Raw genomic sequence first — 72,089 nt, 5'->3', positions numbered from 1 at the left:
TCTTACTTGCAGCAGCATCACAGAAAATGTAAACAGAGTGCACTGTGAAACCCATAATAAACAACACACCTCAGTACATCTATACATTAAAACTCTCGTTTGTTTGTTTGTTTGTTTGTTTGTTCCTGAACTACAGACAAATCGGTACACGATAGCGCGACAATTTTAGGCCCACCTTACTCACCGTTGTCCCTTTGGTGCTAACGGAAGTTTCATTGAAATCGGTGTTATATTTTAAAAGTTATTCACATATTAAATCTATCTCCTAGGGAGGGAGGGAGGGGAAAGGGTGGGAGGATAAGGGTGGATGGGGGAGTGTGGGGGGAGAAGGGGGGGAGGGGAGGGGGGGGAAGGGGAGGGGGAATGGGGAAGGAGAGGAGAGAGGGAGTGGGGGAGGGTAGGAGGGGGGAATGGGGGAGGAGAGGAGGGAGGGAGGGGGGAGAGGGGGGAGGGGAGGAGGGGAGGTGGGAGGGGGAAAGGGGAGGGGGAGGAGGGAGGGAGTGGGGGAGGGTGGAGAGGGGGGAGGGGGAGAGGGAGTGGGGGGGAGAGGGAGTGGGGGGGAGAGGGGAGGGGGAGTGGGGGGTAGAGGGGAGGGGGGAGTGGGGGGGGAGTGGTTGGGGGTAGAGGGGAGGGGGAGGGGGAGGGGGGGAGTGGTGGGGGGTAGTGGTGGGGGGGAGAGGGGAGGAGAGGGCAGGAGAGGTTTGGGCCCAACGGGTCCACTTAGTCTAGTATTTTTTTAAATTAGATAATAATAGTACAAAGTCAAAAATAATCTCCGGCACATACTGCTTTGCTCAAGATTCCAGCATTTACAGTTCCTTGTATCTCCATAGAATAAACCTTCTCTCTTAATCTACAATGAAAAACAAATCCATCTGTATTAAACCAAGATTAAGACAGGTGAAACTGGTTTAATTGCAGCTAAATCACAGCAAAGAACAAGTGGATATTATGTGAGTTGTCGCCTACTTTAAATTTGCAAATTCTTGTTCGTCAAAAGTAGTGACTGAGGAGCTCGGTAGATTTTGATGATATCGTGCTCAAATGTTTAATTTGATTTGATTTAGAGATACTGCGTGGAAACAAGCCCTTTGGCCCACGGAGTCCACGTTTACCAGCGATCACCCCGTGTGCTAGTTCCATCCTACACACGACCAACAATTTACAGAAGCCAATTAACCTTCAAAAACCTGCACATCGTTTGAAGAAACCGGAGAAACGCCATGCAGTTGGGGGGAGGGGGGTCGCCATTTTGCGTTCAGCTCCCACTTCCCGCCAGACGCCCGATTGGTTCCGCGGCCCCACGCTGGGGGAGCGTCACCGCCACCGCTGCTCCCGCTTCAAATCCCTGGCGTCTCCATCATGGCCGCCGCTCCGCCCCGCCCCGCCCTCCAGCTCCCGCTCTCAGCCACGGGCGTCTCCTTCACCGCTCAGCCCTGGAGCCCCACTGAGCCACCGCCACCCAGCAGTTACAGGTTAGACTTACTGGTCTAAGTGGACCCGCTGGGCCAAACCCCCCACCCCCCCCCGCATTCACGCAGCGCCCGATCCCCCCTCCTCTGCCCCCCCCTCCTCTCCCCCCCCTCTTCTCCCCCCCCATCCTCTCCCCCCTCCGCTTGTCGGGCCTCGCCGCCCGCCTATCTATTTTTAACAACATGCCAAGAGGGAGGAAGACCTCCGAGGTCATGCAGACCTCCGAACCCTTCCGAATTTGGCAGAAAGATTCCACCTTCTTATTTCATTTTCGCCATTCCGATTTTGCCTCACATTTTTCCAGAAAACACACGCCTTGACACTTGCCCCACCGCTCGCCCCGCCGCACGCCCCGCCGCATGCCCCACCAAATGCCCCACCGCTCGCCCCACCGCACGCCCCACCGCACACCCCACCGCTCGCCCCACCACACGCCCCACCGCACGCCCCACCGCACGCCCCACCGCACGCCCCACCGCACGTCCCACCGCACGCCCCACCGCACGTCCCAACGCACGCCCCACCGCTCGCCCCACCGCACGCCCCACCGCACGCCCCACCGCTCGCCCCACCGCACGCCCCACCGCTCGCCCCAACGCACGCCCCACCGCTCGCCCCACCGCTCGCCCCACCGCACGCCCCACCGCTCGCCCCACCGCACGCCCCACCGCTCGCCCCACCGCACGCCCCACCGCACGCCCCGCTGCTCGCCTTAAAAATCGCATAACTGGGACAGGCCATCTCATCCTTCTAAATTCCAGTGTATACAAGCCTAGTCGCTCCAGTCTTTCAACATATGACAGTCCCATCATTCCGGGAATTAACCTCATGAACCTACGCTACACGCCCACGATGGCAAGAATATCCTTCCTCAAATTTGGAGACCAAAACTGCACACAGTACTCCAGGTGCGGTTTCACTAGGGCCCTGTACAACTGCAGAAGGACCTCTTTGCTCCGATACTCAACTCCTCTTGTTATGAGGCGTACAATCAGTAAAATTAATCAAGACACTGAAACTAGTTGGAGAACTAGGGTCGGGAAGGGACTGAGACAGATGGAAAGCAAGAGTTATTTGAAGTGCAAGTCTGAATAACGAATAATGAAAGGCGTAGATGGAGGTAATGTGGAAAGGATGTTTCCACTGGTGGGAGAGTCTAGGACCAGAGGTCTACTCTGCCATTCAATCATGGCTGATCTCTGCCTCCTAATCCCATTTTCCTGCCTTCTCCCCATAACCCTTGACACCCGTTCTAATCAACAATTTGTCTATTTCTGCCTTAAAAATATCCACTGACTTGGCCTCCACAGCCTTCTGTGGCAACGAGTTCCACAGATTAACTACCCACAGACTAAAGAAGTTCCTCCTCACCTCCTTTCTAAAAGAGCGCCCTTTAATTCTGAGGCTGTGGCCTCTAGTCCTGGACTCTTCCACCAGTGGAAACATCCTCTCCACATCCACTCTGTCTATGCCTATTATTGTTCTGCAAGTTTCAATGAGGTCCCCCCCTCATCATTCTAAACTCCAGCGAGTACAGGCCCAGTGCTGACAAACGTTCATCATACATTAACCCACTCATGCCTGGGATCGTTCTTGTAAACCTCCTCTGGACCCTCTCCAGAGCCAGCACATCCTTCCTCAGATATTCCCTTATCATGTAAACGGCTCGATTGTAATCATGTATTGTCTTTCCGCTGACTGAATAGCACACAGCAAAAGCTTTTCACTGGACCTCGGTACACGTGACAGTAAACGAAACTGCACTGAAGAGTAGATGAGGTTAGCAGAGGTGCAAGTCTCTAGAATGCCAGCCAGTGAATGACTGGAAGCTTCCCGCAGGGTTACTATTAAAACATTCTGCCTAAACACATGACCATTCCCATTCCAGTCTTGCTGCATTCAAGAATCAAGACAGTCAAGGTTTTTACTGTCGCATGTCACAGATAGAACAATGAAATTCTTACATCAGAATATGTAAACATAGTTCACTGTAAACAATATAATAAACGAGAGAGAAAACAAACGTTCAGTGTATGTTTCTAAACACATATACTCACAAAATGGGCAGTCACGGTGGCGCAGCGGTAGAGTTGCTGCCTTACAGCGAATGCAGCGCCGGAGACCCGGGTTCCATCCCGACTACGGGCGCCGTCTGTACGGAGTTTGTACGTTCTCACCGTGACCTGCGTGGGTTTTCTCCGAGATCTTCGGTTTCCTCCCACACTCCAAAGACGTGCAGGTTTGTAGGTTAATTGGCTTGGTAGATGTAAAAATTGTTCCTAGTGGGTTTAGGATGGTGTTAATGTGCGGGGATCGCTGGTCGGAGCGGACCCGGTGGGCCGAAGGGCCTGTTTCCGCGCTGTATCTCTAAACTAAACTATATATATATATATATATATATATATATATATATATATACATATATATATATTAGACCAAATGGACCCGTTGGGCCCAAACTTCTCCTGCATTGGTCCCTTCTCCTCTCTCCCCCTCCCCTCTCCCTCCGCCTATCTCCTTTCCCCTCCCCCCCCACTCCACCACCCTCTCCCTCCCCCTCCTCCCACTTCCCCTCCCCCCCACTCCATCCCCTCAACCCCCTTATCGTCCCTCCATCCCTCTCCCTCCCTCCCTCCTCCATCCCTCTCCCTCCCTCCCTCCTCCATCCCTCTCCCTCCCTCCCTCCTCCATCCCTCTCCCTCCCTCCCCTCCTCCATCCCTCTCCCTCCCTCCCTCCTCCATCCCTCTCCCTCCCTCCCTCCTCCATCCCTCTCCCTCCCTCCCTCCTCCATCCCTCTCCCTCCCTCCCTCCTCCATCCCTCTCCCTCCCTCCCTCCTCCATCCCTCTCCCTCCCTCCCTCCTCCATCCCTCTCCCTCCCTCCCTCCTCCATCCCTCTCCCTCCCTCCCTCCTCCATCCCTCTCCCTCCCTCCCTCCTCCATCCCCCTTCCTCCCGAGGAGATAGATTTAAACTTTAAAATGTGAATAACTTTAAAAATATAACACCGATTTCAATGAAACGTCTTCCATTAGCACCAAAGGGACGACGGTGAGTAAGGTGGGCCTAAAATTGTCATGCTATCGTGTACCGTTTTGCTTGTAGTTCAGGAACAAACAAACAAATAAACGAGAGTTTTAGTGTATAGATATATATATTTACACACACACACACATGGACACATACATACATATATATTTACACACACACACACATGGACACATACATACATATATATTTACACACACACACATGGACACATACATACATATATATTTACACACACACACACACGCACACATACGTACACACAGAAACAAACAATAATAGTGCAATGATACCAATAATAGTCTATGTAGTTCAGAGCTTATTTGAGGTTGTGGTGTTGAACAGCCTGATGGCTGTGGGGACAAAGTTGTTCCTGAACCTGGACATTACAGTTTCAGGATCCTGTCCCTTCAATCCTCCAGCCTGGAGAAATGCCTGAACTGCTGGAGTCAAGTTGTGCTGATCCGACAGGAGTATCTAAATCCATTTATGCCCGGCTTATGTTCTTCCTTAATAGTTGAACATCCATAACCGGCCAAAGCACTCTGACCTTGACAAACTAACTAAGCAGGAACAAGCAATGATGTGGAGAAGCTTAGTGGCCGGCAGACAAATGATGATGAAATATCTCTGGGTGCTGAAACAATAGCTGTATGTCTTGTGAGACATATCGCATCACTTCCAGCCTGAGAACCACAGGCCATTTATTTTAAATCTGCATCCAACTATGTTTTATTGTCACAATAAAACAACTGCCACAGAGAGGGGGATTTTTATCGTGTCCAATCTTCAAGTTGTTACATTATCTTCACAGCTCAGAAATCAGGGTATTCAGATTCATCCTGATAATAACTGTCATTAAAATAATGAAATCAATCTGAAAGGACTGACAGCAGATTCTGGTCATGAAAATATACAGCTTGCGCTGATCCTGTTGATCACAGCTGTGAAGATGTATCGGGGCTGGGTCTGTCTCTGCCTGTCCGTAGCACCAGTACCTCAGAGACCGTCACTGTTAGACGGGCTTTACATGAAGACACCCACAATATGTATAAGATAGCAAAGAGTAGCCGGAAGCCAGAGGAGTGGGCAACTTTCAAAGAAGATAGCAAAACAGGCAATACGGGCTGAAAAGATGTGGTACGAAGCAAATCTGGCCAAGAATATAAAGAAGGACAGTAAAAGCTTCTTTAGATATGTTAAGAGAAAAAGAGTAGCAAAGACAAATGTGGGTCCCTTGAAGGCAGACACGGGTGAAATTATTATGGGTAACAAGGAAATGGCAGAAGAGTTGAACAGGTACTTCGGATCTGTCTTAGAAACATGGAAACATAGAAAATAGGTGCAGGAGTAGGCCATTCGGCCCTTCGAGCCTGCACTGCCATTCAATATGATCATGGCTGATCATCCAACTCAGTATCCCGTACCTGCCTTCTCTCCATACCCCCTGATCCCTTTAGCCACAAGGGCCACATCTAACTCCCTCTTAAATATAGCCAATGAACTGGCCTCAACTGCCTTCTGTGGCAGAGAATTCCACAGATTCACCACTCTGTGTGAAAAAAAACGTTCTCATCTCGGTCCTAAAAGATTTCCCCCTTATCCTTAAACTGTGACCCTTTGTTCTGGACTTCCCCAACATCGGGAACAATCTTCCCGCATCTAGCCTGTCCAACCCCTTAAGAATTTTGTAAGTTTCTATAAGATCCCCCCTCAATCTTCTAAATTCCAGCGAGTACAAGCCGAGTCTATCCAGTCTTTCTTCATATGAAAGTCCTGCAATCCAAGAAATCAATCTGGTGAACCTTCTCTGTACTCCCTCTATGGCAAGAATGTCTTTCCTCACATTAGGAGACCAAAACTGTACGCAATACTCCAGGTGTGGTCTCACCAATGCCCTGTCTTCACGAAGGAAGACGCAAACAATCTCCCAGATGTACTGGAGGACAGAGGATCTAGGGGGGTAGAGGAACTGAAAGAAATTTGCATTAGGCGAGAAATAGTATTGGGTAGACTAATGGGACTGAAGGATGATAAATCCCCAAGGACTGATGGTCTGCATCCCAGGGTCCTCAGGGAGGTGGCTCTAGAAATAGTGGACGCATTGGTGATCATGTTTCCAATGTTCAATAGATTCAGGATCAGTTCCTGTGGATTGGAGGATAACTAATGTTATTCCACTTTTCAAGAAAGGAGCGAGAGAGAAAATGGGGAATTACAGACCAGTTAGCCTGACTTCGGTGGTGGGGAAGATGCTGGAGTCAATTATTAAAGAGGTAATAATGGTGCATTTGGATAGCAGTAAAAGGATAAGTCCAAGTCAGCATGGATTTATGAAAGGGAAATCATGCTTGACAAATCTTCTGGATTTTTTGAGGACGTGACAAGTAAATTGGATGAAGTGAAGCCAGTGGATGTAGTGTATCTAGACGTTCAGAAAGCCTTTGATAAGGTCCCGCACGGGAGATTGGTGAGCAAAATTAGCGCACATGGTATTGGGGGTTGGGTGTTGACATGGATAGAAAATTGGTTGGCAGACAGGAAGCAAAGAGTAGGAGAAAACGGGTCCTTTTCAGAATGGCAGGCAGTGGCGAGTGGAGTGCCGCAAGGCTCGGTGTTGGGGCCGCAACTGTTTACCATATATATTAATGATTTGGATGAAGGAATTAGAAGCAACACGAGCAAGTTTGCGGATCACACAAAGCTGGGTGGCAGTGTGAACTGTGAAGAGGATGTTAGGAGGTTGCAGGGTGACCTGGACAGGTTGAGTGAGTGGGCAGATGCGTGGCAGATGCAGTATAATATAGATAAATGTGAGGTTATCCACTTTGGCGGCAGAAACAAGGAGGCAGATTATTATCTCAATGGTGTAAGGTTAGGTAAGGGGGAAGTGCAGCGAGACCTGGGTGTCCTTGTACACCAGTCACTGAAAGTTGGCGTGCAGGTACAGCAGGCAGTGAAGAAAGCTAATGGCATGTTGGCCTTCATAACAAGAGGATTTCAGTATAGGAGTAAAGAGGTTCTTCTGCAGTTGTATAGGGCCCTGGTAAGATCACATCTGGAGTATTGTGTACAGTTTTGGTCTCCTAATTTGAGGAAGGACATCCTTGTAATTGAGACAGTGCAGCATAGGTTCATGAGATTGATCCCTGGGATGGCGGGACTGTCATATGAGGAAAGATTGAAAAGGCTAGGCTTGTATTCACTGGAGTTTAGAAGGATGAGAGAGGATTTTATAGAAACATATAAAATTATAAAAGGACTGGACAAGCTAGATGCAGGAAAAATGTTCCCAATGTTGGGGGAGTCCAGAACCAGGGGACACAATCTTAGAATAAAGGGGAGACCATTTAAAACTGAGGTGAGAAGAAACTTTTTCACCCAGAGAGTTGTAAATTTGTGGAAATCTCTGCCACAGAGGGCAGTGGAGGCCAAATCACTGGATGGATTTAAGAGAGAGTTAGATAGAGCTCTAGGGGCTAGTGGAATCAAGGGATATGGGGAGAAGGCAGGCACGGGTTACTGATTGTGGACGATCAGCCATGATCAGAATGAATAGTGGTGCTAGCTCGAAGGACCGAATTGGCTCCTCCTGCACCTATTTTCTATGTTTCTATCTTTCTTCCCCTCCCCTCCCCTTCTCCTCCTCCCCTCCCCCTCCCCCTCCCCCTCCTCCCCTCCCCCTCCTCCCCATCCCCTCCTCCCCTCCCCCCTCCTCCCCTCCTCCCCTCCCCCTCCTCTCCTCCCCTCCCCCCTCCTCTCCTCCCCCCCTCCTCTCCTCCCCCCCCCCTCCTCCCTTCCCCCCCCTCCCCCTCCCCTCTCTCCCCCTTAGGAGATAGATTGAAACTTTAAAATGTGAATAACTTTGAAAATATAACACCGCTTTCAATGAAACGTCTTCCATTAGCACCAAAGGGACGACGGTGAGTAAGGTGGGCCTAAAATTGTCGCGCTATCGTGTACCGTTTTGGCTGTAGTTCAGGAACAAACAAACAAACAAACGAGAGTTTTAGTATATAGATTGATCTGTAGCAGCAGATTCCCACACGCATCCTCATGTAGACATTTATTTTACAAGGAGTACATGGAACATAGAACAGTGCAGCACAGGGCCAGAGGCCCGACTTCCATCCTGACCTGGGCTGTGAAGTTTGCACCTTCTCCCTGTGACTGCCTGGGTTTACCTTGGGGTGCTCCAGTATTCTCCCACATCCCACACAACGTGCTTGTTGACAGGTGAATCCATCAATGCAAGTTGCCCCCAGGAGTAGGTGAGTGGTGAAACTAGAGAGCGTGTGGAAAATAAAAATGGGATCAGTTTAGTTCAGTTTAGTTTATCATATCATATCATATCATATATATACAGCCGGAAACAGGCCTTTTCGGCCCACCAAGTCCGTGCCGCCCAGTGATCCCCGTACATTAACACTATCCTACACCCACTAGGGACAATTTTTTTTTACATTTACCCAGCCAATTAACCTACATACCTGTACGTCTTTGGAGTGTGGGAGGAAACCGAAGATCTCGGAGAAAACCCACGCAGGTCACGGGGAGAACGTACAAACTCCTTACAGTGCAGCACCCGTAGTCAGGATCGAACCTGAGTCTCCGGCGCTGCATTCGCTGTAAAGCAGCAACTCTACCGCTGCGCTACCGTGCCGCCCTGGTTCAATTCGGTTTAGTTCAATTCGGTTTAGTTCAGTTTATGAAAAAAACTTCAGATGCTGGTTAAAAGCGAAGGTAGACACAAAATGCTGGAGTAATTCAGCAGGTCAGGCAGCATCTCTGGAGAGAAGGAATGGGTGACGTTTTGGGTCGAGACCCTTCTTCAGTCTGATTCCCATTCCTTCTCTCCAGAGATGCTGCCTGACCCGCTGAATTACTCCAGCATTATGTGTCTACCTTAGTTCAGTTTAGTTTGGTTTAATTTGGTTTAGTTTAGTTTAGTTTAGTTTAGTTCAGTTTAGTTTAGTTTAGTTTAGTTTAGTTTAGAGATACAGTATGGAAACAGGCCCTTCAGCCCACCGAGTCCGTGCTGACCTGCGATCCCCATACACAAGCAGTATCCTACACACACAGTGTGGGTGGAAACTGGAGCTCCTAGTTTAGTTTAGTTCTGAAAATCACCCATTCATCGTGATTCTGATTTCTGTTAGTGGGTCGATTCTCTATCTGTGTTAACACATTGCCCTCAACTCTATGGCCTGTGGTCTTTGACATTTCCACCCTGAGAAAATCTTTCTGACTGTCTATCCTGTCTATGCATCTTCTAAATTTATAAACTTCTATCAGGACTCCCCTCGACCTCTCGCCCTCTAAAGAAAAGAATCCAAGTCTGTCTAACCTGCCCTTGCAGTTAATACCCTCTAATCCAGGCAGCGTTCTGGTGAACCTCCTCTGTGCCCTCTCCCTGTAGCTGCAACCCTCTAATCCAGGCAGCGTTCTGGTGAACCTCCTCTGTGCCCTCTCCCTGTAGCTGGAACCCTCTAATCCAGGCAGCATCTGGTGAACCTCCTCACCAAAGCCTCCACATCCTTCCTGTAATGGGGGCAACCAGAACTGCACACAATACTCCAAATGCAATCTAACCAAAGTCTCATAGGGCTGCATCATGACTTTTAGTTCAGTATAGTTTAGTTTGGAGATACAGCGCGGAAACAGGCCCTTTCGGCCCACCGGGTCCGCGCCGACCAGCGATCCCCGCACACATTAACACTATCCTACACCCACTAGGGACAATTTTTACATTTACCAAGCCAATTAGCCTACATACCTGTACGTCTTTGCAGTGTGGGAGGAAACCGAAGATCTCGGAGAAAACCCACGCAGGTCACGGGGGGAACGTACAAACTCCGTACTGACAGCACCAGTAGTCGGGATGGAACCCGGGTCTCCGGCGCAGCATTCGCTGTAAGGCGGCAACTCTACCGCTGCCGCCCTTCCTGACTGTTACACTCAATGCCCCGACTGATTAATTCAAACAGAGCACCCGCCTGCTTTAACACTATCTACTTGTGTTGCCAATTCTTTCACGTCATTGGATCTTTGAGAGATGCTAGAATCCGTGCCCTCATTCCACCCATCTCCTGTTCTTTGGTCCATGTGTGTACATCCAAGACCGCCCAATGTATTACCTTGTGAAATGCCTGCAGCAAATCCAACTACATTACATCAAAAGGTTCACATCAATCTACCTCACTCATTACATCCTTGAAGAACATGAATCAGTTTGTCAAAAATGATTTCCCTTCCATTAAAAAATAACAAATAGCCTGCAGCTAATCATATTGTGATTGTTCAAATCCTCTGTTTCTACTTATTAAATAATAGATTGCAGCCTTTTCCCGATGAGGGACTTGACAACAGAGCTGGTCCCAGTTTCCTGCACTCATTTTGCAGGATCGGGGCAGTGCAGCGGTAGAGTTGCTGCCTCACAGCGCTGGAGACCCGGGTTCCATCCCGACCACGGGTGCTGTCCGTGTGGAGTTTGCACGTTTTCACTGTGGCCGCGTGGGTTTTCCCCGGGTGCTCCAGTTTCTTCCCACACTCCAAAAACATTTTAGAAGGATGAGAGGAGATCTTATCGAAACGTATAAGATTATTAAGGGGTTGGACACGTTAGAGGCAGGAAACATGTTCCCAATGTTGGGGGAGTCCAGAACAAGGGGCCACAGTTTAAGAATAAGGGGAAGGACATTTAGAACTGAGATGAGGAAAAACTTTTTCAGTCAGAGAGTTGTGAATCTGTGGAATTCTCTGCCTCAGAAGGCAGTGGAGGCCAGTTCTCTGAATGCATTCAAGAGAGAGCTGGATAGAGCTCTTAAGGATAGCGGAGTCAGGGGGTATGGGGAGAAGGCAGGAACGGGGTACTGATTGAGAATGATCAGCCATGATCACATTGAATGGCGGTGCTGGCTCGAAGGGCCAAATGGCCTCCTCCTGCACCTATTGTCTATTGTCTATTTTTGATACCTTGATGTTGTCAATCAGAGTAACAGCTACAAAGCTTTCTCCCACTTCCTTATTTCCCGTCTTTAATTCCCTCGTCTGAGACATTGAGAGGTCAGCGTTTACTTCAGCCGATATCTTCCTCTTTATATGCTTGTTCATGTATTTCTTGCAGTTTTATAGATTCTGCCATTGTACTCTCAATCCAATTTCTTCCTCTTTCTGTTAATTATCCTTTGCTGGAAATGTTCTCAATTCTCTAAACTTCCTTCACAACTCTGCACTCCTTTCTTTCAATTTGATATCCTCAGAGCATAGAACAACACAGCTCAAGAACAGGCCCTGTGCTGAACGTGATGTTCACTTAAACTAATCCCCTCGCCCTGCGCATGCGATACGGTATGATAACGATACGATATAATAATTATACGATACGATATGATAACGATACGATATAATAATGATACGATATGATAATGATACGATATGATAATGATATGATATGATACGTTGTGATAGATTTTCAAAGTCTACAGAGAGACTTGGGCCTTTTGGAAGGGTGGGCTGAAAGATGGCAGATGGAGTTTAATGCTGATAAGTGTGAAGTGCTGCATTTTGGTAGGACAAATCAAAATAGGACGTATAGGGTAAATGGTAGGGAATTGAGGAATGCAGTGGAACAGAGGGATCTGGGAATAACTGTGCATTGTTCCCTGAAGGTGGAATCTCATGTGGATAGGGTGGTGAAGAAGGCGTTTGGTATGCTTGCCTTTATAAATCAGAGCATCGAATATAGAAGTTGGGACGTAATGTTAAAATTGTACAAGGCATTGGTGAGGCCGAATCTGGAATATGGTGTGCAGTTCTGGTCGCCAAATTATAGGAAGGATGTCAACAAAATAGAGAGAGTACAGAGGAGATTTACTAGAATGTTGCCTGGGTTTCAGCACTTAAGCTACAGAGAGAGATTGAACAGGTTGGGTCTTTATTCTTTGGAGCGCAGAAGGTTAAGGGGGGACTTGATAGAGGTTTTTTAAATTTTAAGAGGGACGGACAGAGTTGACGTGGGTAGGCTTTTCCCTTTGAGAGTGGGGAAGATTCAAACAAGGGGACATAACTTCAGAATTAAGGGACAAAAGTTTAGGGGTAACATGAGGGGTAACTTCTTTACTCAGAGGGTGGTGGCTGTATGGAATGAGCTTCCGGTGGAAGTGGTGGAGGCTGGCTCGATTTTATTATTTAAGAGTAAATTAGATAGGTATATGGATAGGAGGGGATTGGAGGGTTATGGTCTGAGAGCAGGTAGATGAGACTAGATCAGAGAAAGTGGTCGGCATGGACTAGAAGGGCCAAACTGGCCTGTTTCCGTGCTGTAATTGTTATATGGTTATATGGTTATAATGATACGATATGATATGATAATGATACGATATGTTACGATATGATAATGATACGATATGATATGATATGATAATGATACAATACGATATGATATGATAATAATACAATACGATATGATATGATAATGATATGATATGATAATGGTACGATATGATAATGATACAATACGATATGATAATAATACGATGCGATATGATAATGATACGCTTAAGATATGCTATGATATGATATGATAATGATACAATATGATATGATAATGATACGATACGTTACGATATGATTATGATATGATATGATATGATATGATATGATGATACAATACAATATGATAATGATACGATATGATAATGATATGATATGATATGGTATGATAATTATATGATACGATATGGTATGATAAATGATATGATACGATATGATAATGATACGATACGATATGATAACGATACGATATGATAATGATATGATATGATACGATACGATAGAACCTCAATTATCCCAGGAGGGAAATTGGTCTGCCAACAGTTATAAAACACAACAAGATGCATCAAAACATGAAATTAAATGATTTATGATCCATATCCCTTCATTCCCTGCAGATCATAAAAACATAGGAACATAGAAAATAGGTGCAGGAGGAAGCCATTTGGCCCCTCGAGCCAGCACCGCCATTCGTTGAGTATCCACAATCAGTAACCATACATGGTGAATGACTGCTTTTCCCTGGTGGCATCAAGGCCATCCACCCAGCCCTGGATGCCTACCCTTGGCCTACAACTTTAGGCTGTGCACGCCAGACGCAAGAAGAAGAAGAAGTAACCGATGCCTGCCTTCTCTCCATATCCCTTGATTCCACTAGCCCCTAGAGCTCTATCTAACTCTCTTTTAAATCCATCCAGTGATTTGGCCTCCACTGCCCTCTGTGGCAGAGAATTCCACAAATTCGCAACTCTCTGGGTGAAAAAGTTTTTTCTCATCTCAGTTTTAAATGGCCTCCCCTTTATTCTCAGACTGTGGCCCCTGGTTATGGAACATATAGAAATGTGCCTATCTAAAGTGCTCTTAAACACCACTATTCTAAGTGCCTCCACCATCACCCCTGGCAGCATCACTCTCTGTGTAAAAAAATACACCTGTTTTTAAAATTCCCCATCTCACCTTATACTGAAGCTATGCCCTCTAGTCTCTGTCATTTCCACCCTGACAAGAAGACTGTCTACCCTATCTATGCCTCTCATAGTTTTATCTCATTCTATCATTCCTTCCCTCGGTTTCCTAGGCTCCAGAGAAAACAATCGATGGGCGGTCACGGTGGCGCAGCGGTAGAGTTGCCGCCTTACAGCGAATGCAGCGCCGGAGACCCGGGTTCGATCCCGACTACGGGCGCTGTCTGTACGGAGTTTGTACGTTCTCCCCGTGTCCTGCGTGGGTTTTCTCCGAGATCTTCAGATTCCTCCCACACTCCAAAAACGTACAGGTTTGTAGGTTAATTGGCTTGGTAAATGTAAAAATTGTCCCTAGTGAGTGTAGGATAGTGTTAGTGTGCGGGGATCGCTTGGCGGCGCGGACTCGGTGGGCAAAAGGGCCTGTTTCCGCGCTGTAACTCTAAATCTGTAAATCTAAATCTAAATTCCTCCCACGCTCCAAAGACGTGCAAGTTTGTAGGTTAATTGGCTTGGTAAATGTAAAAATTGTTCCTGGTGTGTGTAGGATGGTGTACGTGGATTACTGGGCAGCACTGGATGAATTTAAGAGATAGAGAGTTAGATAGTGCTCTAGGGGCTAGTGGAATCAAGGGATATGGGGAGAAGGCAGGCACGGGTTACTGATTGTGGATGATCAGCCATGATCACAATGAATGGCTGTGCTGGCTCAAAGGGCCAAATGACCTCCTCCTGCACCTATTTTCTATATATATGTATACCTCTGTTTCTCCCAACATCCATCAATTTGCTGGTGATTAAGAGGGAACGGAGAGAGCAATAATTGGGCAGTTTGGATTTGTCCTGCATCTTTGAACAGGGCAAAGCTGGTAATTATTCCACTTGTTGGGTAGCTTCCACTTTATAACTGAGCCGTAAGGACTTGACTAAAGACAGTGCTGGTTTATAAACACAGTTGTTCAGTACGCAGTGTCTATCTTTGCTTTAAACCAGCATCTGCAGTTCTTTCCCACACACGTGCTCAGTTTAAACTCCATCTGCCATTTCTTCGCCCATTTCTTGCGCTGAACTCTACCGCACGGAATACTTTGACAACCTCCTTCACTCTCCACTGTCTTCCATCAGTAAGTCAGCACTGAATCCAAATGTGTAGATTGATCTCCCTAGCATTGGCACGGTGGCACAGCGGTAGAGTTGCTGCCTCACAGCGCCAGAGACCCGGTTTGGATCCCGACTACGGGTGCTGTCTGTACGGAGTTTGTACGTTCTCCCCTTGACCCACATGGGTTTTCTCCGGGTCTCCGGTTTCCCTCCCACACTGCAAAGATGTGGTAATTGGCTTGGTTAAAATTATAAATTGTCCCTGGTGTGTCGGATAGTGCTAGTGTACGGGGTGACCGTGGTTGGCACGGACTCGGTGGGCCGAAGGGCCTGTTTCCGCGCTGTATCTCTAAAGTCTGAAAGTATAGTCTAAAGGTCACTGTGGATCACATGCACTTTAATCTGAGGCTGAGGAAGTACTTTTTATTTACAGGGACAGTCCGGGAATGGGATGCACAGCTGGAGGGGCTGTTGAACCATCTGCGGTCGCCGCTGCCGACTGTCCGAGGCCCTCGCGTCGGGGCGATCGAAACTCCCGCGTCGGGGCGGTTGAAACTCCCCGCGGCACGGAGCTCCCGAGTCGGCCTCTTCTCACCAGAGACCGCGGGCTTCACGGTGTTAGAGTCCACAGGCCCCGCGGTTGGAGCTCTCCACAGTCGACCCCCGGCAAAGGATCGCAAGCTCCACGATGTTAAAGTCCACGCCGCGCCCGCGGCTTGAAGCGCCGGGCCGGTCTCCAGGAAAGGTCACCAACTCCTCGATGTTACGCCGCAGTGGGGACGGAGATACGACACGGGGAAAAATCACATCTCCGTCGAGGTCAGAGATTGAAAAAAAATTTCCCCCAACTCCCCCCCCCCAGATAAAACAAACCAAGAAACACTAAAATATACTTTAACACTTGCTTAAAATAACAAAAGCAGTAGAAAGGGCAGTCCGACTGTTGGCGAGGCAGCCATTGCTGGTGGCGCCACCTGGTGTTGCCGCACTGTTGGACGGAGTAACACTCCAAGGGTGCTGCACTGTCAGAGAGGCTGCACTTCACACCCCCCACCCTCATCTTTGGACACCCTGTGCGTAGGGGACAGGGTGGGGGGCTGAAGATGTCCTGGTTGAGTTGCTCCTGGGCCTGGCCAAGCTGGCCATCCGCGAGTCACGGCGCCTGGCGGAAGAGGGCTCTGCCCGAGCCGGCTGCCTGCCCCTTTTCCGGGGTTACGTCCGTCTGCGCCCGGGTGGTGTTGGAGAGGGACCGCGCGCTGTCCACGGGCACCCTGGGGGGTTTCCGGGACCGCTGGGCACCGCAGGGGGTGGAGGTATGCATCCTTGATAAGGAGTGCAATATAGTTGTTTAAGAGTGTAACATTTAAGAATATTTGGCCAGATAATTTGGTGAGTTTGTATTACGGTGGTGGCTTTGCTTGGTGTTGTTTTGTATTGTAGGTATTATTGCAATAATTGATTACATTTATTTTTGTTCAAGCATGTTTTTTAAAGAGGGGCAGTACTGCTGTGTGCTGCACTGTTGCAGGGCAGTAATCTGTAGCACCAATGCAGGAGGGGTAATGCCACAGCAGTACTGCACTGTCCGTCACAGGACCAAGGGAATCCTGCACTCTTTTGTTATTTTTCGCCAAAAATATTTGAACCAATTATTTGCAATGTGTACAGTACGAAATAAATCAGAGTTGCTGCCTTACAGGCACAGAAATAAGGTAGAGTTACTGCCTTACAGCGAATGCATTTTCTGTGACCTGTGCCACAGTCGACATTCTGTCGGTTCGGACCAGACGGGATCGCCTTCGTTGCCCTCGCGCATCGATGAGTCTTGGGCGCCCAACACCCTGTCTGTCGCCGGTTTGTGGTTTGTCCCTCCTCGGACCACTGTCGGTCGGTACTCACCACTGCTGACCGGGAGCACCCCACAAGCCTTGCTGTTTCAGAGATGCTCTGACCCAGTCGTCTGGCCATAACAATTTGCTCAGGTCTTTACTCCTGCCCATTTCAACTGCATCCAACACATCAACTTCAAGAACTGACTGTTCACTTGCTGCCTAATATATCCCACCCCTTGACAGGTGCCATTGTAACAAGACAATCAATGTTATTCACTTCGCCTGTCAGTGGTCATAATGTTTTGGCTGATCGGTGTATATATGCCTACCATCCTCTGTGTGAAAATATTGCCCCTTAGGTTCCCACTAAATCTTTCCCCTCTCACCTTAAACCTCTGCGTTGTAGATCCCGTGGTCACAGAGTCCTAACTTTCAGTGGTCACGGTAGCGCAGCGGTAGAGTTACTGCCTTACAGCGAATGCAGCGCCGGACACTCAGGTTCGATCCCGACTACGGGCGCCGTCTGTACGGAGTTTGTACTTTCTCCCCGTGACCTGCGCGGGTTTTCTCCAAGATCTTCGGTTTCCTTCCACACTCCAAAGACGTGCAGGTTTGTAGGTTAATTGGCTTGGTAAATGTAAAAATTGTCCCTAGTGGGTGCAGGATAGTGTTAATGTGCGGGGATCATTGGTCGGCGCGGACCCGGTGGGCCGAAGGGCCTGTTTCCACGCTGTATCTCTAAAAAGCCACTGTCAAAATACAGGTAAAACAAATATACTAAATAAACTATTATACAATTATATGTGCAGGAAGGAACTGCAGGTGCTGATTTAAACCGAAGATAGACACGGAAAGCTGGAGTAACTCCATCCTTATTAAGGATGCATTCCACCCCCATCCCAGAAGAAGGATCTCGACCCGAAATGTCAGCCATTCCTTCTCTCCTGAGATGCTGCCTGACCTGTTGAGTTACTCCAGCAATTTTGTGATGCCTTCGAAAAGCATTAAAGAAGTCACCTCCAATCCACGTTAATTGGTTAACTTAATTCACCTATGTTAGAATTTGATGTTAGGGGGGAATAAGAGGGGTCTAAGCTGACTCTGTCGAGAGTCAATGTGCTTTAATTCACAGCAGGGCATCCACTGAATGCAGGCTTTGCTAAGGGCAGAGAGGTAACTTTACAAATAGTTTAGTTTAGAGATACAATGCAGAAACAGGCCTTACGGCTCATCGAGTCCGCACCGACCAGCGATCCCCGTACACTAACGCTATCCCACACACGAGGGACAATTTACTGGTTTTACCGAAGCCAATTATCCGACAAATCTGTACATCGTTCGAATGTGGGAAGAAACTGGAGCACCCGGAGAAAACCCACGCCGATCACGGGGAGAGCGTACAAACTCCGTACAGACAGCACCCGTCGTCAGGATCTATCTAAGGTAGCAACTCTGCTGGGTTTCCTTCGAGATATTCAGTTTCCTCCCACACTCCAAAGATGAATAGGTTAATTGGCTTGGTATAAATGTAAAATGATCTCCAGTGCGTGTAGGGTAGTGTTAATGTGTGGGGATCGCTGGCCGGTGTGGGCTCGGTGGGCCGAAGGGCCTGTTTCCGTGCTGTATCTCTACACTAAAACTAAAAAAAAATAAACACAACTCAACTCAAAGAAGGGGATAAAGCCCCTGTCCCATTTAGGCGATGTTTTAGGCGACTACAGACGACTAGGCCGTTGCCACACGGTTGCCGGGGTGTCGCCTGTACGGTCCTGAGTCGTCTCCAAAGAGTCGTAGCGTTTTTCTGGTCGCCGCTGGATTTTGAAATGTTTAAACATTTTCGGTGACTGTTGGTTTGACGCCAATGATGGTAGCTTGACGTCTCCTGACGGGGGCGCTGCCGTAGGTTGTCACCAGGTGACGTAGGTTGTCCCCGGTGCTGACTTTGGTGAATTCCATTGGCGACGACCTACGTCAACCCACGTCAACCGGCGACAGGTACCGGCGTCAAAACCGGAGGCCAAATTGACGTGAATTGTCTTTAGTTGTCACCGACACGGTCGTAGCTTGTCACGGGTGGATGTAGGTTCATTTAGATTATTTTAGATTTAGGGATACAGCGCAGAAACGGGCCCTTCGGCCCACCGGGTCCGCGCCGCCCAGCGATCACCGCACACTGACACTGTCCTACACCCTCTATGGACAATTTTTAAATTTGCCCAGCCAATTAACCTACATACCTGCACGTCTTTGGAGTGTGGGAGGAAACCGAAGATCTCGGAGAAAACCCACGCAGGTCACGGGGAGAACGTGCAAACTCCGTACAGACGGCGCCCGTAGTCAGGATCGAACCTGAGTCTCCGGCGCTGCATTCGCTGTAAGGCAGCAACTCTACCGCTGCGCCACCGTGCCGCCTTAGATTGTCGTAGGTTGTTGTATGTGCGGTCGTAGATGCGATCGTAGGTGGACGTCCTAAGTCGCGACGATTGGGTCGCCGGTTGTCGGCAGCTTGCCGTAGCTTGGCGTCGACTAGGTGGTAGGTTGTTGTAGCTTGTCGTAGACATTGTCGTAGGGGGGGCTCCAGTCGCTGGTTTGTCGGTGACCTGCTACGACCATGACAGTCACCGGCAGTCGCCTTAAAATAACGCCTAACTGGGACAGGCCCTTAAAAGCAGCGGAGAGATCATTCAAAAATCAATAAGGAGAATTGGTTTTGGAAGTGGCAGAGGCAGGAATTGCCGGTATGGACTGCTGAGAGATATCCAAATCGCAGTGGTGATACAAGACAGGGTGTAAATCAGGGAATTAGCCAGGCTTGTAAAACAGGGGGCAATAATACCATCAAGAGGCACTTAAATCTAAAGCAAGACATGGAAAGCAATGGGGCAGGAATAATGTGGAGGAGGAATTCATGCAGTTTGTTCACAATGGGCTCTGTCAGTGAGAAGAGAAACACGCAAGGTAAGGCACTAATCTAGATCCATCATAAGTGTAATGAGAATTGGTCAATTAAGTCTGATAGTTAAGGGGAGTGTTAGATTATGGAAAAAGATTCTATCAATATTGAATTTGATTCAATCTGAAACAAAGGACATGTAATTTTATATTGTGTATAAAATCATGAGAGGAATAGATTGGGTAGATGCACGTAGTTTAGTTTAGTTTAGTGATACAGCGTGGAAACAGGCCCTTCGGCCCACCGGGTCCGCGCCGACCGGCGATCCCCTCACATTAACACAATCCTACATACACTAAGGACAATTTTTTACATTTACCAAGCCAATTAGCCTACCAAGCCAAGCCAATTATACCTGGACGTCTACATTTACCTAGCCTACATTTACCAAGCCAAGCCAATTATACCTGGACGTCTTTGGAGTGTGGGAGGAAACCGAAGATCTCGGAGAAAACCCACGCGATTCACGGGGAGAACGTACAAACTCCGTACAGACAGCGCCCGTGGTCGGGATCGAACCCGGGTCTCCGGCGCTGCATTCGCTGTAAGGCAACAACTCTACCGCTGCGCCATCGTGCCGCTCGGAGTCTCATGCCCAGAGTCGGGGAATCGAGGACCAGAGGACAGAGGATTTAAGGTGAAGGGGGAAAGATTTAATAGGAATCTGAGGGGTAACTTTTTCACACAAAGGGTGGTGGGTGTATGGAACGAGCTGCCAGAGGAGGTAGTTGAGGCTGGGACTATCCCAACGTGTAAGAAACAGTTAGACAGGTACATGGATAGGACAGGTTTGGAGGGATATGGGCCAAACGTGGGCAGATGGGACCGGTGTAGCCAGGACTGTTGGCCGGTGTGGGCAAGTTGGGCCAAAGGGCCTGTTTCCACACTGTATCACTCTATGGCTCTATGGAAAAATACAGCACACGAACAGGCCCTTCAGCCCACCATGTTCATGCTGTAAATATAATGCCGATAAATTAATCCCATCTGCCTGCACATTATCCATTTCCTGCATGGACACATTTGTCTGTCTGTCTGTCTGTCTGTCTGTCTGTCTGTCTGTCTGTCTGTCTGTCTGTCTGTCTGTCTGTCTGTCTGTCTGTCTGTCTGTCTGTCTGTCTGTCTGTCTCTCTGTCCGTGTGTATGTGTGTATGTGTGTATGTGTGTTTGTGTCCACCATAACTATTGTCGTTCGCACAGCCAAAATGGTACACCATAGCACCTCAATGTTTGGCCCACGTTACTCACTATTATCCTGCCCATATAATGCAACAACTCTCATTCAAATTGAAGCTACATTTTTAAAGCTAGAGATATTTTAAAGTTTAAAAATGTCCTTTCTAACCCATTTCCTGAATGTCTTCAGCGTGTGACATCACAATGGGACCCGTGTGCCTGTGAGATCAGCTCGCGCTCCCCCCACCCCGGAGCACCGCCGCCCGTCCCGGCATGCCTCACGCCTGACGATCCTCAGATCGGGCCGTACTGACCGCCGGGAGGTGTAGTCGCCACTCCCGCTCTGAGAGGGGAGGGGGGGGGGCACCCGGCTCAATGCCATCCTCTCCTCTTTCCTCTCCCCCCTCGCACGGAGGAGCTTTAAGCAGCCTTAAAGGGGGGGGGTCGAGTGGGTGGAGGGGAGGGTGGGGGTAGGTGGGGAATGGGGGGAAGGAGACAGTCAGTGGGGTAGGAAGGGAGTGGGGTTGGGGGGAAGGAGAGAGTGGGGGTGGGGGGAAGGGGGTCGGGGAGAGTGGGAGTGGGGGAGGAGGGGTGGGGGAAGGGGGACAGTGGGTGTGGGGGGCAGTGGATGGTGGGGTGAGGGGGTTGGGGGTCGCGGTAACAGAGGGTGGGGGTGGGGGGGTAAGGGGGACAGTGCGGGGCAGGGGAGAGTGGGGGTGGGGAAGCGGGGAGAATGGGGGGAGGGGTGGGGGAGGTGGGAGTGGGGGAAGGGGGGGGTGGGGAAGGAGAGAGGGGAAGGAGGGGACGGGGGTGGAGAGAGTGGGGGGGAGGAAGAGGGAAGATTGGGGGTGGGGGGAGAGGGGTGCGGGCAGGGAGAGTGGGGGTAGAGGGTGGCGAGGGAGTGGGGGTGAGGAGAGGGGGAAATGGGGGTGGAGGCAGGGCTAGGGGGAGTGGGGGTAGAGGAGGGGTAAGTGGGGAGGGGCAAGTAGGGGTGGGGGCAGGGGAGGGGCAAGTGGGGAGGGGCAAGTAGGGGTGGGTAGGGGGGATGGAGTGGGTCAGTGGGGGGAGGAGGGGGGATAATGGGGATTGAGTGGGGGGTTGAGGGTGCTACAATACAGGAGAGGCTTTAGATCCAGGGCTCACTCACTCAGTGACACCCTCTCCCCTTCCCTGTCCCCCCTCTATGCGGAATGGGCCCTAAAACTCTCTGTCCGTGTGTACGTGTGTATGTGTGTTTGTGTGCAGCATAACTTTGGTGCTTCGCACAGCCAAAACGGTACACCGTAGCACCACAATTGTTGGCCCTCCTTACTCACCATTATCCTGGGCATAATGTCTAACAACTCTCATCCAAATTGCAGCTACATTTTTAAAGCTACAGACATTTTAAAGTTCAAAAATTCAATTTCTACCCCATTTCCTGAAAGTCCTCAGCGTGTGACGTCACAATGGGACCCGTTCGACTTCACTTGGTCCTCACTCGCCAAAACAAGGTGGCTGCCGGCAGCGCCACCGCCTGACCGCGCTCAGTCGTTCTCTCTCCCTTCACACCCGAGACTCGCACATCGGCAGTCAGCGTTGAACGCACGGGCACTGGTAAGTGCCTTTCGCAGCCAACGGCTCAAAGAATGGGAGTAGGCATGGCGGCAGAATGGGTGGAGGGGAGGGTGGGGGTAGGGGGAAGAGGGGGTGGGTGGAAGGGGGCAGTGGGGGTGGGGGGAAGAGTGGGGGTGGGGGCAGGAGAGAGTGGGGGTGGGGGGGTGGGGGAGAGTGGGGGTGGAGAGGAGGGGAGATTGGGGGTGCGGCGGATGGGAGAGTGGGGGTGGGGAGGAGAGAGTGGGGGTGGGGGGGGTGGAGAGTGGGGGTGGGGGGTGGTGGAGTGGGGGTGGGGAGGATGGGAGAGTGGGGGGGAGGAGAGAGTGGCGGTGGGGGAGAGTGAGTGGAAGAGGGGCAGTGGGGGTGGGGGAGGAGGGGGAGAGTGGGAGTGCGGGGAGGGGATCGGGGAGAGTGGGGGTGGGGGAAGGGGGGAGGAGGGGGTAGGGGCAGGGGGAGGAGGGGGTGAGGGGAGGGGGAAGAGGGGGTGGGTGGAAGGGGGGCAGTGGGGGTGGGGGGAAGAGTGGGGGTGGGGAGGAGGGGAGAGTGGGGGTGGGGAGGAGAGAGTGGGATGTGGGGGTGAGGGGAGGGGAAGGGGAGGGAGGAATTGGGATGGAGGCAGGGCTGGGGGAGTGGGGCAGGGGAGGAACAAGTGGGGGTGGGGACAGGGGACCTCAAAGCACTGTCCTGCACACCAGGAACAATTTACAATTTTACCAAAGCCAATTAACCTACAAGCCTGTACGTCTTTGGAGTGTGGGAGGAAACCGGAGCACCCGGAGAAAACCCACGCAGGTACCGCTGCGCCACCGTGCCACCCCAAATGACCTACGTCAATTTAGAAACTACAGGAAAACAGGATTTTCTGGCCCTTGTATGTAAAATATCAGCAGATGGGAGCATCAGGCAGCTAATGCAGTGCGAGCTTTATTTCAAAGAAGAAAAGATTGGGTGGCGCAATGGTTCAGTTGCTGCCTTACACCTCCAGAGACCCGGGTTCGATCCTGACTACGGGCGCTGTCAGTACGTTGGGAGTTTGTACGTTCCCCCCGTGACCTGCGTGAGTTTTATCCGAGATCTTCGGTTTCCTCCCACACTCCAAAGACATTTGTGGGCTAATTGGCTTGTTATAATTGTAAATTGTCCCTTGTGTTGTTGGATAGTGTTAGTGTGCGGGGGTCGCTGGTCGGTGCAGACTCGGCAGGCAGAAGGGCCTGTTTCCGCGCTGTATCTCTAAACTAAACTGAACTAAAAATAATAATGGTAGACACAAAATGCTGGAGTAAATCAGCGGGTCAGGCAGCATCTCAGGAGAGAAGGAATAGGTGACGTCACCCATTCCTTCTCTCCCGAGATGTTGCCTAACCCGCTGAGTTACTCCAGCATTTTGTGTCTACCTTCGATTTTAACCAGCATCTACAGTTTATTTCCTACTAAAAATAATAATGTCTTACTACAACTGAAAAGACCCCAGTGAGGGTCACATTTAAAGCGTTGCGGACAGTTCTGGTCACCTTGCTTAGTGAAAGATGCATTCACGTTGAATGCACTTCTGGGTATGGAGTGGGTGTCTTCGGAAGGAACATTGAACAGGTTGGATACTCAATGCTGGAGTAACTCAGCGGGTCAGGCAGCTTCTCTGGAGAAAAGGAATAGGTGACGTTGCCTTAAGGCCCTGTCCCACTTAGGCGACTTTAAGGCGACTGCCGGTGACTAGGCTGTCGCTGAACGTTTGCCGGGGTGTCGCGGGCGTGACCGTGAGGAGTCTTCAATGAATCGTAGCGGATCTCGGCGAGTCGCGGTACAATCTACCCGCTAGAAATGTCTGTGCGCCAGCTGGCTTGTGGCCAGGTATCGTAGCTTATTGCGGGCGCTGTCTGTCGCACGCTGTCCCCAGGTTTGCTAGGTTGTCGCAGATGCATTTAGAAGCACATAATATTAAATTAAGAAAAGGCATTTGAAGATACCAGAAGATAGTTTTGTTTAACCAATTCATTTACCGTCAGGACATTTGACGGGTAGATTGGAGGCGACAGTTTGACGGACAGGTAAGCGTGGGGATTTCGTGATGTTTCCGAGGACGGTATAATCTCTCAGCCAGGTGCTAGTTTCACACAAAAAGTCACTTGTATCGACCTGACTCGGCATTGTCGTGGTCATTGTCGTGGTCATTGTCGTGGTCATTGTCTTGGTCATTGTCGCGGTCATTGTCGCGGTCATTGTTGCGGTCATTGTCGTGGTCATTGTCGTGGTCATTGTCGTGGTCATTGTCGTGGTCATTGTCGTGGTCATTGTCGTGGTCATTGTCGTAGGGCAAAGAAAATTTTGGCGATCTGCTACGACTTTGACAGTCGCCGGCAGTCGCCTTAAAAATTGCGTAACTGGGACAGGCCCTTAAATCATCATTGCGTTGTACATTTCATTCATTCATTTGTCCTTTGCACCTTCTATATCTCCGTTTTCCTTTCACCTGACTCTCAGTCTGAAGAAGGATTTCCATCTGAAACGTCACCTATTTATTTTCTCCAGCGATGCTCCCTGACCCGCTGAGTTACTCCAACTTTTTTGTGACTATCTGGAAGCTATTACAATCTGTTTTTATGTTTCTTGATACAGCATGGAAACAGGCCCTTCGGCCCAAAGATAGTAGAGGAGCAAGCTAGACCACTCGACCCTAAAGACCGTAGTGTGTCACGGCGCCATTTTAGTCGGCAGAAACTTGCAGAAACATTTACAAAGAAAAATAACAAAAATCTGTGAATTGATAGATGAGATATATTCTGCATTTTAGGGGGGGGGGGGTTAAGATGTCCTGGTTGAGTTGCTCCTGGGCCTGGCCAAGTTGGCCATCTGCGAGTCACGGCGCCAGGCAGAAGAGGGCTCTGCCCGAGCCGGCTGCCTGCCCCTTTTCCGGGGTTACGTCCGTCCGCGCCCGGGTGGTGTTGGAGAGGGACCGCACGCTGTCCACGGGCACCCTGGGGGGTTTCCGGGACCGCTGGGCACCGCGGGGGGTGGAATGCATCCTTAATAAAGATGGGGAAATAGTGACTGAATATTTAAGAACATTTGTTTTATTTTGTATTTTGGTGGTGGGTTTGTTTGTATTTTATACTGTATATTTGTAAATAGTTGATTAAAATTACTTTTGGTTAAAAAAAAACTTAGACACCCTGTGCTCCTATTTGCCAACATCGATCCAAATCCTTCTAAACCTTTCCTATCCATGTATCCATCCAAATGTTTTGTTGGTGTTGTACCTGCCTCAAATACCTCCTCTGGCAACTTGTTATACACCGATGAGCCAAAACATTATGCCCACAGCGCCGGAGACCCGGGTTCCATCCTGACTACGGGCGCTGTCCGCACGATGTTTGTACGTTCTCCCTGTGACCGCGTGGGTTTTCTCCGGGTGCTCCGGTTTCCGCCCACACCCCAAAAAAACATGTTTGGAGGCTTCTGTAAAATTGGGACAACGTGGAACGAGTGTTATTGGGTGACCGATGGTCGGCATGGACACAGTGGGCCGCAAGGCCTTGTTTCAACGCAATATCCCGAAACGAAAACTCAAGAGGGTTATTGATGCTTTGATCAATGATGGGATCGTATGGGGGGGGGGAGGGGGGAGGGAGGGAGAGAGGGGAGGGGGGAGTGGGGCGTATTGGGGGAGGGGTGAAGGGGAGTGGAAGGGGGGATGGTAGGAGAGGGTGCTGCAGGTTTGGGCCCAACAGGTCCACTTGGTCTAGTTTATTCTATATCTTTTGGTATCAGAGTCATCGTCATAGAGTGATACTGCATGGAAACAGGCCCTTCGGCCCAACTTGCCCACACCGGCCAACCTGCCCCATCTGCCAGTATTTGGTCCACATCTCCGCAATCTCTCGTCTCCCTTTGCCCTGACTCTCAGCCTGAAGAAGGGTCTCGACCCGAAACATCACCTATTCCTTTTCTCCAGAGATGCTGCCTGACCCGCTGAGTTACTCCAGCACTTTGTGGCTATCGTCGGTGTAAAGCAGCATCTGCAGTTCCTTCCTGCACACTCCTGACTGTTGGATTGACTGAGAGCTTCCCGTTCGGCATTGCTGAGGGGAGGAGCAGGGAGTGGGAATCCATTCGGAGATGAGTGGGTCCCACACGAGCCCCGTCGACTCTTTGCCCAAAACCGCTGCTTTAACCGTTTGGCAGCAGCAGCAAACTTTCCATCTCACTGATTGCTTTCGCAATGAAAAGGAGCTGCTGCTCAATGCTGAAGGCAGAGGATTAATCACTGGTACTGCTACACTGCACTTTAGCTGTGGGCAAACATTGGAAAGGACATCGTGAGTTAAATCCTTACAGTCTCCCTGCTCCAAAATAATTACAAGGTTGATTCATAAGAAATGACAGAATGTGGCGTTTTAAATAGAGATTTCAACTGGAGTAGTCACTCAATATTTATCACTGGCCCTCTGTTAGTGACATGTTTAATACAAGACTCTCCATTGTACATATTATTAGTATTCTGAGCACATGAATTATTATTTCCCAGCACAAGTGAAGTTGCTTGTAAGGTACAGCTTCAGGTGTCACACCAATAATTTAATATTCCCATCTTCCCATTAACTACTCGAGTAAAGTCGACCCCTTTGTGATATTGCCTCTTTGTTTCTGAATAGAGTCAGAGTCATACAGTGTGGAAACAGCCGAACTTACCCACACCGACCAACATGTCGCATCTACACCGGCCATACTTACCTACATTTGGTCCATATCCCTCTAAACCCACAGGTTAATCACGGTGGTGCAGCGGTAGAGTTGCTGCCTTACAGCGAATGCAGCGCCGGAGACCCGGGTTCCATCCCGACTACGGGTGCTGTCTGTACGGAGTTTGTACGTTCTCACCGTGACCTGCGTGGGTTTTCTCCGAGATCTTCGGTTTCCTCCCACACTCCAAAGACGTGCAGGTTTGTAGGTTAATTGGGTTTGTAAATGTAAAAAGATTGTCCCTAGTGGGTGTAGGTTAGTGTTAATGTGCGGGGATCACTGGTCGGCGCGGACCCGGTGGGCCGAAGAGCCTGTTTCCGCGCTGTATCTCTAAACTAAACTAAACTAAACCCGTCCAATCCATGTGATGGTGGGAATGTCTAAACCAGCATCTGCAGTTCCTTCCTACTCAGTATACAGAGTCATAGAATCATAGAGTGATACAGTGTGGAAACAGGCCCTTCGGCCCAATTTGCCCACACCAGCCAACATGTCCCAGCTACACTAGTCCCACCTGCCCTTGTTTAGTTCATATCCCTCTAAACCTGTCCTATCCATATACCTGTCTAACTGTTTCTTAACTACCTCCCCAACTACCCTGCCTCAACTACCTCCTCTGGCAGCTCGTTCCTTACACCCACCACCCTTTGTGTGAAAGAGTTACCCCTCAGATTCCTATAAAATCTTTCCCCCTTCACCTTAAGCCCATGTCCTGTGGTTCTCGATTCCCCGACTCTGGGCAAGAGACTCTGTGCATCTACCCGATCTATTATTGCAGAAGTAGAGGTATTGGTGTGCCTTACTTGCTGTCTTTTTAATGTGGTTGGGCCACAGTATATCATTGATAATATTTATGGTACTGGCTCGAAGGGCCAAATGGCCTACTCCTGCACCTATCTATTTACTAAAACTCTCATTTGTTTGTTTGTTTGTTCCTGAACTACAGCCAAAACGGTACACGACAGCACGACAATTTTAGGCCCACCTTACTCACCATCATCCCTTTGGTGCTAATGGAAGAAGTTTCATTGAAATCGGTGTTATATTTTAAAAGTTATTCACATTTTAAAGTTTAAATCTATCTCCAAGGGGGGGAGGGAGGATAAGGGGGGTTGAGGGGGATGGAGTGGGGGGGGGGGGAGGGGGGAGGGGAGGAGAGGGGGGCAGAGAGGAGGGGGAGGGGAGGAGAGGGTGCTGCACCAATGCAGGAGAGGTTTGGGCCCAACGGGCCCACTTGGTCTAGTTGTCTCAGCCATTACATGTTGACAACATTTTCTCAGAAGTGCAGTTACTTTAACTTAAGGGGACATCATTGGAATAATGTAGAAGGCAAAGTCACAGTTCAGTACAGGAGAGGAGATGGAGAACTTTAGACTTTCTGATTTTAGAGATACAACGCGGAAACTGGCCCTTCGGCCCACCGAGTCTGCGCTGACCAGCAATCCCCGCACACTAGCACTATCCTAAACACTATCCAAGCCAAAGCCAATTATCTATTAACCTGTAGGTCTTTGGAGTGTGAGAGGAAACCAGAGCTCCTGGAGAAAACCCATGTGGTTACGGGGAAAACGTGCAAACTCCGTACAGACAGCACCTGTGGTCAGGATCGAACCTGGGTCTCTGGCGCCATGAGGTGGCAACTCTACCGCTGCGCCACCGTGCCGCCCTTAATGCTGACATCATGTTGAACATGAGGAGGATGCCCTGTTGCATCTGAGGCTTTTGGATAGGCACATGGAAGTGGAAGGAAAGGAGGGATTTGGATCATGTGCGGGCAGAGGAGATCACTTTAAGTTGGCATCGTGTTTGGCACAAACATTGTGGGCCGAAGGGCCTGTGCTGTACTGTTTTCTATGTTCTATGTTCAACCAGCCCTTCAAGAACATCAGGTGTGAAGAACATCAGCGGAGGCCATTTAGCCCATTGAAGTTGCCCCACCATCGACCACGATCGTCTTTGCCATTCACCCATCTGCTTTCACTGCCCTCTCTACCCAAACACAACTCCAATCAATCCGTCTCTGTCCTCTATCATCCCAACTACCACAATCTTCCAGGAAAATATCGCAGATTTTCACTACCTAATGCAGGAAATATTTTTCCCAATTTCACCTTTGAGATACCCCATTATAATTATATAATTATAATGCCATAATTATACTTATCACTCTTAATTTACTTTACTTTACTTTAGTTTAATCTAGTTTAGTTTAGTCTAGTCTAGTCTAGTCCAGTCTAGTTTAGTCTAGTCTAGTTTAGTCTAGTCTAGTCCAGTCTAGTTTAGTCTCGTCTAGTTTAGTCTAGTCTAGCCCAATCTAGTTTAGTTTAGTTTAGTTCAGTCCAGTATAGTTTAGTCCAGTTTAGTTTAGTCCAGTTTAGTTTAGTTTAGCCTAGTCTAGTTTAGTCCAGTTTAGTTTAGTTTAGTCTCGTCTAGTCTAGTCTAGTCTAGTCCAGTTTAGTTTAGTCCAGTCTAGTTTAGTCCAGTCTAGTTTAGTCCAGTTTAGTTTAGTTTAGTTTAGTCTCGTCTAGTCTAGTCTAGTCTAGTCTAGTCTAGTCTAGTCTAGTCTAGTCTAGTCTAGTTTAGTTTAGTCCAGTCCAGTGTAGTCCAATCTGGTCCAGTTTAGTTTAGTCCAGTTTAGTTTAGTCCAGTTTAGTTTAACTACCCCGCTGGGTGGCCTGGGCGAGGGTGTCTGATGTTGTGAGACCCGAAACACCCGATGACCCGGGCCCGTGAAGCCCCGACCGGGCATCTCTGTACCACTGGATCCTCGACTTCCTCATCAACAAACCACAATCGGTACGAATTGGCAACAACACTTCCTCCTCGACATTGGAGAATGAAAACCCTGGCCTCTAAGCTCAGTAACAGCCTTTTCCCAACACGCATCAGCCTCATGAGCACTACAAACACCAACTGGACAATAGACAATAGGTGCAGGAGGAGGCCATTCGGCCCTTCGAGCTAGCACCGCCATTCAATGTGATCATGGCTGATCATTCTCTATCAGTATCCCGTTCCTGCCTTCTCCCCATACCCCCTGACTCCGCTATCCTACCCTATACACACTAGAGACAATTTACACTTACACCAAGCCAATTTACCTACAAACCTGCATGTCTTTGGAGTGTGGGAGGAAACCGACGATCTCGCAGAAAACCCACGCAGGTCACGGGGAGAACGTACAAACTCCGTACAGACGGCGCCCGTAGTCGGGATGGAACCCGGGTTTCGGGCGCGGTGAGGCGGCAACTCTACCGCTGTGCCACCGTGCCGCTGTAAGTCAGAATTTCATTTTTGGTACCTATGGCAATTAAACACTCTTGACTAAATGTATTGGGATGGATACCACTCAATAGACAATAGACAATAGGTGCAGGAGGAGGCCATTCGGCCCTTCGAGCCAGCACCGCCATTCAATGTGATCATGGCTGATCATTCTCAATCAGTACCCCGTTCCTGCCTTCTCCCCATACCCCCTGATTCTGCTATCCTTAAGAGCTCTATCTAGCTCTCTCTTGAATGCATTCAGAGAAGTGGCCTCCACTGCCTTCCGAGGCAGAGAATTCCACAGATTCACAACTCTCTGACTGAAAAAGGTTTTCCTCATCTCTGTTCTAAATGGCCGACCCCTTATTCTTAAACTGTGGCCCCTTGTTCTGGACTCGCCCAACATTGGGAACATGTTTCCAACCTGTCCAACCCCTTAATAATCTTATACGTTTCGATAAGATCCCCTCTCATCCTTCTAAATTCTCCCCACAGCTTTGAGTGTGAGCTCTGAAAGTTGTGGTGTCTACCTGTTTCCAAGGTTATCAACATCTCCTTGGAGTAGGAGAGGAAGGTGGAGAGACTGGGGACTGATCAGCTGTAAGGAGGCATGTGGGAACCAACTGTAGAAAGGACCAGGAAGGAGACTTTGCTGAGAGATGGTACTCCGTGGGGGTCCAAATTATAACGATCAAATATAACTGCGGTCATTTCTGAAATATGCAGAGTGATACCGGCTAAAGTCCGCTCTTCTTTAGTTTTATTTAGTTTAGAGATACAATGCGGAAACAGGCCCTTCCGGCCCATCGGGCCCATGCCGACCAGCGATCCCCACACATTAACACCACCCTGCACACACTAGGGACAATTTTTACATTTTACCAAGCCAATTAACCTTCTCTCCAGCATTTTGTGTCTACAGGTAAATGGATAGGAAAGATTTAGAGGGAGAGGAGTCAAATGTGGGAGGTGGAATTAGTGTAGATGGGGCATCCTGGTCATTGTGGATAAGTTGGGCCAAAGGGCCTGTTTCCGTTCTGTATGGTCGATAACACTCTGAGGGTTGAAAGGATTATGATGTTTGTGGAGAGTGAGAAAGGTTTTCAATGGAGGCAGTCAATAAGGGTCCCATACATTTGCTAATAAAAACATAGAAAATAGGTGCAGGAGGAGGCCATTCGGCCCTTCGAGCCAGCACCGCCATTCATTGTGATCATGGCTGATCATCCACAATCAGTAACCTGTGCCCAACTTCTCCCCATATCCCTTGATTCAACTACCCCCAGAGCTCTATCTAACTCTCTCTTAAATCCATCCAGTGATTTGGCCTCCACCGCCCTCTGTGGCAGAGAATTCCACAAATTCACAACTCTCTGGGTGAAAGAGTTCCTTCTCACCACAGTTTTAAATGGCCTCTAAGACTGTGGCCCCTTGGTTCTGGACTCGCCCAACATTGGGAACATTTTTCCTGCATCTAGCTTGTCCGGTCCTTTTATACTTTTGATATGTTTCTACAAGATCCCCTCTCATCCTTCTAAACTCCAGTGAATACAAGCCTAGTCTTTTCAATCTTTCCTCATATGACAGTCCCACCATCCCAGGGATCAATCTCGTGAACCTAGGTGAACCTCTGTTCCTGGACTCTCCCACTAGTGGAAACATCCTCATCAACATCCGCTCTATCCAGGCCTTTTACCATTCAATACGTTTCAAATGATGTCCCCCGCTCATCCTTCTAAACTCCAGCGAGTACAGGCCCGGTGCCGACAAACTAAAGTTATGAACTTGTGAACTTCATATCCCTGCGTACTTTCCTCTGTTTGATCTCTTTCGGTCGGTCTCTGTGTGAATCCACAATGTCGTTGGGTAATAGAGGGGCTGGAGGTGGCTTCATGCTGTTGAACACGATCGCTGGTGTGTGCATTCCTTTGGTAAATATCCAGGGACCACTGTCAGACCTGCAAGCACAGGGCCAGCATGAGCTCGAGCTCCTAATTGGCACGTCTCCTCTCAACCTCACCCTCTGAAGCAATGGAAAGACACGTCTGCAGTTCCAACACAGGAGCCGATTGTGGAGTGTCCCTCGGGACAGGAGAGCACAAAGGGCAGGCAGTCCCACTTTCATCTGCAGCAGCAACAAAGGAAGTTATCACCACTGTAAACATGACAAGGAAATAAGCCCCTGTCACCAGGGGCAAGCATCAGATGTGTTTACACTGCACTGCGGTCCGGTCTAGGTAACCAGAGATGGGAAACTAGGGCCATGAAACACTAAATCTGAAGTGTTAGCTGGCAAACCAGAGGTTCAGATCAGTCTGTAGAAGGGTCTCGACCCGAAACGTCACCCATTCCATCTCTCCCGAGATGCTGCCTGACCTGCTGAGTTACTCCAGCATTTTGTGTCTACCTTCAAACCAGAGGTTCTAATAGTTTCAAAGTGCTGGAGTAACTCAGCGGGGCAGGCATCATCTCTGGAGAGGAAGGAACGGGTGGCATTTTGTGTCGAGACCCAGAACGTCATCCATTCCTTCTCTCCACAGATGCTGCCTGTTCCACTGAGTTACTCCAGCCCTTTGTGTCTATGGTCAGTGTCAACCAGCGTCTGCAGTTCCTTCCGATGCACTTGTTTAATCTATTTGTTTAGTTTAGTTTGGAGATACAGGGTGGAAACAGGCCCTTCGGCCCACCGAGTCCGCGCCGACCAGCGATCCCCGCACACTAACGCAAGACAACACACACTAGGGACAATTTACACTTATGACAAGTATACAAACCCAAGCCAATTAACCTACAAACCTGTACATCTTTGGAGTGTGGGAGGAAACCGAAGATCTCGGAGAAAACCCACGCAGGTCACGGGGAGAACGTACAAACTCTGTACAGACAGCGCCCGTAGTCAGGATCGAACCCGGGTCTCTGGCACCGCAAGCACCACAAGGCAGCAACTCTACTGCTGCGCCACCGTGCCGCCCATAATAGTTTAGTTTGGAGATACAGCGTGGAAACAGGTTTCACTAGTTCTATCCAACACACTAGCGGCAGTTTACGGAAGCCAATTAACCTACAAGCATGCACGTCTTTGGAATGTGGGAGGAAACCGGAGCACCCGGAGGAAACCCACGTGGTCACAAGGGGAGCATGCAAACTCCACACAGACAGCACCCGAGGGTAGGATCGAACCTGGGTCTCTGACGCTGTCAGGCGGTAATACTACCACTGCCCCACCGTGCCGCACAGGCCTTGTCCAAACATGTGTCCCATCTGAAGGGACCCAACCCGAAACGTCACCTATCCATGTTCTCCAGAGATGCTGCCTGACCCGCTGAGTTACTCCAGCACTCTGTGTCTTTTTTTGTTTGAACCAGCACCGGCAGTGCCTTGCATCTCATTCGCCATTATCACTTAGGAAGGAAATATTGAAAAAATATTTTTAAATAAATGATTTTTAAAAGTTGGGACTTTGTCACATTTAGCGAGGTACAGTGAAATTCATTTTTGTGTACAGTTCAGTACAAGTATCGCTGCACTTAATCACTTAGATACATCTCAGATAAGCATCTCAACAGTTGCCAACTGTCCCGGATTAGCTGGGACATCCCGTATATTGGGCTAGATTGGTTTGTCCCGTACGGGACCGCCCTTGATCTGTATTAGGCCCAGGGGGCACTCTAAGCCCAGACAGTGTAGGCCCGGACACTGTAGGCCCGGGGGGCACTGTAAGCCCAGACACTGTAGGCCCGGACACTGTAGGCCCGGGGGGCGCTATCGGCCCAGACTGTGTAGGCTAACAGAGTGTGTTTGGGGAGCGGGGCCGAGTGTGTTCGCCGAACGGAGGTTGCGTAGCAACCCCCCTCCCGGCCCAGGCGGCCGCCATTGGTGGAGCGGTAGCACGTGGCCGCTGCCTTGGTGAGGTCACATGGGGCGCGGGCGGTGATGTCACCTTGTCCCTTATTTGGGAGTGAGGAAGTTGGCACGCCTAATCTCAGATACAGTACAAGTGTGTAGCAGTAGTACACTGAGACAGTATACTGAGACAGTATACTGAGACAGTACACAGAGACAGTACACTGAGACAGTACACAGAGACAGTACACTGAGACAGTACACTGAGACAGTACACTGAGACAGTACACTGAGACAGTACACTGAGACAGTACACTGAGACAGTACACAGAGACAGTACACTGAGACAGTACACAGAGACAGTACACAGAGACAGTACACAGAGACAGTACACTGAGACAGTACACTGACACAGTACACTGAGACAGTACACTGAGACAGTACACTGACACAGTATACTGAGACAGTACACTGAGACAGTACACTGACACAGTATACTGAGACAGTACACTGAGACAGTACACTGACACAGTATACTGAGACAGTACACTGAGACAGTACACTGAGACAGTACACAGAGACAGTACACTGAGACAGTACACTGACACAGTACACTGAGACAGTACACTGAGACAGTACACTGAGACACTGAGACAGTACACTGAGACACTGAGACAGTACACAGAGACAGTACACTGAGACAGTACACAGAGACAGTACACTGAGACAGTACACTGAGACAGTACACTGAGACAGTACACAGAGACAGTACACTGAGACACTGAGACAGTACACAGAGACAGTACACTGAGACAGTACACTGAGACAGTACACAGTTTGGCCCCATTTCCAAGTCCCACTTGTTGTAAGTGCAGGGATCTTGACCTGACTATGAAGGCCCGTTGCCATGGTGACGTTGCAGGGTGGGCCTGGCCAGGCGTCGCCGTGGTGTCGTCTGCCGCTGCTCCACCGCTGTAGGCCGCGTCCGGTCCACGCGCTCAGCCTCAGAGCGGCGCCCGATGCAGCTGAGCCCCAGGCTGCTGCAGGGGCTCCAGCGGCCCACTCCCTCCCCCCAGCGGCCCACTCCCCCGCCCAGCGGCCCACTCCCCACTCCCCCCCCCCCCAGCGGCCCACTCCCCCGCCCAGCGGCCCACTCCCCACTCCCCCGCCCAGCGGCCCACTCCCCCGCCCAGCGGCCCACTCCCACGCCCAGCGGCCCACTCCCCACTCCCACGCCCAGCGGCCCACTCCCCACTCCCCCGCCCAGCGGCCCACTCCCCCACCCAGCGGCCCACTCCCCACTCCCCACTCCCCCGCCCAGCGGCCCACTCCCCACTCCCCCGCCCAGCGGCCCACTCCCAACTCCCCACTCCCCCGCCCAGCGGCCCACTCCCCACTCCCCCGCCCAGCGGCCCACTCCCAACTCCCCACTCCCCCACCCAGCGGCCCACTCCCCACTCCCCCGCCCAGCGGCCCACTCCCCACTCCCCCGCCCAGCGGCCCACTCCCCACTCCCCACTCCCCCGCCCAGCGGCCCACTCCCCACTCCCCCACCCAGCGGCCCACTCCCCAATCCCCCGCCCAGCGGCCCACTCCCCAGCCCAACGGCCCACTCCCCGCCCAGCGGCCCACTCCCCGTCCAACGGCCCACTCCCCAGCCCAACGGCCCACTCCCCACACAGCGGCCCACTCCCCACACAGCGGCCCACTCCCCACACAGCGGCCCACTCCCCACTCCCCACTCCCCACTCCCCCCCCCAGCGGCCCACTCACCACCCAGCAGCCCACTCCCCCACACAGCGGCCCACTCCCCACTCCCCACTCCCCACTCCCCACTCCCCACTCCCCACTCCCCACTCCCCACTCCCCACTCCCCACTCCCCTGCCCAGTGGCCCACTCCCCCCCCCAGCGGCCCACTCCCCCACCCAGCGGCCCACTCCCCCCCCCAGCGGCCCACTCCCCACTCCCCCGCCCAGCGGCCCACTCCCCAGCCCAGCGGCCCACTCCCCCGCCCAGTGGCCCACTCCCCCCCCCAGCGGCCCACTCCCCCACCCAGCGGCCCACTCCCCCCCCCAGCGGCCCACTCCCCCACCCAGCGGCCCACTCCCCACTCCCCCCCAGCGGCCCACTCCCCCCCCCAGCGGCCCACTCCACCCCCCAGCGGCCCACTCCCCCCCCCAGCGGCCCACTCCCCCCCCCAGCGGCCCACTCCCCCCCCCCCCAGCGGCCCACTCCCCCCCCAGCGGCCCACTCCCCCCCCCCCCAGCGGCCCACCCCCCCCCCCAGCGGCCCACTCCCCCACCCCCCGCCCAGCGGCCCACTCCCCCACCCAGTGGCCCACTCCCCCGCCCATCGGCCCACTCCCTCCCTCCCTCCCTCCAGCAGCCACTCTGCTCTCCGGCCCTCCGTCCCTCTCCCTCCACTCTGGGCGGGCGAGACGGGGCTCCAGGTAGGTTCCCGGTCCATGGCATGTGACCTCTGTCTGCAGCGGGAGAGCCGGTGCCATTGAAAACTAAGGTGAGACAAAACTTTTTCACCCAGAGAGTTGTGAATTTGTGGAATTCTCGGCCACGGAGGGCAGTGGAGGACAATTCACCGGATGAATTTAAAAGAGAGTTAGATAGAGCTCTAGGGGCTAGTGGAATCAAGGGATATGGGGAGAAGGCAGGCACGGGTTACTGATTGTGGATGATCAGCCATGATCACAATGAATGGCGGTGCTGGCTTGAAGGGCCAAATGGCCTCCTCCTGCACCTGTTTTCTATGTTTCTATGTAATTGTACAACTCTATGGCACAAAGATCTCCGGGGCTTAGTACTCATCCTATGATCTCTCTATTTTGTTCTGTCAGTGATTTCGCTCTTGTATTCTCAGCAATCCCCTGCTTATTTATGCAGTTGCAAATGCTTTTTGCTGACTCAATCATACCCTCTCTTTGCCAGCCCCCAGCCCCAGCGTTGTGTAGTGAGTGATCTTATGCCCATGATGTGCTTAGCAACTGCTTGCACCCTGCAATCCCTCCAGTCTGGAGTATTGTGTACAGTTTTGGTCTCCTAATTTGAGGAAGGACATCCTTGTAATTGAGGCAGTGCAGCGTAGGTTCACGAGATTGATCCCTGGGGTGGCGGGACTGACATACGAGGAAAGATTGAAAAGACTGGGCTTGTATTCACTGGAGTTTAGAAGGATGAGAGGGGATCTTATAGAGACGTATAAAATTATAGAAGGACTGAACAAGCTAGATGCAGGAAAATGTTCCCAATGTTGGGCGAGTCCAGAACCAGGGGCCACAGTCTTAGAATAAAGGGGAGGACATTTAAAACTGAGGTGAGAAGGAACTTTATCACCCAGAGAGTTGTGAATTTGTGGACTTCTCTGCCACAGAGGGCAGTGGAGGTCAAATCATTGGATGGATTTAAGAGAGAGTTAGATAGAGCTCTGGGGGCTGGTGGTATCAAGGGATATGGGGAGAAGGCAGGCACAGGTTACTGATTGTGGATGATCAGCCATGACCACAATGAATGGCGGTGCTGGCTCGCAGGGCTGAATGGCCTCCTTCTGTGCCTATTTTCTATGTTTCTATGACTTCAGCTGAGAGTTGATGAGCTGGAATCTCAGCTTCAGACACTGCACGACTTATCAGGGAGCAGGTGGAATGTTACTCTCACTGTGGGATGTGGGCAGCTCGAGCCAAAACTAAAAAACATACCGGAAGGGTGGCACAGTGGAGTTACAGCCTTACAGCGCCAGAGAACCGGGTTCGATCCTGACTACGGGAGCTGTCTGTGTGGAGATTGCACGTTCTACCTGTGACTGCTTGGGTTTTCTATGAGTGCACTGGTTTCCTCCCACACTCCAAAGATGTGCAGGTTTGTAGGTGAATTGGCTTCTGTCAATTGTCCCTGGTGCGTAGTGTGTAGACAATAGACAATAGGTGCAGGAGGAGGCCATTCGGCCCTTCGAGCCAGCACCGCCATTCAATGTGATCATGGCTGATCACTCTCAATCAGTACCCCGTTCCTGCCTTCTCCCCATACCCCCTGACTCCGCTATCCTTAGGAGCTCTATCTAGCTCTCTCTTGAATGCATTCAGAGAATTGGCCTCCACTGCCTTCTGAGGCAGAGAATTCCACACCTTCACCACTCTCTGACTGAAAAAGTTCTTCCTCATCTCAGTTCTAATTGGCCTACCCCTTATTCTTAAACTGTGGCCCCTTGTTCTGGACTCCCCCAACATTGGGAACATGTTTCCTGCCTCTAACGTGTCCAACCTCTTAATAATCTTATACGTTTCGATAAGATCTCCTCTCATCCTTCTGAATTCCAGTGTATACAAGCCTAGTCGCACCAGTCTTTCAACATATGGCAGTCATAGAAACATAGAAAACATAGAAAATAGTTGCAGGAGTAGGCCATTCGGCCCTTCGAGCCTGCACCGCCATTCAATATGATCATGGCTGATCATCCAACTCAGTAACCTGTACCTGCCTTCTCTCCATACCCTCTGATCCCTTTAGCCACAAGGGCCACATCTAACTCCCTCTTAAATATAGCCAATGAACTGGCCTCAACTACCTTCTGTGGCAGAGAATTCCACAGATTCACCACTCTCTGTGTGAAATAAAAACTTTCTCATCTCGGTCCTAAAAGACTTCCCCCTTATCCTTAAACTGTGACCCCTTGTTCTGGACTTCCCCAACATCGGGAACAATCTTCCTGCATCTAGCCTGTCCAACCCCTTAAGAATTTTGTAAGTTTCTATAAGATCCCCCCTCAATCTTCTAAATTCCAGCGAGTACAAGCCGAGTCTATCCAGTCTTTCTTCATATGAAAGTCCTGCCATCCCAGGAATCAATCTGGTGAACCTTCTCTGTACTCCCTCTATGGCAAGAATGTCTTTCCTCAGATTAGGAGACCAAAACTGTACACAATACTCCAGGTGTGGTCTCACCAATGCCCTGTACAACTGCAGCAGAACCTTCCTGCTCCTATACTCAAATCCCCTTGCTATGAATGCCAACATACCATTCGCTTTCTTCACTGCCTGCTGCACCTGCATGCCTACTTTCAATGACTGGTGTACCACGACACCCAGGTCTCGTTGCATCTCCCCTTCTCCTAATCGGCCACCATTCAGATAATAGTCTGCTTTCCTGTTCTTGCCACATTTATCCACATTATACTGCATCTGACATGCATTTGCCCACTCACCTAACCCATCCAAGTCACGTTGCAGCCTCCTAGCATCCTCCTCACAGCTAACACTGCCCCCCAGCTTCGTGTCATCCGCAAACTTGGAGATGTTGCATTCAATTCCCTCGTCCAAATCAGTCCCGCCATTCCGGGAATTAACCTAGTAAACCTACGCTGCACGCCCTCAATAGCAATTGGAACTAGTGTGAGCGGGAGGTCATTGGTCACTCCAGCAGTATTGTGTCTATCTTCCCAGCTGTTATCAGGGAACTGAACCATCCTACCACATCTAGAGAGCAGTCCTGAACTACTATCTATGTCATTGGTGACCCTCAGAGTATCTTTGATCGGACTTTACTTGCCGTATCTTGCATTAAACGTTATTCACATTATTCCCTTTATCATGTATCTACACTGTGGACGGCTCGATTGTAATCATGTACTGTCTTTCCGCTGACTGGTTAGCACGCAACAAAAGTTTTTCACTGTACCTCGGCACACGTGACAATAAATAAACTAAGACTGAAACCCAAAAACTGATGGGGGTGACATCTAATAGACTGGAATTCCTGCTCGTCTAATGGCCCCATCATGACTGAGGATATCAGATTACTGGAGTTTTACTGTACGGATTTCAAAATTCCCAATTGCATAAGAAACAGCAATAAATAACCAACAAAAGAGAATGATCCCATTAACAATGAGTAAACAAATGTTGTGTTTTGACAGCACTGGTCTGCGCTAATCCCACCTGTCCACGTTTGCCCAATATCCCGCTAACCTTTTGTATCAATGTTCCGGTCCAAATGTCTTTTAAAATACATGTTGTTGTAAAATACATGATTCCCCACCACTGCCGAAACCCGGGATTGAACCAGGGACCTTCAGATCTTCAGTCTAACGCTCTCCCAACTGAGCTATTTCGGCCGGCTTTATGAAATCCATTATCAGTACTAATGAAGGGAGTGAAAAAATAACTAAGGGGTGACAAGATGTAATCAGGAGAAATTAAAATGTAAGATATAGGTTCGGCTGAGGCATTGAACAAATACTTAGTACTTGTCCTCTCTACAGAAGACAATCGATGTGGTGAACGTAGAGAAGAATAAATGATCAAATGACAGTTAGCGTGGTCATAGAGTTATAGTCAGACAGGCCCTTCAGCCCAACTTGCCCATGCCATCCAACATGCCCCATCTACACTAATCCCACCGGTTCGCGTTTGGCCCATCTATATACTAAAACTCTTGTTTGTTTGTTTGTTTGTTTGTTTGTTCCTGAAATACCGCCAAAACGGTACACGGTAGTGCGACAATTTTAGGCCCACCTTACTCATCGTCGTCCCTTTGGTGCTAATGGAAGAAGTTTCATTGAAATTGGTGTTATATTTTTTAAGTTATTCACATTTTAAAGTTTAAATCTATCTCCTAGGGACGGAGGGGGGGGGGTGGAGGGGTGGGGGAGGTGGAGGGAGAGGGGGAGAGGGCAGAGGGAGGAGGGAGTGGGTTGTGGTGGGGGAGGGGAGGGGGAGGGGGGGGCGAGGAGGGGAGGGGAGGGAGGGGGAGGAGGAGGGGTGAGGGAGAGGAGAGGATGCTGCACCAATGCAGGAGAGGTTTGGGCCCAATGGGTCCACTTGGTCTAGTATCCTCTCCATGTTCCGGTCCAAATGTCTTTTAAAATACATGTTGTTGTAAAATACATGATTCCCCCACCACTGCCGAAACCCGGGATTGAACCAGGGACCTTTAGATCTTCAGTCTAACGCTCTCCCAACTGAGCTATTTCGGCCGGCTGTATGAAGTCCATTATTATTCTTCACCAGAGAAATGACAGGGTTCAAACAAGACCACTCCAGTCCTGATTGTCTGTATCCCAGGCCTCTGGTGAAGTGGTGCAGACAGACAGCAGATCGAACACAGAGGAATTAGCCTGACATCCGCAAAATGCTGGACTCTGGCCATTAAGACATGATAAGGCATTTAGAAAACCTGGCTGAGTAAACATGGTTTTTAGAAGGATGAGGGGGGACCTTACCGAATGGTGAAAGGCTTGGATAGAGTGGGTGTGGAGAGGATGTTTCCACCAGTGGGAGAGTCTAGGACCAGAGGCCACAGTCTCAGAATAAAAGGACGTAGCATTAGAAAGGAGTTTGTGTGGAATTTGTTTAGTCAGAGTGTGGTGAATCTGTGGAATTCATTGCCACAGAAGGCTGTGGAGACCTTGGGTAAGTCAATGGGGGGTAAGGAGCAGATTGGCAGATTCTTGACTAGTAAAGGTGTCAGAGCTTAGAGGAGAAGGCAGAAGAGTGGGGTTGAAGGAAGGATATGATTGAATGGTGGAGTAGATCTGTTGGGCCGAATGGCCTAAATCTGCTCCTATAACTTATGAACTGTTGCTGCCCTTTATGTGGCAACTCCTTGCATACCAGGGGTATCCAAATCAAAGAATATCACTGTGGCTTGTCACATGAGACAATAAAATCTCATTCATTCATTCTTCTGCTAAGGTGGGGGAGTCCAGAACCAGGAGCCACAGTCTAAGAATATACGGGAGGCCATTTAAAACTGAGATGAGAAAAAAAAAATTCACCCAGAAAGTTGTGAATTTGTGGAATTCTCTGCCAAAGAGGGCAGTGGAGGCCAATTCAATGGATGAATTTAAAAGAGAGTTAGATAAAGCTCTAGGGGCTAGTGGAATCAAGGGATGTGGGGAGAAGGCAGGCACGGGTTACTGATTGTGGATGATCAGCCATGATCACAATGAATGGCGGTGCTGGCTCGAAGGGCCAAATGGCCTCCTCCTGCATCTATTTTGAATGTTTCTAGGTAAAGAGAGTGAAGATGATTTTGACAGTGAATGAGCGACAAATTAATCAAAGGTTAAAGGAATTATATTGTCGAAAATTATGTATAAATGAAGAGAGTGAAAAAATAACTATAGGGCGAAAAGTTGTAATGAGGAGAAATTAAAATGCAAGATACAGGTTCGACTGAGGCATTGAACAAATACTTAGTACTTGTCCTCTCTACAGAAGACAATCGATGTGGTGAACGTAGAGAAGAATCAATGATCAAATAACAGTTAGCATGGTCATAGAGTTATAGAGTCATACAGGCCCTTCGGCCCAACTTGCCCATGCCATCCAACATGCCCCATCTACACTAGTCCCACCTGTTCGCATTTGGCCCATCTATATACTAAAACTCTCATTTGTTTGTTTGTTTGTTCCTGAACTACAGCCAAAGCGGCAATTTTAGGCCCACCTTACTCACCGTCGTCCCTTTGGTGCTAATGGAAGAAGTTTCATTGAAATTGGTGTTATTTTTTTTAAGTTATTCACATTTTAAAATTTAAATCTATCTCCGAGGGAGGGAAAGGGGAAGGAGGGAGTGGAGGGAGGGAGAGGAGGGAGAATAAGTGGGGTTGAGGGCAATGGATTGGGGGTGGGGAATGGGGAGGAGAAGGGGGAGGTGGAGGGAGAGGGGGAGAGGGCAGAGGGAGGGGGAGGGGGGAGTGGGGGTTGGGGGGGGAAGGGAGGGGAGTGGGAGGGGGAGGGGAGAGGAGGGAGGGGGAAGGGGGATGGGAGAGGGGGGAGGAGGGGAAGGGGGAGTGGGAGGGGGAGAGAGGGGGTAGGGGGGAGGGGAGGAGAGGGTGCTGCACCAATACTGGAGAGGTTTGGGCTCAATGGGTCCACTTGGTCTAGTATCCTCTCCATGTTCCGGTCCAAATGTCTTTTAAAATACATGTTATTGTAAAATACATGATTCCCCCACCACTGCCGAAACCCGGGATTGAACCAGGGACCTTTAGATCTTCAGTCTAACGCTCTCCCAACTGAGCTATTTCGGCCAGCTGTATGACGTCCATTATTATTCTCCACCAGAGAAATGACAGGGTTCAAACAAGACCATTCCAGTCCTGATTGTCTGTATCCCAGGCCTCTGGTGAAGTGGTGCAGAGAGACAGCAGATCGAACACAGAGGAATTAGCCTGACATCCGCAAAATGCTGGACTCTGGCCATTAAGACATAATAAGGCATTTAGAAAACCTGGCTGAGTAAACATGGTTTTTAGAAGGATGAGGGGGGACCTTACCGAAAGGTGAAAGGCTTGGATAGAGTGGATGTGGAGAGGATGTTTCCACCAGTGGGAGAGTCTAGGACCAGAGGCCACAGCCTCAGAATAAAAGGACGTAGCATTAGAAAGGAGTTTGTGTGGAATTTGTTTAGTCAGAGTGTGGTGAATCTGTGGAATTCATTGCCACAGAAGGCTGTGGAGACCTTGGGTAAGTCAATGGGGGGTAAGGAGCAGATTGGCAGATTCTTGACTAGTAAAGGTGTCAGAGCTTAGAGGAGAAGGCAGAAGAGTGGGGTTGAAGGAAGGATATGATTGAATGGTGGAGTAGACCTGATGGGCCGAATGGCCTAAATCTGCTCCTATAACTTATGAACTGTTGCTGCCCTTTATGTGGCAACTCCTTGCATACCAGGGGTATCCAAATCAAAGAATATCACTGTGGCTTGTCACATGAGACAACAAAATCTCATTCATTCATTCTTCTGCTAAGGTGGGGGAGTCCAGAACCAGGAGCCACAGTCTAAGAATATACGGGAGGCCATTTAAAACTGAGATGAGAAAAAAAAAATTCACCCAGAAAGTTGTGAATTTGTGGAATTCTCTGCCAAAGAGGGCAGTGGAGGCCAATTCAATGGATGAATTTAAAAGAGAGTTAGATAAAGCTCTAGGGGCTAGTGGAATCAAGGGATGTGGGGAGAAGGCAGGCACGGGTTACTGATTGTGGATGATCAGCCATGATCACAATGAATGGCGGTGCTGGCTCGAAGGGCCAAATGGCCTCCTCCTGCATCTATTTTGAATGTTTCTAGGTAAAGAGTGTGAAGATGATTTTGACAGTGAATGAGCGACAAATTAATCAAAGGTTAAAGGAATTATATTGTCGAAAATTATGTATAAATGAAGAGAGTGAAAAAATAACTATAGGGCGAAAAGTTGTAATGAGGAGAAATTAAAATGCAAGATACAGGTTCGACTGAGGCATTGAACAAATACTTAGTACTTGTCCTCTCTACAGAAGACAATCGATGTGGTGAACGTAGAGAAGAATCAATGATCAAATAACAGTTAGCGTGGTCATAGAGTTATAGAGTCATACAGGCCCTTCAGCCCAACTTGCCCATGCCATCCAACATGCCCCATCTACACTAGTCCCACCTGTTCGCATTTGGCCCATCTATATACTAAAACTCTCGTTTGTTTGTTTGTTTGTTCCTGAACTACAGCCAAAGCGGTGCACGATAGCGCGACAATTTTAGGCCCACCTTACTCACCGTCGTCCCTTTGGTGCTAATGGAAGAAGTTTCATTGAAATTGGTGTTATTTTTTTTAAGTTATTCACATTTTAAAGTTTAAATCTATCTCCGAGGGAGGGAAAGGGGAAGGAGGGAGTGGAGGGAGGGAGAGGAGGGAGAATAAGTGGGGTTGAGGGCGATGGATTGGGGGTGGGGAATGGGGAGGGGAAGGGGGAGGTGGAGGGAGAGGGGGAGAGGGCAGAGGGAGGGGGAGGGGGGAGTGGGGGTTGGGGGGAGGGGGGAAGGGAGGGGAGTGGGAGGGGGAGGGGAGAGGAGGGAGGGGGGGAAGGGGGAGGGGAGAGGGGGAGGAGGGGAAGGGGGAGTGGGAGGGGGAGAGAGGGGGTAGGGGGGAGGGGAGGAGAGGGTGCTGCACCAATACTGGAGAGGTTTGGGCCCAATGGGTCCACTTGGTCTAGTATCCTATCAATGTTCCGGTCCAAATGTCTTTTAAAATACATGTTATTGTAAAATACATGATTCCCCACCACTGCCGAAACCCGGGATTGAACCAGGGACCTTTAGATCTTCAGTCTAACGCTCTCCCAACTGAGCTATTTTGGCCAGCTGCATGACGTCCATTATTATTCTTCACCGGAGAAATGACAGGGTTCAAACAAGACCACTCCAGTCCTGATTGTCTGTATCCCAGGCCTCTGGTGAAGTGGTGCAGACAGACAGCAGATCGAACACAGAGGAATTAGCCTGACATCCGCAAAATGCTGGACTCCGGCCATTAAGACATGATAAGGCATTTAGAAAACCTGGCTGAGTAAACATGGTTTTTAGAAGGATGAGGGGGGACCTTACCGAAAGGTGAAAGGCTTGGATAGAGTGGATGTGGAGAGGATGTTTACACCAGTGGGAGAGTCTAGGACCAGAGGCCACAGCCTCAGAATAAAAGGACGTAGCATTAGAAAGGAGTTTGTGTGGAATTTGTTTGGTCAGAGTGTGGTGAATCTGTGGAATTCATTGCCACAGAAGGCTGTGGAGGCCTTGGGTAAGTCAATGGGTATTTTTAAGGAGGAGATTGGCAGATTCTTGACTAGTAAAGGTGTCAGAGCTTAGAGGAGAAGGCAGAAGAGTGGGGTTGAAGGAAGGATATGATTGAATGGTGGAGTAGACCTGATGGGCCGAATGGCCTAAATCTGCTCCTATAACTTACGAACTGTTGCCGCCCTTTATGTGGCAACTCCTTGCATACCTTGGGTATCCAAATCAAAGAATATCACTGTGACTTGTCAAATGTGACAATAAAATCTCATTCATTCATTCTTCTGCAAAGGTAAAGAGAGTGAAGATAATTTTGACAGTGAATGATAAGAGAATTATATTTTCGGAAATTATGTAATAACGAAGAGAGTGGAAAAATAACTATGGGGCGAAAAGATGCAATGAGGGAGAAATTAAAATGCAAGATACACACCGATCAGCCAAAACATTATGACCACCTGCCTAATGTGCTGTTGGTCCTCCGTGTGCAGCCCCATACGCAGCATGGTACGATGCACTGTGTATTGTGACACATTCCTCCCGTGACCACCATTAACATTTTCTGTGACTTGTGCCACAGTCGACCTTCTGTCAGTTCGGACCAGATGGGATAGCCTTCGTTGCTCACGCGCATCGATGAGCCTTGGGCGCCCAACACCCTGTCTGTCGCCGGTTTGTGGTATGTCCCTCCTCGGACCACTGTCGGTCGGTACTCACCACTGCTGACCGGGAGCACCCCACAAGCCTTGCCGTTTCAGAGATGCTCTGACCCAGTCGTCTGGCCATAACAATTTGGCCCTTGTCAAAGTCGCTCAAGTCTTTACTCCTGCCCATTTCTCCTGCATCCAACACATCAACTTCAAGAACTGCCTGTTCACTTGCTGCCTAATATATCCCACCCCTTGACAGATGCCATTGTAACAAGATAATCAATGTTATTCACTTCGCCTGTCAGTGGTCATAATGTTTTGGCTGAACGGTGTAGGTTCGGCTGAGGCATTGAACAAATACTTAGTACTTGTCCTCTCTACAGAAGATAATCGATGTGGTAAACGTAGAGAAGAATCAATGATCAAATGACAGTTAGCATGGTCATAGAGTTATAGAGTCATACAGGCCCTTCGGCCCAACTTGCCCATGCCATCCACTAGTCCCACCTGTTCACGTTTGGCCCATCTATATACTAAAACTCTCGTTTGTTTGTTCCTGAACTACGGCCAAAACGGTACATGATAGCACGACAATGTTAGGCCCACCTTACTCACCGTAATGGAAGAAGTTTCATTGAAATCGGTGTTACATTTTTAATCTATCTCCCAGGGAGGGAGGGAGGGGGAGGAGGGAGAATAAGTGGGGTTGAGGGCAATGGAGTGTGCGGGGGAGGGGAATGGGGAGTGGTGGAGGGAGAGGGCGGAGGGAAGGAGGGAGTGGGTTGGGGGAGGGGATGGGAGGGGGAGGGGGTGAGGGGGCTGTACCAATGCAGGAGAGGTTTGGGTCCAACTGGGTCCACTTGGTCTAGTCTCCCCTCCATGTTCCGGTCCAAATGTCTTTTAAAATACATGTTGTTGTAAAATACATGATTCCCCCACCACTGCCGAAACCCGGGATTGAACCAGGGACCTTTAGATCTTCAGTCTAACGCTCTCCCAACTGAGCTATTTCGGCCGGCTGTATGAAGTCCATTATTATTCTCCACCAGAGAAATGACAGGGTTCAAACAAGATCACTCCAGTCCTGATTGTCTGTATCCCAGGCCTCTGGTGAAGTGGTGCAGACAGACCACAGATCGAACACAGAGGAATTAGCCTGACATCTGCCAAATGCTGGACTCCGGCCATTAAGACATAATAAGGCATTTAGAAAACTTGGTTGAGTAGACATGGTTTTATGAAAGGAAAATCCTGTTTGGCAAATCTATCAAGTGCTTTTAGAAGAACACAGATTGCTGGAGTAACTGATGGGGTCAGGCAGCATCTCTGGAGGGTATGGATAAGTGTACGTTTTTTATGTACGGGGTCCTTCTTTGGAAGGTTTTGAAGATTGATCTTCATAAGAACACAAGGAAATAGAGGCAGGAGTAGACCACTCGGCCCCACAAGCCTGTCCCACCATCAATATGATTATAGTTGTTTTTAGACTTTAGAGATAGAGCAAGGAAACAGGCCCTTCGGCCCACCGAGTCCATGCAGACCAGCGATCCCCTACACTAGCACTATCTTTGGATTTAGATTTAGAGATACAGTGCGGAAACAGGCCCTTCGGCCCACCGGGTCCGTGCCGCCCAGCGATCCCCGCACACTAACACTATCCTACACACACTACGGACAATTTTTTTTTTAACATTTGCCCAGCCAATTAACCTACATACCTGCACGTCTTTGGAGTGTGGGAGGAAATCGAAGATCTCGGAGAAAACCCACGCAGGTCACGGGGAGAACGTACAAACTCCGTACAGACGGCGCCCGTAGTCAGGATCGAACCTGAGTCTCCGGCGCTGCATTCGCTGTAAGGCAGCAACCCTACCGCTGCGCCACCGTGACCGCCTTTATCCTGCACACTAGAGACAATTTAAAATTTTCACCAAAGCCAATTAACCTACAAATCTCTGAAGGAAACCAGAGCACCCGGAGAAAACCCACGCGGTCACGGGGAGAACGTATAAACTCCGTACAGAAAGCACCCGTGGTCAGGATTGAAACAGGGTCTCTGGCGCTGTAAGACAGCAACTCTACCGCTGCACCACCATGCCACCAGCTGATTTACGTTGGCCTCAAGTCCTCTTGGGACTTGAAACGTGTTCCCAATGTTGGGGGAGTCCAGAACCAGGGGCCGCAGTTTAAGAATAAGGGGTCGGCCATTTAGAATGGAGATGAGGGAAAACTTTTTCACCCAGAGAGTTGTGAATCTGTGGAATTCCCTGCCTCAGAAGGCAGTGGAGGCCAATTCTCTGGAAGCTTTCAAGAGAGAGCTGGATAGAGCTCTTAAGGATAGCGGAGTCAGGGGGTATGGGGAGAAGGCAGGAACGGGGTACTGATTGAGAATCATCAGCCATGATCACATTGAATGGCGGTGCTGGCTCGAAGGGCCGAATGGCCTCCTCCTGCACCTTTTGTCTATAGTTTTCTGTGCCAGTTCCCCGTCACCCTTAATTCGATAGTCTTTCAAATGGATATCTATCTCCACCTTAGCGGGTCAGGCAGCATCTCTGGAGAGAAGGAATGGGTGACGTTTTGGGTCGAGACCCTTCTTCAGACTGGTGTCAGGGGGGCGGGTCCTGCCCCCCTCCCCTGACATCAGTCTGAAGAAGGGTCTCGACCCGAAACGTCACCCATTCCTTCTCTCCAGCGATGCTGCCTGACCCGCTGAGTTACTCCAGCATTATGTGTCTACCTTCGATTTAAACCAGCATCTGCAGTTTTTTTCCCAACCTATCTATCTCCACCTTAATGGTCTGGTCTCACCCACCCTTGCAGGCAGCCAATCCCGGAGATATGCTGTCCTTTGTCAAACTTTCTCCTCACCTCTGTTTTTAATGACCGGGCCCTTTACGTTTCAGTTATGCCCCCCCCCCTGTTTGCAACTCTCCCACTAGTGAAATCATCTCAACACCGATGCTAATCGGTCTATTGTCTATTGTCTATTGTCTAAGAGGCCCCCTTAGGATCCTATTTATTTGTATAATATCACCACCCATTCTTATAGACTCCAAGGAATATGGTCCCAAGTTGCCTAGCCTCAATTGATGGGAAAACCCTCTCATCCTATGAATATAGAAACATAGTAAATAGGTGCAGGAGGAGGCATTTCGGCCCTTCGAGCCAGCACCGCCATTCATTGTGCTCATGGCTGATCATCCACAATCAATAACCCGTGTCTCCCCATACCCCTTGATTCCACTAGCCCCTTGAGCTCTATCTAACTCTCTCTTAAATCCATCCAGTGACTTGGCCTCTACTGCCCTCTGTGGCAGAGAATTCCACAAATTCCCAACTCTCTGGGTGAAAAAGTTCCTTCTCAGTTTTAAATGGCCTCCCCTTTATTCTAAGACTGTGGCCCCTGGTTCTGGACTCCCCCAACATTGGGAACATTTTTCCTGCATCTAGCTTGTCCAGTCCTTTTATGATTTTATGCGTCTCTATAAGATCCCCCCTCATCCTTCTAAATTCCAGTGAATACAAGCCCTGGCTTTCCAATCTTTCCTCATCTGACAGTCCCGCCATCCCGGGGATTAACCTGGTGACCCTACGCTGCACTGCCTCAGTTAGTATTCTTGATTAGTACGGGTGTCAGAGGTTATGGGGAGAAGGCCGGAGAATGGGGTTAGGAGGAAGAGATAGATCAGCCATGATTGAATGGCAGAGTAGATGGGCCGAATGGCCGAATTCTACTCCTATCACTATGACCATACATCATTACACAAACCCACTGATAACAACCCTGGACTTCCAGGATCTCGGGGGTAGAATGAATCCTCAATAGGATTGTGCTATAGTTAATCGACAATTTAGTGTCTTAGATAATTTGGCGATTTTGTATTATGGTTGTGGAACCACAGTTTTAGTTTGTAAATATTATTTTGCCTCGTAATTGAATAAATTATTTTTGATATATAAAACAAAACCTTCCCTGCTGGTGATCAATACCTCCAACACTCTGTCGTTTACCTGTAAATGCATGTTAGCTTAGTCAGCCTGGACAAATCATTCCCTTTTATCCCTGAACGATATTGAGGGCAACTCTCAGTACAAATCCTAAATGATCAAATTTATCCATCCCCAGCCAAGTATAATTACCTGGGTATTATGGTCGAAATAATCTGTAAGTGTGTATTGAACTTGGGCTAGTATTTTGTGTGTCTTTTGCAATTTGAAAAGTATTATCTTTGGGTGCTGGGCAAAATCGTGAGGATTTATCTAAAGCTGTGCTCGACAATATCATCTCGACTCATCCCTGCTGCAGTTAATTTGAAACTGGATGGATGAAAGGGGATGATAAATCTGCTGTAGCCCAGGAGGAGGCCATTCAGCCCATCAAGTCAATGTACAGTGTACAGTTCAGAAATCCCATCAGAAAGCCAATTAACCTGCAAGTCTGAATGCATTCAAGAGAGAGCTAGATTCTGAATGCATTCAAGAGAGAGCTAGATAGAGCTCTTAAGGATAGCGGAGTCAGGGGGTATGGGGAGAAGGCAGGAACGGGGTACTGATTGAGAATGATCAGCCATGATCACATTGAATGGTCGTGCTGGCCCCCTGACTCCACTATCCTTAAGAGCTCTATCTAGCTCATTCTTGAATGCATTCAGAGAATTGGCCTCCACTGCCTTCTGAGGCAGAGAATTCCACAGATTCACAACTCTCTGACTGAAAAAGTTTTTCCTCATCTCTAAATGGCCTACCCCTTATTCTTAAACTGTGGCCCCTGGTTCTGGACTCCCCCAACATTGGGAACATGTTTCCTGCCTCTAACGTGTCCAACCCCTTAATAATCTTATATGTTTCGATAAGATCTCCTCTCATCCTTCTAAATTCCAGTGTATACAAGCCTAGTCGCTCCAGTCGTTCAACATACGGCAGTCCCGCCATTCCGGGAATTAACCTAGTGAACCTACGCTGCACGCCCTCAATAGCAGGTTTGTGGGTTAATTAGCAAGCTGTAAGTGTAATGTGTAAATTGTCTCTAGTGTGTGTAGGATATCGCTGGTCGGCACGGACTCAGTGGGCCGAAGGGCCTCATTTCACGCTGTATCTCCAAACTAAACTAAAAATATGCCAAACGAGGTACACTGGCCGCCAGAGAAAGAGACACTAGGAGAGGACAACCTCAAGAGAACAGAGACTTTCTGTTGCTCATTTGTACCTGTGATGACAACTTAAGTCAACGTGGGATAGTTTATGCGCAGGAAGGAACTACAGATGCTGGTTTAAACCGAAGATAAACACAAAAACCTAGAGTAACTCAGCGGGTCATAGAAACATAGACATAGAAACATAGAAAATAGGTGCAGGAGTAGGCCATTCGGCCCTTCAAGCCTGCACCGCCATTCAATATGATCATGGCTGATCATCCAGCTCAGTAGCCTGTACCTGCCTTCTCTCCATACCCCCTGATCCCTTTAGCCACAAGGGCCACATCTAACTCCCTCTTAAATATAGCCAATGAACTGGCCTCAACTACTTTCTGTGGCAGAGAATTCCACAGACTCACCACTCTCTGTGTGAAGAAATGTTTTCTCATCTCGGTCTTAAAAGACTTCCCCCTTATCCTTAAGCTGTGACCCCTGGTTCTGGACTTCCCCAACATCGGAAACAATCTTCCCACATCTAGCCTCTCCAACCCCTTAAGAATTTTATATGTTTCTATAAGATCCCCCCTCAGTCTTCTAAATTCCAGCGAGTGCAAGCCCAGTCAGACAACATCTCCGTAGAACAGGAACAGGGGACATTTCGGGTCGAGACCCTTCTCCAGAACCAATAGTTAATTTAGTTTAAGTTATTATTGTCACGTGTACCGAGGTACAGTGAAAAGCTTTTGTTGCGTGCTAACCAGTCAGCGGAAAGACGATACATGATTACAATCGAGCCGTCCACAGTGTACATGATAAAGGGAATAACGTTTAGTGCAAGATAAAGTCGAGTAAAGTCCGATTAAGGATGGTCCAAGGGTCACCAATGAGGTAGATGGTAGTTCAGCACTGTGCTCTGGTTGTGGTGGGATGGTTCAGTTGCCTGATTACAGCTGGGAAGAAACTCCCTGAATCTGGAGGTGCGCGTTTTCACACTTCTACACCTTCTGCCCGATGGGAGAGGGGAGAAGAGGGAATGGCCGGGGCGAGACTCATTCTTAATTATGCACATCAGGCAAAATGTATAGAAGTGTGAAAACGCACACCTCCAGATTCAGGGACAGTTTCTTCCCAGCTGTTATCAGGCAACTGAACCATCCTACCACAGCCAGAGAGCGGTCCTGAGCTACTATCGACCTCATTGGTGACCCTCGGACTATCTTTGATCGGACTTCACTGGCTTTACCTTGCAATAAACATTATTCCCTTATCATGAATCTACACACTGTAAATGGATCGATTGTAATTATGTATTGCCTTTCTGCTGACTGGATAGCAACAAAAGCTTTTCACTGTACCTCACTACACGTGACAATAAACTCAACTCAACTGACCTGTTCTTTGCCAAATATTGCATCAATTCTTCAATCCTCTGAGTTAACAGGTCTGTTCAGAGTATGTTTGAAACTCCGTGTGGATAACATCAACTCCACTGCCCTCATCTACCCTCTCCACTCCTCCCCTCTATTCCAGGCTGTCTGTGGAGCCGCATTGCCATCTGCTGTTGGAAGAGTGTATCGACATAGACATCACGTGACAATTTTAAGACTGATAGTTTCGTTTAGGGCTAAAGGTACTTACTACGGGTGCTGTCTGTACGGAGTTTGTACGTTCACCCCGTGACCTGCGTGGGTTTTCTCCGAGATCTTCGGTTTCCTCCCACACTCCAAAGACGTACAGGTTTGTAGGTTAATTGGCTGTGTATAAATGTAAATTGTCCCTAGGGTGTGTAGGATAGTGGTAGTGTGCGGGGATCACTGGTGGGCCGAAAGGCCTGTTTGCGTGCTATATCTCTAAACTAAACTAAACAATAGTCAATAGACAATAGACAATAGGTGCAGGAGGAGGCCATTCGGCCCTTCGAGCCAGCACCACCATTCAATATGATCATGGCAGATCATTCTCAATCAGTACCCCGTTCCTGCCCTCTCCCCATACCCCCTGACTCCGCTATCCTTAAGAGCTCTATCCAGCTCTCTCTTGAATGCATTCAGAGAATTGGCCTCCACTGCCTTCTGAGGCAGAGAATTCCACAGATTTACAAATCTCGGACTGAAAAGGTTTTTCCTCATCTCCGTTCTAAATGGCCTACCCCTTATTCTTAAACTGTGGCCCCTGGTTCTGGACTCCCCCAACATTGGGAACATGTTTCCTGCCTCTAACGTGTCCAACCCTTTAATAATCTTATATGTTTCAATAAGATCCCCTCTCATCCTTCTAAATTCCAGTGTATACAAGCCTAGTCGCTCCAGTCTTTCAACATATGATAGTCCCGCCATTCCGGGAATTAACCTAGTAAACGCCCTCAATAGCAAGAATATCCTTCCTCAAATTTGGAGACCAAAACTGCACACAGTACTCCAGTTGTGGTCTCACTAGGGCCCTGTACAACTGCAGAAGGGCCTCTTTGCTCCTATACTCAACTCCTCTTGTTATGAAGGCCAACATTCCATTGGCTTTCTTCACTGCCTGTTGTACCTGCATGCTTCCTTTCAGCGACTGATGCACTAGGACACCCAGATCTCGTAGTACGTCCCTTTTTCCTAACTTGACACCATTCAGATAATAATCTGCCTTCCTATTCTTACCACCAAAGTGGATAACCTCACACTTATCCACATTAAACTGCATCTGCCATGTATCTGCCCACTCACACAACCTGTCCAAGTCACCCTGCAACCTCATAGCATCATCCTCACAGCTCACACTGTCACCCAGCTTTGTATCATCTGCAAATTTGCTAATGGTAACTGAACTAAACTACAGCATGGAAACAGACCATTCAGCCTACAATGTTTGGGCCGAACATGATGCCAGGTAAATCTAATCTCATCTGCCGTTGCATGATCCATACCCCTCTATTCCCTGCTCTTCCATCTGCCTATATAAATGCCTCTTAAACACCACCATCGTCTCTGCCTCCACCAGCACCCCAGGCAATGGGTTCCAGTCCCCCACCACTCTCTGTGTACAAAACCTGCCCCGCACATCTATATACTAAAACTCTCGTTTGTTTATTTGTTTGTTCCTGAACTGCAGCCAAATCGGTACACGACAGCGTGACAAGTTTAGGCCCACCTTACTCACCGTCGTCCCTTTGGTGCGAATGGAAGACGTTTCATTGAAATCGGAGTTATATTTTTAAAGCTATTCACATTTTCTGTGTCTCACAACTGCTGTGAGACTGCACAACCAGCACTGCTCCCAGCAGACGAGTCAACAATAACAGCTAAGAACACACAGAAAACTGATGACAACTTATGTATCTTTTATTTATAATGAATGCTCTCTTGCTATCCACTTTGCTGCTGTAACACTGTAAATTTCCCCAGTGAGGGACGAATAAAGAAATATATTATTATTATTTTTTAAGTTTAAATCTATCTCCTAAGGAGGGAGGGAGGGGGAGGGAGGATAAGGGGGGGTTGAGGGGGATGGTGTGGGGGGGAGGGGAAGGGGGGGAGGGGGATGGGAGGGGATAAGGGAGGGAGGAGGGAGGAGGGAGGGGAGGAGGGAGGGGAGGGGAGGAGGGAAGGGGAGGAGGGAGGGAGTGGGATAGGGGGAGGGGAGGAGGGAGGGAGGGGAAGGGGGTGGAGGGGAGGAGGGAAAGGGGAGGGGGGGAGGGGGGGAGAGGGGGAAGAGGGGAGGGGTGGAGAGAGTGCTGCCCCAATGCACGTGAGGTTTAGGCCCAACGGGTCCACTTGGTCTAGTTTCCATTAACCTTCCCCCCTCTCACTTTACAGCTAAGCCCCCTAGTGTTGGACATCTCCAGATCTGGGGAAAAGGTTCTGACTGTCTACCATATCTGTACCCTTCATCATTTTATATACTTCCGCCAGGTCTCCCCTCAACTGACATGCCAGAGGAAACAGTCCACATTTATCCAACTTGTAGGCTGTCAGTGGATATTTTTAAGGTGGAGATTGAAAAATTCTTGATTAGATTTTTTAGATTTTTTTTTTAGATTTAGAGATACAGCACGGAAACAGGCCCTTCGGCCCACTGGGTCCGCGCCGCCCAGCGATCCTCGCACACTAACACTATCCTACACCCACTAGGGATAATTTTTACATTTGCCCAGCCAATTAACCTACATACCTGTGCGTCTTTGGAGTGTGGGAGGGAACCGAATATCTCGGAGAAAACCCACGCAGGTCACGGGGAGAACGTACAAACTCCGTACAGACGGCGCCCGTAGTCAGGATCGAACCTGAGTCTCCGGCGCTGCATTCGCTATAAGGCAGCAACTCTACCGCTGCGCCACCGTGCCGCACGGTGAATAGGGCAGGAGAATAGGGCTAAGAGGGAAAGATAGATCAACCATGATTGGATAGCAGAGTAGACTTAATGGGCCGAATGGCCTAATTCTGCTCCTACAACCTAGGAACAGGAATTCTGGGGATCTTATAGAAACGTATAGAATTGTAAAAAGACTGGACAAGCTAGATGCAGGAAAAATGTTCTCGATGTTGGGGGAGTCCAGAACCAGGGGGCCACACAGTCTAGGAGGCCATTTAAAACTGAGATGAGAAAAAAACTTCTTCACCCAGAGAGTTGCGAATTTGTGGAATTCTCTGCCACAGAGGGCAGTGGAGGCCAAATCACTGGATAGATTTAAGAGAGAGTTAGATAGAGCTCTAGGGGCTAGTGGAATCAAGGTATATGGGGAGAAGGCAGGCACGGGTTACTGATTGTGGATGATCAGCCATGATCACAATGAATGGCGGTGTTGGCTCGAAGGGCCAAATGGCCTCCTCCTGCACCTATTTTATATGTTTATATGTTTCTATGAATGTGGCTGAAACCTATAATACAGGGAGCATTCTGGTAAACCTCCTCTGCAACCTCTCCAAAGCCTCCACATTCTTCCTGTAAAGGAGACCACAACTGCACTCAATAGTCCAAATGTGGCCTCACCAGAGTCTTATACAGCTGCATCATGGATTTTACATTGGAGACACTCACTGCCTGTGGTTTTTGTGCCTTGTTCCCACATGGGACGCAGGTCATAGAGTCATAGAGTGACACAGTGTGGAAACAGGCCCTTCGGCCCAACTTCTCCAACATGTCCCATCGACACTAGTCCCACCTGCCAGCATTTGGTCCACATCCCTCCAAACCTGTCCTATCCATGTACCTGTCTAACTGCTTCTTAAATGTTGGGATAGTCCCAGCCTCAACTACCTCCTCTGGCAACTTGTTCCATACACCCACCACCCTTTGTGTGGAAATCTTACCCCTCAGATTCCTATTAAATCTTTTTCCCTTCACCGTAAACCTGTGTCCTCTGGTCCTCGATTTGCCTACTCTTGGCAAGAGACTCTGTGCATCTACTCGATCTATTCCTCTCGTGATCTTACACACCTCTATAAGATCACCCCTCATCCTCCTGCGCTCCAAGGAATAGAGTCCCAGCCGACTCAACCTCTGTCTATAGCTCAGACCCTCTAGTCTGGCAACATCCTGGTAAAAAGGTGTGTCCTGTGGAACCACATCTCCTGAAGGTGTCTCTGGCTACCAACGTAAGATCTCGGAGATTGAAAGGTGGTGGGGGAGAGTCACTATGAAGTACCATGGTATTTCTAGATCGTACATTCACAGAGCTGGCCACCTCAGAGCTTCAGAGTTTACAACAGAGTTTACAACAGAGTTGGGCCGCACGGTGGCGCAGCGGTAGAGTTGCCGCCTTACAGCGCTTTCAGCGCCGGTGACCCGGGTTCCATCCCGACTACGGGCGCCGTCTGTACGGAGTTTGTACGTTCTCCCCGTGACCTGCGTGGGTTTTCTCCGAGATCTTCGGTTTCCTCCCACACTCCAAAGACGCACAGGTATGTAGGTTAATTGGCTTGATAAATGTAACAATTGTCCCAGTGGGTGTAGGATAGTGTTAGTGTGCGGGGATCGCTGGTTGGCGCGGACCCGGTGGGCCAAAGGGCCTGTTTCCGCGCTGTATCTCTAAACTAAAAACTAAAAAGACTTGCAAGAACACAATGGAGTCTTCCTTCCCCCGACACCAAGGCAACACTGATAGCCATGACATTATCTGCACCAGACACAGGTAGACGAGGCCCAGTTGTATGTCCAGTGAGATGGGGCAGGAGGGAAGGCCAGAGATTCTTGGAGCTCTGGTGTCTGATCTGGGGCAGGGACGGATGGGACGCGATGTACACTGTGGACAGCACTGGGACCACTATTAGGGAGTTACACATGTGATCAGGAGGAGTTAAACTATATTGGCTGTGGGCAGAGGCAAAGAGGAATAAGGTGAACAATGGAATGGGAGTAGACACAAAAAGCTGGAATCACTCAGCGGGATGGGCAGCATCTCCGGAGACAAGGAATAGGTGACGTTTTGGTTCGAAACGAGTCAGGGAAATTAGGTCAAAGTAGGTATACCTTGAGGAGATTCTACAGCCGAGCAGAAAATGGCGGTGCTGGCTCGAAGGGCCGAATGGCCTCCTCCTGCACCTATTGTCTATTGTCTATTGTCTAAAATATGTAGTTAGGAACTGCAGATGCTGGTTTACACTGAAGATGGACAGAAACCTCCGTGGGTCAGGCAGCATCTCTGGAGAGAAGAAATAGGTAACGTTGTTTCCAATGTTGGGGGAGTCCAGAACCAGGGGCCACAGTCTTAGAATAAAGGGGAGGCCATTTAAAACTGAGGTGAGAAGGAACCTTTTCACCCAGAGAGTTGTGAATTTGTGGAATTCTCTGCCACAGAGGGCAATGGAAGCCAATTCACTGGATGAATTTAAGAGAGAGTTAGATAGACCTCTGGGGGCTAGTGGCATCAATGCCATTCGGCCCATCAAGTCGACTCCGCCATTCACTCATGGCTGATCTTTCTCTGCCTCCTAACCCCATTCTCCTGCCATTTCCCCATAACCACTGACACCCAAACTAATCAAGAATCTGTCTATCTCTGCATTAAAAATGTCCACTGACTTGGACAGCCTTCTGCGGCAATGAATCCCACATTTACATCTTTGTAAATCTTCTCTGCACTAGTCCCAGTTTAATGATATCATTCCTAGAGCAGGGCGACCAAACCCGAACACAACACCAAACTCAGTAAGTGCGGCCACAACAACATCTTGTGGCTTTTTGCTGATCAGAGCAAGCCAAAAGTAAAAGTCTTGCCTGTAAAAAAGCTGATCATTTTTTGCTTGAAAGCTTGCCTGAAGTGGTGGATGGGGAACTGACTTGGGATGTTATTGATATGGATTTTGAAAAGATGTTCAATAAAGCCCCTACCTGTTAACAGAAGATGAAGCTTATAAAATTGATGACAATTTATTGATCCAAAGAGGAACTAACTGGGAAAGAAGAAACCGGAGCAAACGTTCATGACAGAAGTAGTTACTCGGATTGTAGGAATTAGTTATTGGCACGCCACTTCAGACCGAATCAAATGTTCAACTTGCACCTATTTTTTAAATGACTTCATTGACGGTAGATAAATATTTAGGATCATAGAGTCATAGAGAAAGGCAGAATGGAAACAGGCTCTTTACACTGAAGAACCACAGAATATTTTAAACCAATCCTGCATTAACACAAAGATAGACACAAAATGCAGCGCCGGAGACCCGGGTTCGATCCCGACTACGGGCGCTGTCTGTACGGAGTTTGTACGTTCTCCCCGTGACCTGCGTGGGTTTTCTCCGAGATCTTCGGTTTCCTCCCACACTCCAAAGACATGCAGGTATGTAGGTAAATTGGCTTGGTGTAAGTGTAAATTGTCCCTAGTGTGTATAGGATAGTTTTCATGTGCGGGGATTGCTGGTCGGCGCGTACTCAGTGGGCCAAAGGGCCTGTTTCCACACTGTATAGAAGGCGTTGGAGGCCAAGTCTCAGAATGCATTCAAGAGAGAACTAGATAGAGCTCTTAAGGATAGTGGAGTCAGGGGGTATGGGGAGAAGGCAGGAACGGGGTAGTGATTGAGAATGATCGGCCATGATCACGGTGAATGGTGGTGCTGGCTCGAAGGGCCGAATGGCCTCCTCCTGCACCTATTGTCTATTGTCTATTGTATATCCAAACTAAACTAAACTAAAATGCTGTCGTAACTCAGCAGGACAGGCAGCATCTCTGGAGAAAAGGAATAGGTGTCGTTTCGGGTCCGAAGAAGGGTCTCGACCTGAAACGTCACCCATTCCTTTTCTCCAGAGATGCTGCCTGTCCCGTTGAGTTACTCTAGCATTCTGTGTCTATCTGTGTCTGCTTTTTGTGTAAGCCAGCGTCTGAAGTTGACTTCCCCAAGGTTAGGTACCTTGTACTTTCTCCCCGTTTGTGTTGAATGTGGCCATTTCTCCCATCAGTGATTTTGATTCACTTCTTTCTCTCCCTGTTGTCGCTGTGTCATTCTGATGAGCATATCCCACTGCTAGCAACACTTGTCACAGGCAAAGGAGCAAGTCTACTTCCAGAGACATAGGAAACTGCAAAAGCTAGAACCTTCATACGTTATAGGAGAAGAATTATTCCATTCGGCCTATCCGGGTGTGAGCTACAGGGAGAGGGTGAGTAGGCTGGGTCTCTATTCCATGGAGCGCAGGAGGATGAGCGGTGATCTTATAGAGGTGTACAAAATCACGAGAGGAATAGATCGGGTAGATGCACAGAGTCTCTTGCCCAGAGTAGAGGAATCGATGACCAGTGGACATAGTTTCAAGGTGAAGGGGAAAAGATTTAATAGGAATCCGAGGGGTAACCTTTTTCACACAGAGGGTGGTGGGTGTATGGAACAAGCTGCCAGAGGAGGTAGTTGAGGCTAGGACTATCCCATCGTTTAAGAAACAGTTGGACAGGTACATGGATAGGACAGGTTTGGAGGGATATGGACCAAGCGCAGGCAAATGGGACTAGCTGGGACATTGTTGGCCGGTGTGGGTGAATTGGGCCGAAGGGCCTGTTTCCACACTGTATCACTCTCTGACTCTAAGTCTCCTCTACCATTCAATCATGGCTGATTCATCTTTCCCGCTCAACCCCATTCTCCCCGACACTTTAGACACCCTTACTATTCAAGAACGTATCAATCTCCACTTTAAAAATTCATGAACAGAATTTGACCATTCGGCCCTTCAAGTCTACGCCATTCAGTCATGGCTGATCTATCTTTCTTTCCCTGTCACCATTCTCCTGCCCCATTACCCTGACAGTAATCAAGAATCTGTCAATCCCCACCTTAGAAATATCCATTGACTTTGCCTCCACTGCCGCCTGACAATAGACAATAGACAATAGGTGCAGGAGGAGGCCATTTGGCCCTTCGAGCCAGCACCGCCATTCAATGTGATCATGGCTGATCATTCTCAATCAGTACCCCGTTCCTGCCTTCTCCCCATACCCCCTGACTCCGCTATCCTTAAGAGCTCTATCTAGCTGTGGCAATGAACTCCACAGATTCACCATCCTCTGACTCTAAGCCCCTGTCCCATTTAGGCGATGTTTTAGGCAACTATAGGCGACTAGGCCGTGGCCACACGGTTGCCGGGGTGTCGCCTGTACGGTCGTGAATCGTCTCCAAAGAGTCGTAGCGTTTTTCTGGTCGCCGCTGGATTTTGAAATGTTTAAACATTTTCGGCGACTGTTGGTTTGACGCCAATGATGGTAGCTTGACGTCTCCTGACGGGGGCGCTGTCGTAGGTTGTCACCAGGTGACGTAGGTTGGTGCTGACTTCGGTGAATTCCATTAGCTACTACCTACGTCTACCTACGTCAACCGGCGACAGGTACCGGCGTCAAAACCGGAGGCCAAAATGACCTGAATTGTCTTCAGTTGGCGCTTGTCGCGGGTGGACGTAGGTTGACTTCAGTTGTCGTAGGTTGCCGCCTGTGTGGTCGTAGGTTGTCATAGGTGCGGTCGTAGGTGGACATCCTAAGTCGCGACGATTGGGTCGCTGGTTGCCGTAGCTTGCCATCGACAAGGTGGTGGGTTGTTGTAGCTTGTCGTAGACATTGCCGTAGGGGGGTCCAGTCATCGTTTTTTCGGCGACCTGCTACGACTATGACAGTCGCCGGCAGTCGCCTATAAAAATGCCAAAGTGGAACAGGCCCTTTAAGACATTTCTTTCTCATCTCCTTTCTAAAGGCTGTGCCCTCTAGTCCTAGACTCTCCCACTAGTGGAAACATCCTCTCCACATCCACTCTGTCCAGGCCGCTCACTATTCGGTAAGTTTCAATGAGGTCCCCCCTCACTGAGCTTTGAGCATTTGGAACCATGAGCAAAATCCAAACTACTGGAGAAACACAGTGGGCCAGGCAGCATCTGTGGAGGGAGATGGACCGACAAAGTTTTAGGTCGGCTTTTCTGAAGGAAACCTGACAATTTCCCTCCACAGACGCTGCCTGACCCGCTGAGTTCCTCCAGCAATTTGAGGTTTTTTTCGTGATTTATTTGCAAATTTCACATTAACCCTTTCAGTCTCACCCTATCAGAGATGTTCCCCTTGTTCCACCAACCCCCTCCCCCACTTTCTCTCTAACTGTAAACTAACTTGTGTTCTTTCTTAGATAGACAAATAATGCTGGAGTAACTCAGCGGGTTAAGTGATGTCTGGAATAAGTGATGTTTCAGGTCAGAACACTTCTTCTGACTTTCCTTCCCAGTTCTGACAAAGTGCACTGCACATGAAACATCGACTGCCTTTTTCTTTCCACTGATGGTAGCGCAGCGGTAGAGTTGCTGCTTTACAGCGAATGCAGCGCCGGAGACTCAGGTTCGATCCTGACTACGGGTGCTGCACTGTAAGGAGTTTGTACGTTCTCCCCGTGACCTGCGTGGGTTTTCTCCGAGATCTTCGGTTTCCTCCCACACTCCAAAGACGTACAGGTATGTAGGTTAATTGGCTGGGTAAATGTAAATGTAAAAATTGTCCCTAGTGGGTGTAGGATAGTGTTAATGTACGGGGATCACTGGGCGGCACGGACTTGGAGGGCCGAAAAGGCCTGTTTCCGGCTGTATATATATGATGATATGATGATGAGTGTTTCCAACATTTTGTGTTTTTATTTCACTTGAATCTGGCAGTTGTCAATGTTCCTGCAATTTGAATAACCGGGACTGTTGATTTAGTTTAGTTTAGTTTGGTTTAGTTTAGAGATACAGCACAGAAACAGGCCCTTCGGCCCACCGAGTCCGCGCCGACCAGCGATCCCCGCACACTAACACTATCCTACACACACTAGAGACAACTTACATTTATACCAAGCCAATTAACCTACAAACCTGTACATCTTTGGAGTGTGGAGGAAACCAAAGATCTCACAATGATCACAGGGGAGAATGTACAAATTATGTACGGACAGAAGATGGGAAAGACTGGGTTTGTATTCACTGGAGTTTAGAAGGATGAGAGGGGATCTTATAGAGACGTATACAATTATAAAACGACTGGACAAGCTAGATGCAGGAAAAATATTCCCAATGTTGGGCGAGTCCAGAAACAGGGGCCACAGTCTAAGAATAATGGGGAGGCCATTTAAAACTGAGGTGAGAAGAACTTTTTCACCCAGAGAGTTGCGAATTTGTGGAATTCTCTGCCACAGAGGGCAGTGGAGGCCAATTCACTGGATAAATTTAAAAGAGAGTTAGATAGAGCTCTAGGGGCTAGCAGGATCAAGGGATATGGGGAGAAGCATGCACAGGTTCCTAATTGTGGATGATCAGCCATGATCACAATGAATCGAAGGGCCAAATGGCCTCCTCCTGCACCTATTTTCTATGTTTCTATGATTCTAAGAGAGTTGTTGATAAAAACCCTGAACAGCAATGATAATGTAAGACAGAGTATGTCACAAAATTGGGGTTAATATTCTAGAGTGCTCGTGGAATTGGCTGTAATATACTCAGATGGAATGGGGATTGATTAACACATGGAAAGCAAAGAGTGCCAAATGTGTCCTTCTTGTGTCCAGTGACTCACCACAGGGATTGGTGCTTGACCCCAGCTTTGTTAGAAACATAGAAAATAAGTGCTGGAGGAGGCCATTCAGCCCCTCGAGCCAGCACCGCCATTCATTGTGATCATGGCTGATCATCCACAATCAGTAACCCGTGCCTGCCTTCTCCCCATATCCCTTGATTCCACTAGCCCCCAGAGCTCTATCTAACTCTCTTTTAAATTCATCCAGTGATTTGGCCTCCACTGCCCTCTGTGGCAGAGAATTCCACAAATTCACAACTGAAAAAGTTCCTTCTCACCTCAGTTTTAAATGGCCTCCCCTTTATTCTTAGACTGTGCGGCCCCTGGTTCTGGACTCGCCCAACATTGGGAACATTTTTCCCGCATCCAGCTTGTTCTCAATCCTTGGCAATGACTTAACTGATAGATTCATCCCCCGCCTTGCCCGCAACATAAAACTAAATGAGAAAGTGCGTGGTGATGAGATCCCAAGGAGGCTTCTAGAGGTGAAAAAAAGTTTTTCTAAAAATGTGCATTGACAAAATGAGGCAAATTGAGTGCAAAAAATAAGGAAAATGCTGAGGTTTTTTTAAATGGTGAGCAATTGTGAAGTTACTGCAAACCAACAGGCACAGACTGACAGGCAACTGGGAATGCACGTGGTACATTGGCCTGTATTGGTAGAGGATTTCAGCACAGTAGGAGGGCTGTCTCACTGCAAGTGTGCCGGGTTAGTGAGACCACACGTGGGGTATTGTGCACGGTTCATCCCCTGCCCAAGGAAGCAGACTCTTCTGAGAGTAAAGTTTCACCAGACTGGTTTGCCACATGACATGGAGTGGTCCAGGCCCATGTTCACCAGAGTTTAAAGAACAAGATGTGCAACACACTGAAACACACAGAGTCCTCGGCTGTACACCAATGAAACTTCCCTCTGGAGTCACAGTCTCAGAATATACACAGAGGCAGAGAAACAGACTGTGGGTTGCGGGGCTAGGAATGTGTGTGTATGTGTGTGTGTGTGTGTGTGTGTGTGTGTGTGTGTGTGTGTGTGTGTGTGTGTGTGTGTGTGTGTGTGTGTGTGTGTGTGTGTGTGTGTGTGTGTGTGTGTGTGTGTGTGTGTGTATGTGTGTGTGTGTGTGCTGGTGTGTGTGTGTGTGTGTGTGTGTGCATGCATGCATGTATATGTGTGTGTATGTCCGTGTTGTGTGTGCGTGCATGTGTTCATGTGTATGTATGTGTGTATGTGTGTGCATGTGTGTCTGAGTGTGCCTGTGTGTGTGCGTGCATGTGTGTGTGTGTGTGTGTGTGTGTGTGTGTGTGTGTGTGTGTGTGTGCGTGCATGCATGTATATGTGCGTGTGTGTGTGTGTGCCCGTGTTGTGCGTGCGTGCGTGTGTTCATGTGTATGTATGTGTGTGCATGTGTGTCTGTGTGTGCCTGTGTGTGTGTCTGTGTGTGTGTGTGTACATGTGTGTGTGCGTGTCTATGTTGTGTGTGTGTGTGTGTGTCTGTGTGTGTGTGTGCGTGCGTGTGTTCAAGTGTTTGTGTCTGTGGGTGTGTGCGGGCATGTGTGTCTGTGTGTGTGTGCGTGCCTGTGTGTGTGTGTGTGTGTGTGTCTGTCAGTTTGTGTCTGTCTGTGCATGTGTTAGGACAGAGAAACAAACTGTGGGTTGTGGAGATAGGAGTGTGTGTGTGTGTGTGTGTGTGTGTGTGTGTGTGTGTGTGTGTGTGTGTGTGTGTGTGTGTGAACAGGAATGGGTGATGTTTCGTGTCCACGTATCCCTTCGTTATGACCTCTTCCACAGCCAATAACGGACCATTATGGGCTAAGGATGCGTTTCCCAGCCCCCTTCTCCACTCCTTGTCCACCCACCACTGTGCAGCCATGTACAAATCTGATTCCATTTTCAAAATGGCAGACGACACCACCATTGTGGGCCGGATATCAAATAATGATGAGACGGAGTACAGGGAGGAGAGTGAGAACCTCGTGTCCTGGTGTTGGGACAACAACCTTTCTCCCAATGTCAGCAAGACAGAGGAGATAGTGATGGGCTTCTGGAAGTGAAGTGGTACACATACCCCAGTTTGCATAGACGGTGCCGAAGGAGAGATGGTTGAACGCTTCAAGTTCCTAGGAGTCAATATCACCAACAACTTCTCCTGGACCTGCCATGTTGAAGCAACGACAGAGAAAGTGCACCAACGCCTTTACTTCCTTAGAAGGGTTAAGAAGTTCGGCATGTCCCCTACAACTCTCACCAACTTCTGCAGATGCACCATAGAAGACATTTTATCGGGATGCACCACAGCTTGGTTTGGGAACAGCTCCATCCAAGACCTCAAGAAATTACAGCGAATTGTAGATGCAGCCCAGACCATCACATAAACCAACCTCCCTTCTTAGATTTAGATTTAGATTTAGAAATACAGCACGAAAACAGGCCCTTCGGCCCACCGAGTCCGTGCCGCCCAGCGATCCCCACACACTAACACTATCCTACACACACTAGGGACAATTTTTACATTTACCCAGTCAATTAACCTACCTGGACGTCTTTGGAGTGTGGGAGGAAACCGGAGATCTCGGAGAAAACCCACGCAGGTCACGGGGAGAACGTACAAACTCCGTACAGACGGAGCCCGTAGTCAGGATCGAACCTGAGTCACCGGCGCTGCATTAGCTGTAAGGCAGCAACTCTACCGCTGCGCCACCGTGCCGCCCTTCCATTGACTCCATTTACACCTCACGCTGCCTGTACAGGTGCTGTCTGGAGGGAGTTTGTACGTTCTCCCCGTGACCTGCGTGAGTTTTCTATGAGATCTTCAGTTTCCTCCCACACTCCAAAGACGTACAGGTTTGTATGTTAATTGGCTTGGTACAATTGTAACTTGTCCCTAGTGTGTGTAGGATAGTGTTAGTGTGTGGGGGTCGCTGGTCGGCGCAGGCTTGGTGGCCCAAAGCGCCTGTTCCCACGTGATATCTCTAAACTAAAACTAAACCAAACCTCCAGAGAAAACAGGGTCTCTGGTGCTGTGAGGCAGCAGTTCCACCTGCTGCGCCACCATGCTGTTTTACTCCAGGCCTTGTAGTTCCAAACTGTGAAATGCTGCCCTGTTCACTGAGCCGTTGGTTGGCACCCAAGGGGAGCTGTGATCCACACTCCCACCACAGTGGGACACCACCCCACACTCCCTGCAAGGCAAAGCTTTATCCCAAGACGCTGCCTGTCCTGCTGAATTACTCCAGCATCTTTTGTGTATCTTCAGTGTAAACCAGCATCTGCAGTTCCTTCTTACACATTTCGTCTGCTCCACTGCGAAATCTCCTCAAGGTATGCCTACTTTGAAGAAGTTCACCTCCTCTCTCCTACAAGGGTTCTGCAACATCCTCTCTGTCTCTGCTCCCCCTCTGTGATTCCTCCTGCTCTCATATTTCATAGAAACATAGAAACATAGAAAATAGGTGCAGGAGTAGGCCATTCGGCCCTTCGAGCCTGCACTGCCATTCAATATGATCATGGCTGATCATCCAACTCAGTATCCCGTACCTGCCTTCTCTCCATACCCCCTGATCCTTTTAGCCACAAGAGCCACATCTAACTCCCTCTTAAATATAGCCAATGAACTGGCCTCAACTACCTTTTGTGGCAGAGAATTCCACAGATTCACCTCTCTCTGTGTGAAAAAAAACTTTCTCATCTCGGTCCTAAAAGACTTCCCCCTTATCCTTAAACTGTGACCACTTGTTCTGGACTTCCCCAACATCGGGAACAATCTTCCTGCATCTAGCCTGTCCAACCCCTTAAGAATTTTGTACGTTTCTATAAGATCCCCCCTCAATCTTCTAAATTCCAGCGAGTATCCAGTCTTTCTTCATATGAAAGTCCTGCCATCCCAGGAATCAATCTGGTGAACCTTCTCTGTACTCCCTCTATGGCAAGAATGTCTTTCCTCAGATTAGGAGACCAATACTGTACACAATACTCCAGGTGTGTTCTCACCAATGCCCTGTACAACTGCAGCAGAACCTTCCTGCTCCTATACTCAAATCCCCTCGCTATGAATGCCAACATACCATTCACTTTCTTCACTGCCTGCTGCACCTGCATGCCTACTTTCAATTTCGCTTGGGCAGTTTACACCCCAGCGGCATGAATCTTGACATGTACAGTTTTGGCCTCCTCATTTGAGGGAGGACATCCTTGTAATTGAGGCAGTGCAGCGTAGGTTCACGAGATTGATCCCTGAGATGGCGGGACTGTCATATGAGGAAAGATTGAAAAGACTAGGCTTGTATTCACTGGAGTTTAGAGGAATGACAGGGGATCTTATAGAGACGTATAAAATTATAAAAGGACTGGATAAGCTAGATGCAGGAAAAATGTTCCCAATGTTGGGGGAGTCCAGAACCAGGGGCCACAGTCTTAGAATGAAGGGGAGGCCATTTAAAACTGAGGTAAGAAGGAACTTTTTCACCCAGAGAGTTGGGAATTTGTGGAATTCTCTGCCACAGAGGGCAGTGGAGGCCAAATCACTGGATGGATTTAAGAGAGAGTTAGATAGAGCTCTGGGGGCTAGTGGAATCAAGGGATATGGGGAGAAGGCAGGCACAGGTTACTGATTGTGGATGATCAGCCATGATCACAATGAATGACAGTGCTGGCTCGAAGGGCCAAATGGCCTCCTCCCGCACCTGTTTTCTATGTTTCTATTTTTCCATGTTGACTTCCCTAACTTGAAGTAACACTTGCTTTCCCTCCCTCCCAGTTCTCCGACCAGTCTAACTGTCCCCCTGGTTATATTTTATCTCTGTTTGCTTCGTTGACAACTTCTCCTAGCTAACATATGATCTATTTCCACTTTTACCTTGGTCTGCATCCCCTTTGATGTTTCGTTTTCACACATTACCCTTCCTTATCTCTGTATCTCCCTCTCCCCTGACTCTCAGTCTCAACAATGACATTCTTACTTGCAGCAGCACCACAGAAAATGTAAACATAGTGCAGGTAGGCCATTTAGAACTGAGATGAGGAAAAACTTTTTCAGTCATAGAGTTGTAAATCTGTGGAATTCTCTGCCTCAGAAGGCAGTGGAGGCCAATTCTCTGAATGCATTCAAGAGAGAGTTGGATAGAGCTCTTAAGGATAGCGGAGTCAGGGGTATGGGGAGAGGGCAGGAACGGGGTACTGATTGAGAATGATCAGCCATGATCACATTGAATGGCGGTGCTGGCTCGAAGGGCCGAATGGCCTCCTCCTGCACCTATTGTCTATTGTCTAAACTAGAGTTAGATATGGCTCTTCGGGCTAACGGAATCAAGGAATATGGGGGAGGGGGCAGGAACGGGGTACTGATTCTGGATGATCAGCCGTGATCACATTGAATGGCGCTGCAGGGCCGAGTGGCCTACTCCTGCACCTATTTTCCATGTTTCCATCGAAGGTATTTATTCACAGAATGCTGGAGTAACTCAGCAGGTCAGGCAGCATCTCAGGAGAGAAGGAATGGGCGACGTTTCTTCAGACTGAAGAAGGGTCTCGACCCGAAACGTCACCCATTCCTTCTCTCCTGAGATGCTGCCTGACCCGCTGAGTTACTCCAGCATTTTGTGAATAAATACCTTCCATTTGTACCAGCATCTGCAGTTATTTTCTTACACTTCCACGTTCCCATGTTGAGTAAAGGCGGCGCAGAACCACAATCTTTGTACTTCAATCAAATTCGCCTCTCGCCTTTGATGAGGGTTGGGTTTCTGTGCCGAGATGTGAAGCAGGTGTCGGACGATACTTTGCACAAAGGATCAAATGTCCGTGCCAGATGTTGGGCGGTCCACATCTGGTGAGCCCCCCCCCCCCCCCCCCCCCCTCCAACAGCGTGCCCGCCTCTACACAGAGAACGGTCGCCACAAGCCGGGCTAGCGTGCGGACACACACACATACACTCGACTGACCACCGCCCTCCCACATCCAGCCTGTTTCATTGTATAGGAAGGAACTCCAGATTTAGTTTAGGGAAATAACTGTGGATGCTGGTGCAAATGGAAGGCACATCACAAAATGCTGGAGTAACTCAGCGGGACAGGCAGCATCTCAGGAGGGACAGGCAGCATCTCAGGTCGAGACCCTTCTTCTGAAACTAGCTTAGACCGAGTCCACATTAACCAATTGGCTTATACCCAGCCAATTAACCTACAAACCTGCACGTCTTTGGAGAGTGGGAGGCAACTGAAGATCTCGGAGAAAACCCACGCAGGTCACGGGGAGAACGTACAAACTCCGTACAGACAGCGCCCGTAGTCGGGATCGAACCCGGGTCTCCGGCGCTGTGAGGCAGCAACTCTACCGCTGCGCCACCGAGCCGCCTTGAAACGCCCTTTGATGCTGGTTTAAACCGAAGATAGAAGAGACCCGTCCGAAGAAGGGTCTCGACCCGAAATGCCACCCATCCCGTCTCTCCAGAGATGCTGCCTGTCCCGCTGAGTTACTCCAGCATTTTGTGTCCATCTTTCGTCTTTTTCTCCGACCGCAGAGGCTAAACAGGCAGCTGGGTATTTTCCGTTTAGAACAAAGAAAGGTTCAGACACACAACGCTGGAGTAACTCAGCGGGTCGGGCAGCATCTCTGGAGAGAAGCAAGAGGCGACGTTTTACGCGTCGAGACCCTTCTTCAGTCTGAAGAAAGATCCCCGATTCTGTTTCTCCAGAGATGCCTCCTGACCCGCTGAGTTACTCCAGCAAGTTTGTGTCTACCTTCAGTGCAAACCAACATCTGCGGTTCCTTCCTGCACATGGATTCACACAGCGCGAAAACAGGCCCTTCGGCCCAACTTGCCCATGCCAACCAACATGCCCGTGCAACACTAGTCCCATTTGCCTGCGATTAGCCCATATCCCTCCAAACCTGACCTATCTAAATGCTTCTTAAACGTTGGGATAGTCCCAGCCTCAACCACCTCCTCCGGCAGCTCGTTCCATACACACACCACCTTTGCTGTTTAAGTTACCCATCAGATTCCTATTAAATCTCCCCCCACCCCTCCTGACCTTAAACCTAAGTCCTCTGGTGGTAGGACATTGTGGGCCGAAGGGCCTTTTCTCGTGTTGTGCTGTTCTATGGTGCGATTCGTTGGTGAGGCCACATTAAGAGTACTGTGTTCAGTTTTGGTCACCGTGTTATAGGGAAGATGTTGCCAGGACTGGAGGGTCTGGGTTATTGCGAGAGGTTGAGTAGGCAAGGACTCTATTCCTTTACCTATTCTGCACAAGTGATCTATTCCTTTCATGATGGTGTAACCTCTCAAAATCACCCCTCATCCTCCTGCGCTCCAAGGAATAAAGTCCCTTCCAGCATACGCGGTGCCCTGTGAGGTGTACCTAGGTCCCACTGTGGGCAGGGGGTCTACCTGTGTGCCCGCTGCGCGTTTGACAACGATGAGAGGCGCCATCTCAACTCTACCGCCGGCATCTACCGGTCTGATGGAATTTGGAACCGATGCGATGCTTGTCCGCGCGTCTCAGCCGAGGTGGTTCACTGGTGGTGGGGTCGGGACCACTGTGGGGTGGGGTTGGGGAGGGGGGGGGACTGTCATCTCATAAGTGATAGGAGCAGAGTTAGGCCACTCGACCCATCAAGTCTACTCCGCCAGTCAGTGGCGGCGGATCTATCTCTCCCTCCTAACCCAATTCAACCTGCCGTTCAGGACTCCCACTTTGGGCTGGGGTTCCGGGGTTCCCCACCCTGGGCTGGGGTTGGGGGTGGGGGGTGGTGCGGGGTGTGGGGTTCCCCACCCTGGGCTGGGGTTCCGCGGTTTTACACCCCGTCATTTGGCCATCGAGCGTTAAATGCAGGAAGGGTGCTGATGAGAATGGGACCTGGGGCAAAGGTCAACGAATCCCTAGTCAGAGGTCCTGAGTTCAAAGGGCTCCTGAGGTCAATGGGTCCTGAGGTCAATGGGTCCTGAGATCAATGAGTCTCTACGTCAGGGGTCCTAAGGTTAAGGGGGGTCCTGAGGTCAATGGATCCCTTGGTCAATGGTCCTGGGGTGAAGGAGTACCTAGGTCAGAGGGCCAATTGGTCGATGTTATAGTGCACTGAATTCAATGAGACCCTAGGTCAGGGGTCCTAAGGTCAAGGGGGGTCCTGAGGTCAATGGATCCTGAGGTCATGGGTGCCAAGGTCAGAGGGTGCTGAGGCCAATGGGTGCCAAGGTCAGAGGGTGCTGAGGCCAATGGGTG

The 72,089-nt window shown here is 49.3% G+C and overlaps 5 non-coding genes across 5 annotated transcripts; all 5 read right to left on the bottom strand.

The window, feature by feature from the left end:
- Positions 1 to 40,587: 40,587 nt before the first annotated feature.
- Positions 40,588 to 40,660, bottom strand: trnaf-gaa (transfer RNA phenylalanine (anticodon GAA)). Its single transcript has one exon. It is a non-coding gene; the product is annotated as a tRNA-Phe (tRNA).
- Positions 40,661 to 41,448: 788 nt separating this feature from the next.
- On the bottom strand, positions 41,449 to 41,521 carry trnaf-gaa (transfer RNA phenylalanine (anticodon GAA)). Its single transcript has one exon. It is a non-coding gene; the product is annotated as a tRNA-Phe (tRNA).
- Positions 41,522 to 43,509: 1,988 nt separating this feature from the next.
- On the bottom strand, positions 43,510 to 43,582 carry trnaf-gaa (transfer RNA phenylalanine (anticodon GAA)). Its single transcript has one exon. It is a non-coding gene; the product is annotated as a tRNA-Phe (tRNA).
- Positions 43,583 to 45,590: 2,008 nt separating this feature from the next.
- trnaf-gaa (transfer RNA phenylalanine (anticodon GAA)) lies at positions 45,591 to 45,663 on the bottom strand. The gene has a single exon. It is a non-coding gene; the product is annotated as a tRNA-Phe (tRNA).
- A 2,021-nt stretch (positions 45,664 to 47,684) lies between these two features.
- trnaf-gaa (transfer RNA phenylalanine (anticodon GAA)) lies at positions 47,685 to 47,757 on the bottom strand. Its single transcript has one exon. It is a non-coding gene; the product is annotated as a tRNA-Phe (tRNA).
- Positions 47,758 to 72,089: the final 24,332 nt, after the last annotated feature.

This window comes from Rhinoraja longicauda, chromosome 38 (assembly GCF_053455715.1).
Source record: "Rhinoraja longicauda isolate Sanriku21f chromosome 38, sRhiLon1.1, whole genome shotgun sequence".
Classification (NCBI taxonomy): domain Eukaryota; kingdom Metazoa; phylum Chordata; class Chondrichthyes; order Rajiformes; family Arhynchobatidae; genus Rhinoraja; species Rhinoraja longicauda.
The sequence above is the reverse complement of the archived record's forward strand: the minus strand, read 5'-3'. Positions and strand labels throughout refer to the sequence as shown.